Source organism: Somniosus microcephalus, unplaced genomic scaffold, assembly GCF_052327205.1.
Source record: "Somniosus microcephalus isolate GS21.2 unplaced genomic scaffold, FLI_Smic_1.0 unresolved_chr7, whole genome shotgun sequence".
Classification (NCBI taxonomy): domain Eukaryota; kingdom Metazoa; phylum Chordata; class Chondrichthyes; order Squaliformes; family Somniosidae; genus Somniosus; species Somniosus microcephalus.
The window spans coordinates 2,486,083-2,555,896 of record NW_028225185.1 but is presented as its reverse complement, the minus strand read 5'-3'; the positions used below and the strand labels follow the sequence as shown (position 1 = coordinate 2,555,896).

At 54.4% G+C, this 69,814-nt stretch overlaps 1 protein-coding gene across 2 annotated transcripts; it reads left to right on the top strand.

Moving 5' to 3' along the window:
- Positions 1 to 25,304: 25,304 nt before the first annotated feature.
- LOC147086373 (COUP transcription factor 1-like) lies at positions 25,305 to 68,017 on the top strand. Of its 2 annotated transcripts, none has more exons than XM_085978434.1 (3): positions 25,305 to 27,111; positions 34,895 to 35,419; positions 67,461 to 68,017. In XM_085978434.1, the coding sequence occupies exons 1-3, from the start codon at positions 26,736 to 26,738 to the stop codon at positions 67,733 to 67,735; spliced, it is 1,176 nt and encodes a 391-aa protein (XP_085834560.1). In that variant the 5' UTR covers positions 25,305 to 26,735; the 3' UTR covers positions 67,736 to 68,017. The 2 variants fall into 2 exon arrangements, with proteins under 2 accessions (XP_085834560.1, XP_085834559.1); XM_085978433.1 differs by having other exon boundaries at positions 25,306 to 27,111; positions 34,892 to 35,419.
- The last annotated feature ends 1,797 nt before the right edge of the window (positions 68,018 to 69,814 follow it).

Below are 69,814 nucleotides of genomic sequence, written 5' to 3'. Positions count from 1 at the left end.
TATTATTTCATAAGTCTTTCTTTCATGAATGACTGATTCATGTCAGGGACTAGCCATGAACATGGAGGAAAGTGCTGAGGGAACAGTCCCACAGAGCGCTGTGGATGCTGATTTATTGAGTATATGCAAGGCTGAGCTCGACAGATATTTGGACTCGAGGGGAATCGAGGGATATGGGGATCGGCCGGGGAAGGTGGAGTTGAGGTCGAAGAGCAGCCATGATCTCATTGAATGGCGGAGCAGGCTCGAGGGGCCGAATGGCCGCCTCCTGCTCCTGTTTCTTATGTTGATCGTATTCCTGAGCCACCAGTGAGAGCTGACGGGCGGACAAGAGACGCGGGAGGCGGGCAACTGAGCCTTTGAAGAACTCGAGGGCACTCGGTCCCAAAAACAATCCTCAGGGACTCCACCCCAAACGTTTGAACGCAGTGGGATCGTGCCCAGCAATGGCCTCCAGCCGTGACCCCGCCAGAGTCGGTGAGCTGGTGGTGGGTGTTGGCGCTGCCAGGGGGGCACAACTCTGGGCACCCACCTGCCCCAGGAGGCTTGGCAGTGCTGCAGTGGTGTCGAGGCCTCGGGGGGGGGGGTGGGGGTGGGTGGGGGTTAGCGGGGACCCCTCCAATCAGACTGTACCACCTCCTCTTCGGTGGGGGGGGTTGGCTCCAGGCCGCGGACCCCAATGCGGGCCTCACTCCCGCCACCTCTGAGGCCCGTACACCTCTTCCTGGTAAACTCGCCCTGCCTCCGGAGCTGCCAACCGCCTTGAGAGGCCTGCGATGTGGAAACCGCCAGCGCAAGGAGTCCCCACAGCTGCCAATTTCCCCTCCCCGCCCCCCTGGGTTTTCATTGCCCGGCCGAGGGGCCTGGAGAAGATGGAGAGGTGATGAGAATGACACAGAGAGGGAAAAATTCGGTATCGCCCCATTTGGGGCGCCGTTATCGGCCGTGCGCAAAGTTCAGCGCCTGGCGCTAATTCTCACCTCCGACAGGCTAAGCAAGCGGGCAGAGATTTGGCAGATGGAATACAATACTGGAAAGTGTGAGGTTATGCACTTTGGCAGGAAAAATCGTAGAGCAAGTTATTATCTTAATGGCAAGAAACTGGAAAGTACTGAAGTACAAAGGGATCTGGTGCACGAAACTCAAAAGGTTAGTATGCAGGTGCAGCAAGTGATTAAGAAGGCCAATGGAATGTTGGCTTTCATTGCTAGGGGGATAGAATATAAAAATAGGGAGGTATTGCTTCAGTTGTACAAGGTATTGGTGAGACCGCACCTGGAATACTGCGTACAGTTTTGGTGTCCATACTTAAGAAAAGACATACTTGCTCTCGAGTCAGTACAAAGAAGGTTCACTCGGTTAATCCCGGGGATGAGGGGATGGACATATGAGGAGAGGTTGAGTAGATTGGGACTCTACTCATTGGAGTTCAGAAGAATGAGAGGCGATCTTATTGAAACATATAAGATTGTGAAGGGATTGGATCGGGTGGATGCGGGGAGGATGTTCCCGATGATGGGTGAAACTAGAACTAGGGGGCATAGTCTTAGAATAAGGGGTTGCTCTTTCAAAACTGAGATGAGGAGGAACTACTTCACTCAGAGGGTGGTAGGTCCGTGGAATATGCTGCCCCAAAAAGCTGTAGAAGCTACATCATTACATAAATTTAAAACAGAAATAGAGAGTTTCCTAGAAGTAAAGGGAATTAAGGGTTACGGGGAGCGGGCAGGAATTTGGACATGAGTCTAGGTTTGGATCGGTCATGGCCCTGTGGGTAGCGGAGCGGGCCCAGGGGCCGTGTAGCCTGATCCTGCTCCTATTTCGTGTCTAATTCTGTTAGATTCAGGAGATGGTTCTGTGATAGTGGATTGGCGGTTAGGATCAGATCAGCCATGACCTTATTGAATGGCAGAGCAGGCTCGAGGGGCCGATTGGCCTACTCCTGCTCCTATTTCTTATGTTCTTATGACAGCAAACTTGGCTTTTATCGCCCCTGGAGGTGATTGGAGCGCTAAATCAGGCGCTTCACACCTGTCTTAAGGCGCAAAGGCCGAGGAGCGAGGCGCTACCTCAGAGCGCTGGCGAAGCAAGGAAGGGCAAATCAAAATAAACCTGCAAAGTGCTGCTCAGTCCCCAAAACTCCTTCACACAGCGTTGAATCTCTCCAGAAGTCTCTCTCTCTCTCTCTCAGAATGCGTGGTGCAAAAATGTCACTGACAAAAAAAGGCAGGAAGCGGCCACCTTTAAATAGCGCTCCCCCAGTCCCTTCCTGACAGCATAACGCTCCCCTCAACCTGTCGTTGCTCGCGGCAGGCGGTAAGGCAGGGGGCGCCACTCAATATCCGGTCCGGGGCGTTGCGCACTCGACTGACGTCACGATCTGCCGGAGATCGTGGCAGTAGTTTTTAGCGCCGCCGCAAAATGTCTAGTTAATCTCGCGAGCGGCGCAAACATCGCCGCGCCCGGGCGCTAGTTGCTTTGCGCCCCAATTGGCGCCCTCTTAAGGCGCTATCGGGAGGCGCAAACAACTGAATATTTCCCCCGGAATCTATAGCACAGAAACGTGCTGGAGTTTGTGCCTCCTCCCCACCCCTCTTCATCCCACCCCATCAGCGTGCCCTTCTGATAGGACCTTGCCCGGTGAGAGAGGACCGGAGGTTGTGAGCACTGAGTGTGTGATGTGAAGGGAGTTAATGAACGTCGACTTGAATCATGAGCAAGAGACTGGAGCCGAGAGACAGCCCTGGGTCTGCCTGCAGGCCCGGGCATTGATTTTAGTTGCCTGTGCGATGCCAGCACTAATCGGACTCTGAACAGGCTGCTCCAAGCCCCGTGGCTCGTGTGAGTGTACAGCGCAGCGAGACACGGACTCTCAACGCGCCAGCAGAGTCTGACACTGTCCCAGGCTGCCTGGGACGGGGGGCTGGGTGGGGAGGGGCTGGGGGGGCACTGGACAGAATGTACACACGTTCTGCTCCCTTAGCTTGCCATCACGGACCCTCCCTGCAACATCTAGGGGTCGAGCCCCGACCTCCTGAGGGGGCTCGACAAGGTAGATGCAGAGAGGATGTTTCCCCTCGTCAGGGAATCGAGAACTCGGGGCCACAGTCTCAGAATAAAGGGTCGCCCTTTTAGAACTGAGATGAGGAGGAATTTCTTCTCTCAGAGGGTCGTAAATCTGTGGAATTCTCTGCCCCAGAGAGCCGTGCAGGCTGGGTCATTAAATACATTTAAGGTGGAGATAGACAGATTTTTGCAAGATAAGGGAGTGAAGGGTTACGGGGAGCGGGCGGGGAAGTGGCTTCGAGCCCAAGATCAGCCGTGATCTTATTGAATGGCGGAGCAGGCTCGAGGGGCCGAGTGGCCTATTCCTGCTCCTAGTTCTCATGTTCTGATGTTCTCCCCGACTCTTTGCCCATCCATCAGTCAGATGATAATCTAAAGTGCCAAGGATTCGAGGACCACGAGATAGAGCAGTTTCTTGGAGAGCTTATTCCTGAAGGCAGGCTTCACGTGTCGGGGTGTTGGGGGGGGGCGCGGAGAGAATTGTGGAAATACACGGCGAGTCGCTCAGCATCTGACGGGGAGGATGGAGGGGGGGGGAGAGGGGCAGCTCAGTGTTTGGAGTCGGAGCCAGAGTTGTAAAGTCGGGAGGGCTAACACCGGGCGTACGCCACATCACCTGGCCCTCCCCTGGGGAGGTGGAGCTGGATTCTGTCCCCAGCAGGGGCGGGGGGCGCGAGCTGAGCTGCTCCTGGGCACTGCACCACACAGAGGGAAGGTTACTCCAGGGTTCCTGCTCCTGACCACTAACCAGAGACTGTTGCTGGTACGGGTGTGTGTATGGATGTTGGGTGAGGACAGGATTGGGTATGGATGGGCTGCCTCCCCCCGCCCCAGGTCAAATATCTGTCTCGGCACACGCGCGCGCACACACACGCACACACACACACACACACACACACACACACACACACGTGAGGTGGCAGAGGTCACCCAGCCACTGTGAACCCCACACCCTAGCGAGAGCCAGGGATCGCGACACCGTGGATCCGTACCCCTCGATCCTGGGCGCACTCCCGGCCCTGCGGACATCCTTCAATCCCATTGTACCCCCACTCAGGGACCAGGCGCTGGGCGGCAGAGGCAGGGCCCTGGGCTGGATTGCTGTGTGTCTAACTGAAGGCCAGCAGGCCCGAACGGCATTTGACGTGCCTCTCGGTGAAGTGGTTTGTCCGGGGGCGGTGGGGGACGGACCGAGGGGTCACTCTTGTGATCTTGTCTGAGATCAGATGACAGGGGTCCTGTTCCACAATGTTTGAACAGCAGAAGCTGAACGCCTGCTCCCTCCCTGTTCAGTCTCGGATCGTCCACTGTCTCAGTCACTAAATACACACGAGCCGATCGCTCATCACAGTGTGCGTAACACAACAACTCCACTTTTTCCCCCAGTTTTCTCCCTCCTCTCCTGAAGGTGCTGACTCTCATTGGGGTACGGGTCCCCTCCTCTCCTGAAGGTGCGGACTCTCACTGGGGTACGGGTCCCCTCCTCTCCTGAAGGTACTGACTCTCACTGGGGTACGGGTCCCCTCCTCTCCTGAAGGTGCTGACTCTCGCTGGGGTACGGGTCCACTCCTCTACTGAAGGTGCTGACTCTCACTGGGGTACGGGTCCCCTCCTCTCCTGAAGGTACTGACTCTCACTGGGGTACGGGTCCCCTCCTCTCCTGAAGGTGCTGACTCTCGCTGGGGTACGGGTCCACTCCTCTACTGAAGGTGCTGACTCTCGCTGGGGTACGGGTCCCCTCCTCTCCTGAAGGTGCTGACTCTCACTGGGGTACGGGTCCCCTCCTCTCCTGAAGGTGCTGACTCTCGCTGGGGTACGGGTCCACTCCTCTACTGAAGGTGCTGACTCTCGCTGGGGTACGGGTCCCCTCCTCTCCTGAAGGTGCTGACTCTCACTGGGGTACGGGCCCCCTCCTCTCCTGAAGGTGCTGACTCTCGCTGGGGTACGGGTCCACTCCTCTACTGAAGGTGCTGACTCTCGCTGGGGTACGGGTCCCCTCCTCTCCTGAAGGTGCTGACTCTCACTGGGGTACGGGCCCCCTCCTCTCCTGAAGGTGCTGACTCTCACTGGGGTACGGGCCCTCTCCTCTCCTGAAGGTGCTGACTCTCACTGGGGTACGGATTCCCTCCTCTCCTGAAGGTGCTGACTCTCACTGGGGTACGGGTCCCCTCCTCTCCTGAAGGTGCTGACTCTCACTGGGGTACGGGTCCCCTCTCCTGAAAGTGCTGACTCTCACTGGGGTACGGGCCCCCTCCTCTCCTGAAGGTGCTGACTCTCACTGGGGTACGGGTCCCCTCCTCTCCTGAAGGTGCTGACTCTCACTGGGGTACGGGTCCCCTCCTCTCCTGAAGGTGCTGACTCTCACTGGGGTACGGGCCCTCTCCTCTCCTGAAGGTGCTGACTCTCACTGGGGTACGGATTCCCTCCTCTCCTGAAGGTGCAGACTCTCACTGGGGTACGGGTCCCCTCCTCTCCTGAAGGTGCTGACTCTCACTGGGGTACGGGTCCCCTCCTCTCCTGAAGGTGCTGACTCTCACTGGGGAACGGGTCCCCTCCTCTCCTGAAGGTGCTGACTCTCACTGGGGTACGGGTCCCCTCCTCTCCTGAAGGTGCTGACTCTCACTGGGGTACGGATCCCCTCCTCTCCTGATGGTGCTGACTCTCACTGGGGTACGGGTCCCCTCCTCTCCTGAAGGTGCTGACTCTCACTGGGGTACGGGTCCCCTCCTCTCCTGAAGGTGCTGACTCTCACTGGGGTACGGGCCCCCTCCTCTCCTGAAGGTGCTGACTCTCACTGGGGTACGGGACCCCTCCTCTCCTGAAGGTGCTGACTCTCACTGGGGTACGGGTCCCCTCCTCTCCTGAAGGTGCTGACTCTCATTGGGGTACGGGTCCCCTCCTCTCCTGAAGGTGCTGACTCTCACTGGGGTACGGGTCCCCCTCCTCTCCTGAAGGTGATGACTCTCACTGGGGTACGGGTCCCCTCCTCTCCTGAAGGTACTGACTCTCACTGGGGTACGGGTCCCCTCCTCTCCTGAAGGTGCTGACTCTCGCTGGGGTACGGGTCCACTCCTCTACTGAAGGTGCTGACTCTCGCTGGGGTACGGGTCCCCTCCTCTCCTGAAGGTGCTGACTCTCACTGGGGTACGGGCCCCCTCCTCTCCTGAAGGTGCTGACTCTCACTGGGGTACGGGCCCTCTCCTCTCCTGAAGGTGCTGACTCTCACTGGGGTACGGATTCCCTCCTCTCCTGAAGGTGCTGACTCTCACTGGGGTACGGGTCCCCTCCTCTCCTGAAGGTGCTGACTCTCACTGGGGTACGGGTCCCCTCTCCTGAAAGTGCTGACTCTCACTGGGGTACGGGCCCCCTCCTCTCCTGAAGGTGCTGACTCTCACTGGGGTACGGGTCCCCTCCTCTCCTGAAGGTGCTGACTCTCACTGGGGTACGGGTCCCCTCCTCTCCTGAAGGTGCTGACTCTCACTGGGGTACGGGCCCTCTCCTCTCCTGAAGGTGCTGACTCTCACTGGGGTACGGATTCCCTCCTCTCCTGAAGGTGCAGACTCTCACTGGGGTACGGGTCCCCTCCTCTCCTGAAGGTGCTGACTCTCACTGGGGTACGGGTCCCCTCCTCTCCTGAAGGTGCTGACTCTCACTGGGGAACGGGTCCCCTCCTCTCCTGAAGGTGCTGACTCTCACTGGGGTACGGGTCCCCTCCTCTCCTGAAGGTGCTGACTCTCACTGGGGTACGGATCCCCTCCTCTCCTGATGGTGCTGACTCTCACTGGGGTACGGGTCCCCTCCTCTCCTGAAGGTGCTGACTCTCACTGGGGTACGGGTCCCCTCCTCTCCTGAAGGTGCTGACTCTCACTGGGGTACGGGCCCCCTCCTCTCCTGAAGGTGCTGACTCTCACTGGGGTACGGGACCCCTCCTCTCCTGAAGGTGCTGACTCTCACTGGGGTACGGGTCCCCTCCTCTCCTGAAGGTGCTGACTCTCACTGGGGTACGGGTCCCCTCCTCTCCTGAAGGTGCTGACTCTCACTGGGGTACGGGTCTCCATCTCTCCTGAAGGTGCTGACTCTCACTGGGGTACGGGTCCCCTCCTCTCCTGAAGGTGCTGACTCTCACTGGGGTACAGGTCCCCTCCTCTCCTGAAGGTGCTGACTCTCACTGGGGTACAGGTCCCCTCCTCTCCTGAAGGTGCTGACTCTCACTGGGGTACGGGTCCCCTCCTCTCCTGAAGGTGCTGACTCTCACTGGGGTACGGGTCCCCTCCTCTCCTGAAGGTGCTGACTCTCACTGGGGTACGGGTCCCCTCCTCTCCTGAAGGTGCTGACTCTCACTGGGGTACGGGTCCCCTCCTCTCCTGAAGGTGCTGACTCTCACTGGGGTACGGGTCCCCTCCTCTCCTGAAGGTGCTGACTCTCACTGGGGTACAGTGTCGTCCACCTCCCCACAGCCACTGAGCAGAGACATCAGAGCAGGCCTGAGATGCAGAAGTGAATCTTTTCGGCCCGACAAAGCTGGCTGGGTTGCTGTGAGAGAGGCTGAGTGTCAGTTTCTGTCCTGGGCACACACCTGGTTTGGGTTCATGTTACGCCTGGGAAAGCGATGAGGTCAAGAGCTGACCCCACGAGTCTCGAGAGGCCACAGCCGCAGGTCCCAGTGCTGTGATCATTATTAAATCAGATTAGTTATTGTGGTTCAAGGCAAAATGGTGCATTCCTAAAGTGGCTAAGCTCCAGGGCATTAACTCCATCAGGACTGGTAATAGGCTGAGTTCAGGGTTCAGCTTACAACACACAATCCAGACAGCTTGGGACCTCGCAGCCCGTCCCGCCCATGGTAGTCCGACTCTCGCCAGACACTTCCTCTCGATCTTCCTCTCTCTCTCTCGATTCTGCCACAATCTCTGCAGTCTGTATTTTATTTTATTCGTTTATGGGATGTGGGCGTCGCTGGCAAGCCCAGCATTTATTGCCCATCCCTAGTTGCCCCGTGAGAAGGTGGTGGTGAGCCGCCGCCTTGAACCGCTGCAGTCCGTGTGGTGAAGGTGCTCCCACAGCGCTGTTAGGGAGGGAGTTCCAGGATTTTGACCCAGCGACGATGAAGGAACGGCCGATATATTTCCAAGTCAGGATGGTGTGTGTGACTTGGAGGGGAACTTGGAGGTGGCGGTGTTCCCACGCGCCTGCTGTCCTTGTCCTTCTAGGTGGAAGAGGCCGCGGGTTTGGGCGGTGCTGCCGAAGAAGCCTTGGTGTCAGGTTGTTGCTTGACTCGTCTGTGGGACAACTCTCCCGATTCCCCAGATGTTGGTGAGGAGGACGTTGCAGGGTCGACTGGGCTGGGTGTGCCGTTGCTGTATCTGTAGCCGGTGCCGAGGTCGATGCCGGGTGGTCTGTCCGGTTTCAATCTTATTATTGTTTTTCGCAGCGGTTAGTTACAACTGATCGGCTCGCTGGGCCGTTTCACAGGGCAGTTAAGAGTCAACCACATTGCTGTGCGCCTGGAGTCACATATAGGCCAGACCGGGTAAGGGCGGCAGATTTCCTTCCCTAAAGAGCGGTAGTGAACTGATGGGTTTCTACGACAATCCGATAGTTTCAGCTTTTTATTCCAGATTTATTTAATTGAATTTAAATTCCCCAGCTGCCGTGGTGGGATTTGAACTGACGTCTCTGGATCATTCGTCCAGGCCTCTGGATTACTAGCCCAGTGACATTACCACTACGCTACTGTACCCTCCTCTGCTGCTAATCCCCCGCCCCAGTCACTCTTCCTCCCTCCCCCCCCTGCATATTCACTGTGTTCAAACCAAGACTTACTGCACTGTCTCCTGCTCTCTGTCATTCTCTCCCCTCACCTCCCCCAGTCCTCCTACAATCCACAGGCTTTGAAACCCTGGCCGTCACCCACCCATCCCGGACTCACCTTGTCCTCCGCCCGCCTCCTCCTCCTGGGGTCCGCCACCCCGACTAACGATTCTCACCTCAACCAGCCCCCCCCCCTACCCAACTACCCACCCCCCTCCCCAATAATGGGAAAGTGCGAGGTTATCCACTTTGGTAGGAAAAATCAAAAAGCAAATTATTATTTCAATGGGGAGAGATTACAAAATGCGGCGGTACAGAGGGATCTGGGGGTCCTTGTACATGAAACACAAAAGTTAGCCTACAGGTACAGCAAGTAATTAGGAAGGCTAATGGAATGTTGGCCTTTATTGCAAAGAGGATGGAGTATAAAAACATAGAAACATAGAAGATAGGAGCAGGAGTCGGCCATTCGGCCCCTCGAGCCTGCTCCGCCATTCAATGAGATCATGGCTGATCATCCAAATTCAGTACCCTGTCCCTGCCTTCTCCCCATATCCCTTGATCCCTTTAGCCTCAAGAAACATATCCAACTCTTTCTTGAATATATTTAATGAACTGGCCTCCACCGCCCTCTGTGGCAGAGAATTCCACAGGTTCACCACTCTCTGGGTGAAGAAATTCCTCCTCATTTCTGTCCTAAATGGCTTACCCCTTATCCTTAGACTGTGACCCCTGGTTCTGGACTCCCCGGCCATCAGAAACACCCTTTCTGCATCTAGTCTGTCCAGTCCTGACAGAATTTTATAGGTTTCGATGAGATCCCCACTCAATCTTCTAAACTCCAGTGAGTATAAGCCCAATCGACACAATCTCTCCTCGTACGTCATTCCTGCCATCCCAGGTATCAGCCTGGTGAATCTTCGCTGAACTCCTTCCATGGCAAGAACGTCCTTCCTCAGGTAAGGCGACCAAAACTGCACACAGTATTCAAGGTGCGGTCTCACCAAGGCCCTGTACAACTGCAGCAAGACATCCTTGTTCTTGTACTCGAACCCTCTCGCTATGAAGGCCAACATACCATTTGCCTTCTTAACCACCTGCTGCACCTGCATGCTTACGTTCAGCGACTGGTGCACAAGGACACCCAGGTCTCTCTGCACTTCCCCTTCTCCCAATCTATTGCCATTCAAATAATAATCTGCCTTCCTGTTTTTGCCACCAAAGTGGATAACCTCACATTTATCCACATTATAGTGCATCTGCCATGTTTCTGCCCAATCACCCAACCCTACATAAAAGTAGGGAAGTCCTGCTACAACTGTACAGGGCGTTGGTGAGACCACACCTGGAGTACTGCGTACAGCTTTGGTCTCCTTATTTAAGGAGGGATATACTTGCATTGGAGGCAGTTCAGAGAAGGTTCACGAGGTTGATTCCTGAGATGAAGGGGTTGTCTCATGAGGAAAGGTTGAGCAGGTTGGGCCTACACTCACTGGAGTTTAGAAGAATGAGAGGGGATCTTATTGAAACATATAAGATTCTGAGGGGGCTCGACAGGGTAGATGCTGAGAGGATGTTTCCCCTCGTGGGGGAATCTAGAACTAGGGGGCATGGTCTCAGAATAAGGGGGCACCCATTTAAATCGGAAATGAGGAGGAATTTCTTCTCCGAGGGTGGTGAATCTGTGGAATTCTCTTCCCCAGAGAGCTGTGGAGGCTGGGTCACTGAATATATTCAAGGTGGAGATCGACAGATTTTTGAACGATAAGGGAGTCGAGGGTTATGGGGAGCGGGCAGGGAAGTGGAGTTGAGCCCAAGATCAGATCAGCCATGATGTTATTGAATGGCGGTGCAGGCTCGAGGGGCCGAATGGCCGACTCCTGCTCCTACGTCTTATGTTCTTATGTACATAGAGCACCAAAAACCGCGGGCAGCTCTACACATCCAGGGATTCCTTCAACTGATAGCCCACCAATACTGTCCTGTGTATAATACGGGATCTGATGAGGTGCTGTATAAAAGCTGATGGGACAGTTTGCTCTCTGCTAACAGTACGTTTACCACCTTTCCAGTGCTAGTGAACATTCTCTCTCTCTCTGTCTCTCCTCTACCTCGAGACAGATTTCAAAGCACATGATCCAGGCTGACACTCCAGTGCAGCACTGAGGGAGCGCCGCACTGTCGGAGGGGCAGCACTGAGGGAGCGCCGCACTGTCGGAGGGGCTGTACTGAGGGAGCGCCGCACTGTCGGAGGGGCGGTACTGAGGGAGCGCCGCACTGTCGGAGGGGCTGTACTGAGGGAGCGCCGCACTGTCTGAGGGGCAGTACTGAGGGAGCGCCGCACTGTCGGAGGGGCACTACCGAGGGAGCGCCGCACTGTCGGAGGGGCAGTACTGAGGGAGCGCCGCACTGTCGGAGGGGCAGTACTGAGGGAGTGCCGCACTGTCAGAGGGGCAGTACTGTCGGAGGGGCGGTACTGAGAGAGCGCCGCACTGTCGGAGGGGCAGTACTGAGGGAGCGCCGCACTGTCGGAGGGGCAGTACTGTCGGAGGGGCGGTACTGAGGGAGCGCTGCACTGTCGGAGGGGTAGTACTGAGGGAGCACCGCACTGTCGGAGGGGCAGTACTGAGGGAGCGCCGCACTGTCGGAGGGGCAGTACTGAGGGAGTGCCGCACTGTCGGAGGGGCGGTACCGAGGGAGCGCTGCACTGTCGGAGGGGCAGTACTGAGGGAGCACCATACTGTCGGAGGGGCAGTACTGAGGGAGCGCCGCACTGTCGGAGGGGCAGTACTGAGGGAGCGCCGCACTGTCGGAGGGGCGGTACTGAGGGAGCGCCGCACTGTCGGAGGGGCGGTACTGAGGGAGCGCTGCACTGTCGGAGGGGCGGTACTGAGGGAGCGCCGCACTGTCGGAGGGGCGGTACTGAGGGAGCGCCGCACTGTCGGAGGGGCGGTACTGAGGGAGCGCCGCACTGTCGGAGGGGCGGTACTGAGGGAGCGCCGCACTGTCGGAGGGGCGGTACTGAGGGAGCGCCACACTGTCGGAGGTGCCGTCTTATGGATGAGACGTTAAACTGAAGCCCCGTCTGCCCTCTCAGGTGGATGTAAAAGATCTCGCGGCCACTATTCGAAGAAGAGCAGGGGGAGCTCTCCCCGGTGTCCTGGGGCCACTAATTATCCCTCAATCAACATCACTAAAACAGATGATCTGGTCATTATCACATTGCTGATTGTGGGAGCTTGCTGTGCGCAAATTGGCTGTCGCGTTTCTCACATTACAACAGTGACCACACTTCAACAATTACTTCATTGGCTGTAAAAAGCTTTGGGACGTCCTGAGGTGCTGAAAGGTGCTGGAGAAATGCAAGTCCTTATTTTTTCTTTCTCTGTCTCTCCCTCGCTCCCTCTGTCTTTGTCTTGCGCTCTCTCTCTCTGTCTCACTCCCCTCCTCCCTCTCTCTCTCTCTCACACAGACACACATGGAAAGGCCCTGTGCTGCCGTGAGATCAAATCCTTTGAGCTGAATGTCTCGGGCCATTGCCCATTATCCCCCGGCCTCCTTCAGCGCGGTGCACAGCAGGGGCCTTTGTTCCGAGTCAGGCTGGTGAGTGGGAGAGGTGTGAGGCCCTCGAGGTCCGGGAGCACGGTTCACAGTTGCTCGGGGCCTGTCCTGACCTTTCAGGAAGGCCGACTATTCATCAGCTGTGCATTGGCCAAGAAAAGTTCTGTGTTCTTTGGAGGGGAGCAGGGTTAAAGAGCAGTGACCTGGGCCAGCAGCGGGTCAGTCCTGCGATTGAGGAATGCAGGGGCCTAAGGAAGGAGTGCTGAAATCGGTTTCAGAGCAGTGATTGTGGACAAAGTGTTTGTTTGTGCTGAGCGGGGTAAATTACTTCATCACGCTTTCGGGCGAAACCATCTGACAGCAAGATGTCAGAGGTCAGTGAACAGGACTGTGCAGGAATCTGGTAGGAAAGGTTTGAGGAGAGTGCATCTTGACTGCTCTTATTCCTCCCGCCAGCGGGTGTGAAATCTGCGGTCTGAGCTGCTTGGAATCATTGTAGCTTCGAGTAAAGTGACTGACTTCAGGCTCCCGTCTCCTGAACAAGGGGAAAGAATGGCGCCTCCTTTTTATCACAGCTACTTTCTGTTTTGGGACTTATCATATTTAGTCTCTGACCAGGGCACGTCCAGCACGGGTTAGATACAGAGTAAAGCTCCCTCTACACTGTCCCATCAAACACTCCCAGGGCAGGTACAGCACGGGTTAGATAAAGAGTAAAGCTCCCTCTACACTGTCACATCAAACACTCCCAGGGCAGGTACAGCACGGGTTAGATACAGAGTAAAGCTCCCTCTACACTGTCCCATCAAACACTCCCAGGGCAGGTACAGCACGGGTTAGATACAGAGTAAAGCTCCCTCTACACTGTCCCATCAAACACTCCCAGGGCAGGTACAGCACGGGTTAGATACAGAGTAAAGCTCCCTCTACACTGTCCCATCAAACACTCCCAGGGCAGGTACAGCACGGGTTAGATACAGAGTAAAGCTCCCTCTACACTGTCCCATCAAACACTCCCAGGGCAGGTACAGCACGGGTTACATACAGAGTAAAGCTCCCTCTACACTGTCCCATCAAATACTCCCAGGGCAGGTACAGCACGGGTTAGATACAGAGTAAAGCTCCCTCTACACTGTCCCATCAAACACTCCCAGGGCAGGTACAGCACGGGTTAGATACAGAGTAAAGCTCCCTCTACACTGTCCCATCAAACACTCCCAGGGCAGGTACAGCACGGGTTAGATACAGAGTAAAGCTCCCTCTACACTGTCCCGTCAAACACTCCCAGGGCAGGTCCAGCACGGGTTAGATACAGAGTAAAGCTCCCTCTACACTGTCCCATCAAACACTCCCAGGGCAGGTACAGCACGGGTTAGATACAGAGTAAAGCTCCCTCTACACTGTCCCATCAAACACTCCCAGGGCAGGTACAGCATGGGTTAGATACAGAGTAAAGCTCCCTCTACACTGTCCCATCAAACACTCCCAGGGCAGGTACAGCATGGGTTAGATACAGAGTAAAGCTCCCTCTACACTGTCCCGTCAAACACTCCCAGGGCAGGTACAACACGGGTTAGATACAGAGTAAAGCTCCCTCTACACTGCCCCATCAAACACTCCCAGGGCAGGTACAGCACGGGTTAGATACAGAGTAAAGCTCCCTCTACACTGCGCCCATCAAACACTCCCAGGGCAGGTACAGCACGGGTTAGATACAGAGTAAAGCTCCCTCTACACTGTCCCATCAAGTGTGAATTCAGGGGGGCGGGTGGGGGGGGGGAGAAATTCAGAGCTCCTCGTTTGTCGTTTTCTAAGTTCCAAGAACTGCAGCTTTCTGCAGCCACCCCCCCCCCCCCCCCCCGCATCCCGTGAGCCCCTCTCTGACTGCGAACCTGACCTCCCACTAACGCTAGGGTCAAGAGGTCAGAAGGCATCATCAGAAGACACCTCTCGAGCTGATGGAATATGAAGCAGGGCGGCGTTATTTGAGCCGCTCTCGCTATTTTCATTAGGAAAAGGTCGAGCAGGGTTAAGGAAAGTGTTGCCAGATGTGCCGCGAGTGTGGTTGTCGCAGAAAGTCCCGGGTCGGCGCAGTGTGCTCCCTTTCCTCTTCTGGTTCCACGTTCCCCCCCCCGCCCCCGGCTGCACCTTGGCACCCTGCCCGAGTGGCACCTGTGGCCGTGCGGCCTCCGCTCGTTCAACTCGACGCCACAATCTGGCCCGAGACCCAGAGTGCGAACGCGCACGAGACAACTGTGCGCGGCCCCTGGATCGCTCACTCTGGGATACAGGTGCACGTTTCTGCGCTCCAATCCAGCCCGGGCTGGCCAACCTTTAGCCTGATAACGCTCCTGTGAAGCGCCTCGGGGCGTTCCTGCTACCTTTAAGGCGCTGTATTAATACAAGCTATTGCCCCCTCCAGTCGGCATGGACCCCCTGGAACAACTCTCCTCTGGATTATGCAGCCATTAGGGAGGCAAATGGTATCAAGGGATATGGGGAGAAGACAGGGACAGGGTACTGAGTTTGGATGATCAGCCATGATGTCATTGAATGGCGGAGCAGGCTCGAGGGGCCGAATAGCCTACTCCTGCTCCTATCTTCTATGTTTCTATGTATGCTGGCCTTCATTACAAGTACAGGAGTAAAGAAGTTTTACTCCAGTTATATAGGGCCTTGGTGAGACCACACCTGGAGTACTGTGAACAATTTTGGTCTCCTTACCTAAGGAAGGATATACTTGCCATAGAGGGAGTGCAATGAAGGTTCACGAGATCGATTCCTGGGATGGCAGGACTGTCGTATGAGAAGAGATTGAGTAAACTAGGCCTGTGTTCTCTTGAATTCAGAAGAATGAGAGGGGATCTCATTGAAGCATACAAAATTATTACAGGGCTTGATAGGGTGGATGCTGGGAGAATGTTTCCCTTGGCTGGGGAGTCTAGAACCAGGGGCCACAGCCTCAGGATAAAGGGTAGGCCATTCAGGACTGAGAGGAGAAGAAATTTCTTCACACAGAGGGTGGTGAATCTTTGGAATTCTCTACCCCAGAGGGCTGTGGAGGCTCAGTCATTGGGTATATTCAAAACAGAAGTCGATAGATTTCTGACTAGTAAGGGCATCAAGGGATATGGGGATAGGGCCGGTGAATGGAGTTGAGGTCGATGATCAGCCATGATCTCATTGAATGGCGGAGCAGGCTCGAGGGGCCGAATGGCCGACTCCTGCTCCTATTTCTTATGTTCTTAAGTTCTTAGACTGACTGGGAGAGGCCATGGGGATGGCCGACGGAGGAAATGGGCCTTTCTTTACAGGGTGTGGGCCGCACACCCCCAGCACTGGTTCCCTGACCTCAGTGAGCATAAAGGATAGTGTGTGTGGTTCTGGTTTGGAACAAGCCCCTGTGAGAGTGTCGCTCTCACCCACCCCCACCACCCGTTCCACTTGTTCCCTCAGTGTGGGGCTAGAATGAGATACTGTGACATTGAGCCGGGTAACTGCTCATAGGGAAGGCTTTGGAAATTCACTCCTCAATTCGGACGGAGGCTCCTGCTTAGAGCAGTGGTTCTGTGAGGTGAGCTAGTTCCTGTGGGGCCCTGTTGCATAGAGCACAGAAACAGGCCATTCGGCCCATTACGTCTATGGCAATGTTTCTGCTCCACACGAGCCTCCTCCCACCGCTCTTCATCTCACCCGATCAGCATATCCTTCTATTCCTTACCCCCTCCTGTGTTTATCCAGCTTCCCCTTAAATACATCTGTGCTATTCGTCTCAACCACTCCCTGTGGTAGCGAGTTCCACATTCTCACCACTCTCTGGGTGAAGGAGTTTCTCCTGAATTCCCTATTGGATTTATTAGTGACTGTCTTATATTGATGGCCCCTAGTTCTGGGGTCTCCCACACAAGAGGAGACATCTTCTCTACGTCTACCCTATTGAACCACTTCAGTGAGCCCACGTATAGCTTGCGTCACTGATTGATGTACATTGTGGGGCATGCTGTAAAAGCCCCACTGGAACAGGCACCCTCCGCCCTTTGACCATCGCCACCGGGTCCCAAGCCAGGGCTGTGCTGGCGGTGGAGTGGCGGGGAGCCGAGAGAACGCTCGTGGCAACTAACACGGAGCCTTACAAAAAAACAAGTTCAAGATGGGGGGGGGGTGCGGTGGTGTTGGGGTGGAGAAAGGAAAGTGCAGCGGAAATCCCCTCGTCTTTTCACAGTCGACTGGCCTGGCACTTGTTAGGAAACTTTGTCTGTCGTGATTCATCTGTGTCATTGTCAAGCTCTGTGGGGGGGGGGGGGGTGGCGCTAGGAGGAAAGAATTGGGCTGGGGCAGTGGCGTTCGTGCTTGACCTCACACGGTGACCCTTTCAGTTGTCAGTGAATAACGGGACTATAATTATCCTTGTGAGCCTCTGAAAAAGGATGCTTGGCACCTCCCCAACCCAGGCCTGCAGACGTGCTGGGATTGCAGGAATCACAATCCCGGCACCAAAACAATCTGACGATGCTTCAGGTTGCACGGACTCGGTGGAAGATAAGAGACCGGCCAGGAAAGCATTGGAATAATCGAGCCTGGAGGTACACATCCGGTAAAAGGTGAAGGATTCACTGCTGTCTGGCACTGTTGGACTGGTACCAAGGTGTACAGGTACACTATAGCTAGATTAGCTCCATGCACTATTGTGAATGAAACCTAAAGTCATTTGAGAGTTTTTTTGGGGACGAAGCTCCAGGTGGTCCTTCTAGATGTTCCCCACTCACCCCTCTGCACTCGGGGGACGGGGGCGGGGGGGGAGAGGGCTGTGACCCTCAATTCAAAGACTGCGTAGAAGACAAGATAAAGCAATCAGGTGACGCTGAGCTTGAATCTTACAGGCCTGCACACTAAAGGAGCAACGGAATGACATCCAATCTTCTACACAGAAACAGGCCATTCGGCCCGACCACTGTGCCAGTGTTTCGACTCCACACGCGCCTCCTCCCGCTCTTAATTACCAATCCAATTGAGCGGCGGGACAGGCTTGAGGGGCCGAAGGGCCTGCTCCTGTTCCTATCCCACCCTGCCCTAACCCACCCTGACTAGTGGGGTACCGCAGGGATCGGTCCTTGGACCCCAGCTATTCACAATATATATTTATGATCTAGACGAGGGAACTAGATGTAATATCTCCAAGTTTGCAGACGACACAAAGCTGGGTGGGCGTGTGTGCTGTGAGGAGGATGCAGAGAAACTCCAGTATGATTTGGACAGGTTGGGTGATTTGGCAGATGCAGTATAATGTGGATAAATGCGAGGGTATCCACTTTGGTGTCAAAAACAGGAAGGCAGATTATCTGAACGGCAATAGATTGGGAGAAGGGAAGTGCAATGAGACCTGGGTGTCCTTGTGCACCAGTCGCTGAAGGTAAGCATGCAGGTGCAGCAGGCGGTTAAGAAGGCAAATGGTATGTTGGCCTTCGTAGCGAGAGGGTTTGAGTACAGGAACAAGGATGTCTTGCTGCAGTTGTACAGGGCTTGGTGAGACCACACCTTGAGTATTGTGTGCAGTTTTGGTCGCCTTATCTGAGGAAGAACGTTCTTGCCATGGAAGGAGTTCAGCGAAGATTCACCAGGCTGATACCTGGGATGGCAGGAATGACGTATGAGGAGAGATTGGGTCGATTGGGCTTATACTCACTGGAGTTTAGAAGAATGAGAGGGGATCTCATTGAAACTTATAAAATTCTAACAGGACTAGACAGACTAGATGCAGGAAGGATGTTCCCGATGGTCGGGGAGTCCAGAACCAGGGGTCACAGTCTAAGGATAAGGGGTAAGCCATTTAGGACAGAGATGAGGAGGAATTTCTTCACCCAGAGAGTGGTGAACCTGTAGAATTCTCTACCACAGAAGGCAGTAGAGGCCAATTCATTAAATATATTCAAGAAGGAGTTGGATATATTTCTTAAGGCTAAAGGGATCAAGGGGTATGGGGAGAAGGCAGGGACAGGGTACTGAATTTGGATGATCAGCCATGATCTCATTGAATGGCGGAGCAGGCTCGAGGGGCCGAATGGCCTACTCCTGCTCCTATCTTCTATGTTTCTGCCCTTGCATGAAGACAGAGTGAGGTGCTAGTTCCACGAATTCGAGGTGCCAGGAAGGACCGAGACACCGTAGGTGATGCGCTGGGACCAATAGCGCTTACAGCTCCTGATCTTGTAAGAACCACACTGCTATGCTTGTGTGTGTCAAACCCCGAGCTTACGATTCCGCAGTAAGTGGCTGAACAATCCTCACAGTCACAAAACGAGCGTTACTATCACTTTAAACGCATCTTGAACTCTTTCAAGCGGCTAATCCGCTTCCCCATCCCCTCCCCCACCCCCAGCAGTAGTCGTGACCTCTTTACATGAGAGCGACTAGATGCTGTCAGCCCCTCATGTCATATCCCAGAGAAAGCAGCTGATGGAGACACGCAACGGCCTGGCAGATCTCCCTGTAAGAATCACAGAATTATCCCAAGGAAGCATTGGTGATTGGAATCACTTTATTAAATCGTGACTTGTGTGTGTTCTTGCACCCTCAGTAAACTTGAGTTCATCCAAAGCTCTGCTGCCCGTGTCCTAACTCGCACCGAGTCCCGTTCACACATCACCATCACCACCGCCCCCCCCGCCCCCCGGCTGCTCGCTGACCTACATTGGTTCTCGATCTGGCAATGCCTCGATTTCAAAATTCTCGTCCTTGTTTTCAAATCCCTCCATGGCCTCCTCGCCCACTCCCCATCTCTGTAACCTCCTCCAGCCCCTACAACCCTCCGAGATCTCTGCGCTCCTCCAATTCTGGCCTCTTGTACATGCCCAATTTTAATCACTCCACCATTGGCGGCTGTGCCTTCAGCCGCCTGGGCCCTGAGCTCTGGAATTCCCTCCCTAAACCTCTCCGCCTCTCTCTCCTCCTTTAAGACACTCCTTAAAACCTTACCTCTTTGACCAAGCTTTTGGTCACCTGTCCTAATATCTCTATACATGTACAGGAGCTCACAGACACCTTGAGTATTGTGTGCAGTTTTGGTCGCCTTATCTGAGGAAGGATGTTCTTGCCATGGAAGGAGTGCAGCGAAGATTCACCAGGTTGATACCTGGGATGGCAGGAATGACGTATGAGGAGAGATTGGGTCGATTGGGCTTATACTCGCTGGAGTTTAGAAGAATGAGAGGGGATCTCATTGAAACTTATAAAATTCTAACAGGACTAGACAGACTAGATGCAGGAAGGATGTTCCCGATGGCGGGGGAGTCCAGAACCAGGGGTCACAGTCTAAGGATAAGGGGTAAGCCATTTAGGACAGAGATGAGGAGGAATTTCTTCACCCAGAGAGTGGTGAACCTGTGGAATTCTCTACCACAGAAGGCAGTTGAGGCCAATTCATTAAATATATTCAAGAAGGAGTTGGATATATTTCTTAAGGCTAAAGGGATCAAGGGATATGGGGAGAAGGCAGGGACAGGGTACTGAATTTGGATGATCAGCCATGATCTCATTAAATGGCGGAGCAGGCTCGAGGGGCCGAATGGCCACCTCCTGCTCCTATCTTCTATGTGAGATGTACAGTACCAGACAGGGGTAAATATTATTAAAGTGTATGCGGTATTTTGTAGGACCTGTGATGGTTTGAAGCTTTCCTTACAGTTTCTGTTTTCAAGATAATCAATATCCCTACAGAACATATCACGTTCAAAACCGTGACACAGTTTAGTTCCCAATCCAACTCCTACAGATCCAAATCACGAATCTCCCGGGACCTATTCCCGTTCTGTGTTTACTGAGCTGCATTTAGCCGGGGCGCCAGTAGGGACTGCAATTGCCATTGGTGCCCCTGGGATAGCTAGTGTTTCTGCTCCTGGTCACGATCCAGTTGTCTCTTCCTGGGAAGGACAGACTCAGCTGGAACAAAACTCTCTCGTTACCCAATAGCTTGCCAAGGCACTGCCAGGGATCATGAGGGAAGAATTAATGAAGTACTGGAGGGAAGTTGCTGTCTATGAAACTGTACATGAGCAAGATTAGCATCTTCAGGAACCAACCTCAGTGAGAATCATTGTCTTCAGGACCAACCTCAGTGAGAATCATTGTCTTCAGGATCAACCTCAGTGAGAATCATTGTCTTCAGAAACCAACCTCAGTGAGAATCATTGTCTTCAGGAACCAACCTCAGTGAGAATCATTGTCTTCAGAACCAACCTCAGTGAGAATCATTGTCTTCAGGAACCAACCTCAGTGAGAATCATTGTCTTCAGGAACCAACCTCAGTGAGAATCATTGTCTTCAGAAACCAACCTCAGTGAGAATCATTGTCTTCAGGAACCAACCTCAGTGAGAATCATTGTCTTCAGAACCAACCTCAGTGAGAATCATTGTCTTCAGGAACCAACCTCTCTGAGAATCATTGTCTTCAGGAACAACCTCAGTGAGAATCATTGTCTTCAGAACCAACCTCAGTGAGAATCATTGTCTTCAGGAACCAACCTCAGTGAGAATCATTGTCTTCAGAACTAACCTCAGTGAGAATCATTGTCTTCAGGAACCAACCTCAGTGAGAATCATTGTCTTCAGAACCAACCTCAGTGAGAATCATTGTCTTCAGGAACAACCTCAGTGAGAATCATTGTCTTCAGGAACCAACCTCAGTGAGAATCATTGTCTTCAGGATCAACCTCAGTGAGAATCATTGTCTTCAGAACCAACCTCAGTGAGAATCATTGTCTTCAGAACCAACCTCAGTGAGAATCATTGTCTTCAGAACCAACCTCAGTGAGAATCATTGTCTTCAGAACCAACCTCAGTGAGAATCATTGTCTTCAGGACCAACCTCAGTGAGAATCATTGTCTTCAGAACCAACCTCAGTGAGAATCATTGTCTTCAGAACCAACCTCAGTGAGAATCATTGTCTTCAGAACCAACCTCAGTGAGAATCATTGTCTTCAGAACCAACCTCAGTGAGAATCATTGGCTTCAGCACCAACCTCAGTGAGAATCATTGTCTTCAGGACCAACCTCAGTGAGAATCATTGTCTTCAGAAACCAACCTCAGTGAGAATCATTGTCTTCAGAACCAACCTCAGTGAGAATCATTGTCTTCAGAACCAACCTCAGTGAGAATCATTGTCTTCAGGAACCAACCTCAGTGAGAATCATTGTCTTCAGGAACCAACCTCAGTGAGAATCATTGTCTTCAGAACCAACCTCAGTGAGAATCATTGTCTTCAGAACTAACCTCAGTGAGAATCATTGTCTTCAGAACCAACCTCAGTGAGAATCATTGTCTTCAGGAACCAACCTCAGTGAGAATCATTGTCTTCAGGACTAGCCTCAGTGAGAATCATTGTCTTCAGAACCAACCTCAGTGAGAATCATTGTCTTCAGAACCAACCTCAGTGAGAATCATTGTCTTCAGAACCAACCTCAGTGAGAATCATTGTCTTCAGGAACCAACCTCAGTGAGAATCAGCACCTTGAGGAGCAGGAAGTCCCGCAGAGCGAAGTATTACTTGTGCCCTGGATAATATTTCAGGAACTCTATCTACCCGTCACCTTAACTCTTGCTGGTGGGGAGAGAGCAGCCCTCCCATCGACACCCTCTGCTGAACTCCCATTGGGCCTCGACAAGAGCCAGCCCTGTCAGGGGGCCTCCCCATCCCCGGCCGTCCAATCCCACAGGCCCCATTTCTGGAATTCCTGTTCCATAAAGGGAAGCTGGGTTTCCCTGGAGACATCATGGCAAAGAGAGAGAGAGGTGTCAGAATTCAACAACAACTTGTATTTATACAGCGCCTTTAACGTAGTAAAATGTCCCAAGGTGCTTCACAGGAGCGATTATCAAACAAAATTTGACACTGAGCCACATAAGGAGATATTAGGACAGGTTGATCAAAGAGGTCAGTTTTAAGGAGCGTCTTGAATGAGGAGAGAGAGGCGGAGAGGTTTAGGGAGGGAATTCCAGAGCTCGGGGCCCAGGCAGCTGAAGGCACGGCCGCCAATGGTGGGGCGATGGAAATCGGGGGATGCTCAAGAGACCAGAATTGGAGAAGTGCGGAGATCTCGGAGGGGTGTAGGGCTGGGGGAGGTTAGAGAGACGGGGAGGGGGCGAGGCCATGGAGGGATTTGAAAATAAGGATGAGAATTTTAAAATTGAGGCATTGCCAGACCGGGAGCCAATGTAGGTCAGCGAGCACAGGGGGTGATGGGTGAACGGGACTGGGTGTGAGTTAGGACACGGGGCAGTGAGCACAGGGGGTGATGGGTGAAGGGGACTGGGTGTGAGTTAGGACACTGGGCAGTGAGCACAGGGGGTGATGGGTGAACGGGACTGGGTGTGAGTTAGGACACGGGGCAGTGAGCACAGGGGGTGATGGGTGAACGGGACTGGGTGTGAGTTAGGACACGGGGCAGTGAGCACAGGGGGTGATGGGTGAACGGGACTGGGTGTGAGTTAGGACACGGGGCAGTGAGCACAGGGGGTGATGGGTGAACGGGACTGGGTGTGAGTTAGGACACGGGGCAGTGAGCACAAGGGGTGATGGGTGAACGGGACTGGGTGTGAGTTAGGACACGGGGCAGTGAGCACAGGGGGTGATGGGTGAACGGGACTGGGTGCGAGTTAGGACACGGGGCACTGAGCACAGGGGGTGATGGGTGAACGGGACTTGGTGCGAGTTAGGACACGGGGCAGTGAGCACAGGGGGTGATGGGTGAACGGGACTGGGTGTGAGTTAGGACACGGGGCAGTGAGCACAGGGGGTGATGGGTGAACGGGACTGGGTGTGAGTTAGGACACGGGGCAGTGAGCACAGGGGGTGATGGGTGAACGGGACTTGGTGCGAGTTAGGACACGGGGCAGTGAGCACAGGGGGTGATGAGTGAACGGGACTGGGTGTGAGTTAGGACACGGGGCAGTGAGCACAGGGGGTGATGGGTGAACGGGACTTGGTGCGAGTTAGGACACGGGGCAGCAGAGATTTGGATGAACAGAAGTTTATAGAGGGTAGAATGTGGGAGGCCAGCCAGGAGTGTGTTGGAATAGCCAAGTCGAGAGGTAACAAAGGCAGGGGTGAGGGTTTCAGCAGCAGATGAGCTGAGGCAGGGGCGGAGATGGGCGATGTTACGGAGGTGGAAGTAGGTGGTCTTGGCGATGGAGCGAATATGGGATCGGAAACTCATTTCAGGGCCAAACAGGACGGCAAGGTTGCGAACAGTCTGGTTCAGCCTCAGACAGTCGCCAGGGAGAGGGATGGAGTCGGTGGCGAGGGAATGGAGTTTGTGACGGGGGCCGAAGGCAGTGTCTTCAGTCTTCCCAGTATTTAGTTGGAGAAAATCTCTGGTCTTCCAGTACTGGATGGCGGGTGAGCAGCGTTACAAATCAGAGACACGGCGGTGGGGGGGTTCGTGAGAGGCGGCGGCGAGGTGGAGCCGGGTGTCGTCAGCGCACATGTGGAACTTGGCGGCATGTTTTCGGATGATGTCGCCGAGGGGCAGCAAGTAGATGAGAAATTCAAGGGTTGCATGTGATGGTGAGAGAGGGCGGGGGAGAGAGAGTGGGAGAGGGAGAGAGAGGGAGAGAGTGGGAGTGAGAGAGAGAGGGAGTGTGAGAGAGAGAGGGAGTGAGAGAGGGAGTGGGAGAGAGAGAGCGGGTGTGAGAAAGAGAGTGCGAGAAGGAGTGAGAGAGAGTGTGTGAGAGAGACGGAGAGAGGGAGGGAGTGAGAGAGAGAGAGGGAGTGTGAGAGAGAGAGGGAGTGTGAGAGAGAGAGGGAGTGTGAGAGAGGGAGTGTGAAAGAGAGAGTAAGAGTGTGTGTGAGAGAGAGGGAGTGTGTTAGAGAGACAGACGGAGTGAGAGAGAGAGGGAGTGTGTTAGAGAGAGAGAGTGTGTGAGAGAGAGGGAGTGTGAAAGAGAGAGAGTATGAGAGAGAGAGAGGGAGTGTGAGAGAGAGAGTGTGAGAGAGAGAGAGTGTGTGAGAGAGGGAGAGAGTGAGAGAGAGGGAGAGTGAGAGAGAGAGGGAGTGTGAGAGAGAGAGAGAGTGTGAGAGAGAGAGAGTATGAGAGAGGGAGTGTGAGAGAGAGAGGGGGAGTGAGAGAGTGTGAGAGAGAGAGAGTGTGTGTGAGAGAGAGAGTGTGAGAGAGAGAGTGTGTGTGAGAGAGGGAGAGAGAGAGAGTGTGAGAGAGAGGGAGTGTGTGAGAGAGAGTGTGAGAGAGAGAGAGGGAGTATGAGAGAGGGAGTGTGAGAGAGAGAGTGTGTGTGAGAGAGGGAGAGAGAGAGAGTGTGTGAGAGAGGGAGAGAGAGAGGGAGAGTGTGAGAGAGAGAGAGGGAGTATGAGAGAGGGAGTGTGAGAGAGAGAGAGTGAGAGAGAGAGAGTGTGTGTGAGAGAGGGAGAGAGAGAGAGTGTGTGAGAGAGAGGGAGAGTGTGAGAGAGAGAGGGAGTGTGAGAGAGAGAGAGGGAGTGTGAGAGAGAGGGAGTGAGAGAGAGAGAGGGAGTGTGAAAGAGAGAGAGAGAGAGAGAGTGAGAGAGAGAGTGTGAGAGAGAGAGAGTGTGTGTGAGAGGGGGAGAGAGAGAGAGAGAGTGTGTGTGAGAGAGAGAGAGAGTGTGAGAGAGAGAGAGTGTGTGTGAGAGAGGGAGTGTGTGAGAGAGACAGACAGACAGGGAGAGAGAGGTGTCAGAGTGAAGGGTTGCCGGGGAGGAGGGAGGGAGGGAGTGTGTAAGAGAGAGGGAGTGTGAGAGAGAGAGAGAGAGTGTGAGAGAGACAGGGAGAGAGAGGTGTCAGAGTGAAGGGTTGCCGGGGAGGAGGGAGGGAGTGTGTAAGAGAGAGAGAGAGAGAGGGAGTGTGAGAGAGAGAGAGAGAGTGTGAGAGAGACAGGGAGAGAGAGGTGTCAGAGTGAAGGGTTGCCGGGGAGGAGGAGTGTGTAAGTTTGCTGGCGCTCTGTGCCAGCTGCAGCAACACTCAGACAGACTCAGCCCGGCAGAGTGTCCCTGGGCTCCAGCCTGAGCAGCGGATGTGAGTCTCCGGCACACGGGACGCGGCCCCTTCGCTTCCTCGTGGATTTGAAGCCGTTTCCCCGGAGGGTTTGTCACTGTGCCGAGGCTGGGCTGCAGCCTGTCTCTCTCTCTCTCTCTCTGTGTCCCCACATCGCAGGGTCCCCGGGACCAGGACCAGGAGCGGGACCAGGCCGGGCTGGCGAACCGCGGCCACTTTGTTTCCCGAAGTTTTGCAGCAGGAAGATCCCGAGCGGCCAGGCATTTGTCTGCAGGATCTGGACTTTGCTGCTGAAGCGGCCGGGATTTACCGGGAGAGGGTCGGAGGGGACTGAGGCTCAGACAGGACAGGACAAGGCTGGGTAGACAGGACAGGCAGACTGACTCAGACAGCGCCAACAGACCGGGACCGGGACAGAGCCCGCACTGGGACACAGGGCAGGGATAGAGCCGGGATACAGGGCAGGGACCGGGACTGGAGCTGTCAGGACTGCGATTGGGACTCGGGCAGGACTGGGACTTGTGCTGGGATTTGGGGCAGGATAGAACTGGGACTGGGATTGGGATTGGGACTGGGACCAGAGCTGGGACTGGGACCGGGATTTGGGGCAGGACTAGAACTGGGACTGTGACTAGAGCTGGGATTGGGATTTGGGGCAGAACTGGGACTAGAATTGGGATTGGGATTGGGACGAGGACTAGAACTGGGATTGGGACTAGAACTGGGATTGGGACTGGGACCAGAGCTGGGACCGGGATTTGGGGCAGGACTAGAACTGTGACTGTGACTAGAGCTGGGATTGGGATTTGGGGCAGGACTAGAACTGGGACCAGAGCTGTGACTGGGATTGGGATTGGGATTGGGACTAGGACTGGGACTAGACCTGTGACCGGGATTGGGACTAGGACCGGGACTGGGACTGGAGCTGGGACCAGGATTGGGATTGGGACTAGGACTAGAGCTGGGACTAGACCTGTGACCGGGATTGGGACTAGGACCGGGACTGGAGCTGGGACCAGAGCTGTGACTGGGATTGTGAGCGGGATTGGGACTAGACCTGTGACCGGGATTGGGACTAGGACTGGGACTGGAGCTGTGACTGGGACTGTGAGCGGGATTGGGACTGGAGCTGGAGCTGGGACTAGACCTGTGACCGGGATTGGGACTAGGACTGGGACTGGAGCTGGGACCAGAGCTGTGACTGGGACTGTGAGCGGGACCGGGACCCGGAGGGTTAGCCTGCTGCAGGGTTGTTCGCTGAGTTTGGAGGCCCGGCTCCAGGATGATCAGGAACTCCTGGAGAGATCCGGTGGAGGAGACCTCGCTCACCCCCAGGCCCCACCTCAGCCCCGAGGAGCAGGAGGACGAGTCCCCCGGCGAGCTGTTGCCCTGCTCGCCGGCCCAGGACGCGCCCCAGCTGGACAAGCTGCAGCAGCAGGCGGGGGTGGAGTGCATGGTCTGTGGCGACAAGTCCAGCGGCAAACACTACGGACAGTTCACCTGCGAGGGCTGCAAGAGCTTCTTCAAGAGGAGTGTCCGCAGGAACCTGAGCTATACCTGCAGGGTCAGCAGGAACTGTCCCATCGACCAGCACCACCGTAACCAGTGCCAGTACTGCCGCCTCAAGAAGTGTCTGAAAGTCGGCATGAAGCGAGAAGGTAGAGCTCTCCTGGGCTGGGCTGGGGAGGGCTTCCTGGGGGTCCTGGCAACGTGGCCGCTCATTAACCAGCTTCATTCACTGCACTTCCAACTCTTCCCGGAGTTTCAGGACTGGCCTGGTCCCAGTATTCCAGGGTTCCAGTCTATGCACCTGATCTTCATCTCTCAGTCTCATTCTGTCTCTCTCTCTCATTTTGCTCATTCGCTGTCCCCATTCTCTCTCTCTCTCAATCACCAACCATTAAACAGAAATAGCCAGAACTGAAAAACCCCACGTAAACCTTTAAATTGCTTTTAATAATATAATTAAATCGGTGACACAGATTTTGTATCGGTTAATCTGTCCTGGGGAATCCTTAGAGCACTTCTAGCCCTGCATTTTATCAATAATATTAATGATTTTTTGATTTTTTGTCTCTGATTTTGCAGAACTAGAGAAGTTTACAGCACAGGTGGTGGCCATTTGGCCCATCGTGTCTGTGCTAGACCAATTCAAAACTAATCCCACTGCCCCTGCTCTTTCCCTATAGCCCAGAATCTTCCTCTGTTTCAAATCGTGAATCAATTATCTAGTGGGAGGATAGAGGATTGGGAAAACTTTAAAAGACAGCAAAAAATAACAAAAAGATTGATTTAAGAAAGGGAAGATAGATTATGAAAGTAAATTAGCAAAAAATATAAAAACAGATAGTAAGAGTTTTTATAGTTATATAAAAAGAAAAAGGGTGGCTAAAGTAAATGTTGGTCCCTTAGAGGATGAGACCGGGAAATTAATGGTGGGAAATATGGAGATGGCAAAAACACTGAATGAATATTTTATATCAGTCTTTACAGTAGAAGACACTAAGAATATCCCAACACTGGACAAACAGGGGGCTAAAGGGGGGGAGGAGCTAAACACGATCAAAATCACTAAGGAAGTGGTACTCGGTAAAATAATGGGACTCAAGGCGGATAAATCACCTGGACCTGATGGCTTACATCCTAGGGTCTTGAGGGAAGTGGCGGTAGGGATTGTGGATGCATTGGTAATAATTTTCCAAAACTCCCTGGACTCGGCAAAGGTCCCGGCAGACTGGAAAACTGCTAATGTAACACCCTTATTTAAAAAGGGCAGTAGACAGAAGGCTGGAAACTATAGACCAGTTAGCCTAACATCTGTGGTAGGTAAAATTTTGGAGTCCATTATTAAGGAGACAGTAACAGGACATTTGGATAATCATAATTTAATAGGACAAAGTCAGCATGGTTTTATGAAGGGGAAGTCATGTTTGACAAATTTGCTGGAGTTCTTTGAGGAAGTAACGTATAGGGTGGATAAAGGGGAACCAGTGGACGTAGTGTATTTAGACTTCCAAAAGGCATTTGACAAGGTGCCACACAAAAGATTATTGCTTAAGATAAAAAATCACGGGATTGGGGGTAATAGTCTGGCATGGATAGAGGATTGGCTATCTAACAGAAGGCAGAGAGTTGGGATAAATGGTTCATTCTCAGACTGGCAATCAGTAACTAGTGGTGTTCCGCAGGGGTCAGTGCTGGGTCCCCAACTCTTTACAATCTATATTAACGATTTGGAGGAGGGGACCGAGTGTAACATATCAAAGTTTGCAGATGATACTAAGATGGGAGGGAAAGTAGTGAGTGAGGAGGACATAAAAAACCTGCAAGGGGACATAGACAGACTAAGTAAGTGGGCAGAGATTTGGCAGATGGAATACAATACTGGAAAGTGTGAGGTTATGCACTTTGGCAGGAAAAATCGTAGAGCAAGTTATTATTTTAATGGCAAGAAACTGGAAAGTACTGAAGTACAAAGGGATCTGGGGGTCCTGGTGCACGAAACTCAAAAGGTTAGTATGCAGGTGCAGCAAGTGATTAAGAAGGCCAATGGAATGTTGGCTTTCATTGCTAGGGGGATAGAATATAAAAATAGGGAGGTATTGCTTCAGTTGTACAAGGTATTGGTGAGACCGCACCTGGAATACTGCATACAGTTTTGGTGTCCATACTTAAGAAAGGACATACTTGCTCTCGAGTCAGTACAAAGAAGGTTCACTCGGTTAATCCCGGGGATGAGGGGATGGACATATGAGGAGAGGTTGAGTAGATTGGGACTCTACTCATTGGAGTTCAGAAGAATGAGAGGCGATCTTATTGAAACATATAAGATTGTGAAGGGATTGGATCGGGTGGATGCGGGGAGGATGTTCCCGATGATGGGTGAAACTAGAACTAGGGGGCATAGTCTTCGAATAAGGGGTTGCTCTTTCAAAACTGAGATGAGGAGGAACTACTTCACTCAGAGGGTGGTAGGTCCATGGAATATGCTGCCCCAAAAAGCTGTAGAAGCTACATCATTACATAAATTTAAAACAGAAATAGACAGTTTCCTAGAAGTAAAGGGAATTAAGGGTTACGGGGAGCGGGCAGGAATTTGGACATGAGTCTAGGTTCGGATCGGTCATGGCCCTGTGGGTAGCGGAGTGGGCCCAGGGGCCGTGTAGCCTGATCCTGCTCCTATTTCATGTGTCTAATTCTGTTAGATTCAGGAGATGGTTCTGTGATAGTGGATTGGCGGTTAGGATCAGATCAGCCATGATCTTATTGAATGGCGGAGCAGGCTCGAGGGGCCGATTGGCCTACTCCTGCTCCTATTTCTTATGTTCTTATGTAAAATAAGCAATGGTCGCTACCTTAACCTCCCCCTGCGCTAAATCATTCCATGCCCCCAACAACCCTGTGTAAAAAAAATTCTCCGAACACCCCTCCTTATTCTCTCGGGGACAATTTTAAATAGATGCTCCCTCATCATTGACTCCCCAACCAGAAAAATAGTCTTTCCTTGTTCACTATATCACAACTATTCATAATTTTAAAATGCTCTATTAACATAGAAACATAGAAGATAGGAGCAGGAGTAGGCCATTCGGCCCCTCGAGCCTGCTCCGCCATTCAATGAGATCATGGCTGATCATCCAAATTCAGTACCCTGTCCCTGCTTTCTCCCCATATCCTTTGATCCCTTTAGCCTTAAGAAATATATCTAACTACTTCTTGAATATATTTAATGAATTGGCCTCAACTGCCTTCTGTGGTAGAGAATTCCACAGGTTCACCATTCTCTGGGTGAAGAAATTCCTCCTCATCTCTGCCCTAAATGGCTTACCTCTTATCCTTAGTCTGTGACCCCTGGTTCTGGACTCCCCTGCCATCGGGAACATCCTTCCTGCATCTAGTCTGTCTAGTCCGGTTAGAATTTTATATGTTTCAATTAAATCTGTTTAACCTCATCCCTGCCTTTGTTACCTCGAGACTTGACTATTCCAACACACTCCTGGCTGGCCTCCCACATTCCACCCTCCGTAAACTTGAGCTCATCTAAAACTCGGCTGCCCGTGTCCTAACTCACACCCAGTCCCGTTCACCCATCACCCACTGTGCTCACTGCCCCGTGTCCTAACTCACACCCAGTCCCGTTCACCCATCACCCCCTGTGCTCACTGCCCCGTGTCCTAACTCACACCCAGTCCCGTTCACCCATCACCCCCCGTGCTCACTGCCCCGTGTCCTAACTCACACCAAGTCCCATTCACCCATCACCCCGTGCTCACTGCCCCGTGTCCTAACTCACACCCAGTCCCGTTCACCCATCACCCCCTGTGCTCACTGACCCGTGTCCTAACTCACACCCAGTCCCGTTCACCCATCACCCCCTGTGCTCACTGCCCCGTGTCCTAACTCACACCCAGTCCCGTTTGCCCATCACCCCCTGTGCTCACTGCCCCGTGTCCTAACTCACACCCAGTCCCGTTCACCCATCACCCCCTGTGCTCACTGCCCCGTGTCCTAACTCACACCCAGTCCCGTTCACCCATCACCCCCTGTGCTCACTGCCCCGTGTCCTAACTCACACCCAGTCCCGTTCACCCATCACCCCCTGTGCTCACTGCCCCGTGTCCTAACTCACACCCAGTCCCGTTCACCCATCACCCCCTGTGCTCACTGCCCCGTGTCCTAACTCACACCCAGTCCCGTTCACCCATCACCCTCTGTGCTCACTGCCCCGTGTCCTAACTCTCACCCAGTCCCGTTCACCCATCACCCCCTGTGCTCACTGCCCCGTGTCCTAACTCACACCAAGTCCCGTTCGCCCATCACCACTGTGCTCGCTGACGTACATTGGCTCCTGGTTAAGCAGCACCTCGATTTCAAAATTCTCATCCTGGTTTTCAAATCCCTCCATGGCCCTCGCCCCTCCCTATCTCTGTAATCTCCTCCAGCCCCACAAACCCCCCGAGATATCTGCGTTCCTCCAATTATGGCCTCTTGAGCATCCCGGATTATAATCGCTCCATCATTGGCGGCCGTGCCTTCAGCTGTCGAGGCTCTAAGCTCTGGAATTCCCTCCCTAAAGCTCTCCGCCTCTCTCTCTCCTCCTTTAAGACGCTCCTTAAAACGGACCTCTTTGACCCAGCTTTTGGTCGCCTGCCCTAATTTATACTTATGTGGCTCGGTGTCAAATTTTTTGTCTTAAAACACACTTGTGAAGCACCTTGGGACTTTTTACAATGTTAAAGGCGCTATATAAATACAAGTTTTTGTTGTAACCTCTGCTCCAGTTGCAATAGTCCGGGTATCTCCAGTCCCTCTCGGAACTCTAGTCTCCCATCCCTGCCATCATCCTGGTGAATCTACGCTGAATCTATGGCTCTAATAATAATCATAATCACCTTTATTGTCATTGTTAGTGCACAAGTGCAGTACAACGAAATGTAGGCTTGCGGCTCCCGAGAGTGTACATTTAGATTAAGACATTTAAACATTCAACATACATTTGGCTTGTAATACATTAACATAAACCTAACCATAATAAAGTGCATTGGCAGATGGGCAGGCTTTAGAGTTTATTTGTGGAGTTCAGTAGGATGACAGCCCTGGGAAAGAAGCTGTTCCTAAATCTGGTCGTACGGGTGCAAATGCATCTGTAGCGTCTCCCAGATGGCAGGAGGGCGAACAGACTGTGGCTGGGGTGGGTAGGGTCTTTGATGATGGTCCGTGACCTCAGTAAACAGCGTTTCTGGTATATGTGCTCTATGGTCGGTAGCCGGGTGCCGGTAATGCGTTGGGCAGTTTTGACTACCCGCTGCAGGGCTTTCCGGTCATAGTAGCTACAGCTGCCATACCATACTGTGATACAGTTCGTCAGGATGCTCTCTATTGTGCAGCGGTAAAAGTTAGAGAGGATCAGGGGTGACAGGTTACATCCCTTCAGCCTCCTTAGGAAATATAGGCGCTGCTGGGCCTTCTTCACCAGAGAGGAGGTAGTGAGGGACCAGGAGAGGTCTTCCGTGATGTGGACTCCGAGGAACTTTTCTATAATCGGACACCCAAAACTGCACAAACAACTCTAAATGTGGCCTAATCAGTGTTTTGTACAAACTTAGCTTTACTTCTATACTCTTGTATCCTTTGCTTTATAAAACCCACCATTCGATTGATCTTTTTTTTACGACTTTATCTATCTACATTCCCACGTTCAGAGATTTCTGTCTAGCTGATTTTTGTCTCTGATCTTGCTGATTTTTTAAAATATCATTCTTGCTGATTTCTGTCTCAGATCCTGTTGTTTCCGCTCCGTTTCTCTGCTCTAATCCTCGTTTCTTAGCTTTTATTCCTCTTCATTTTCCCCGCGTTCCCCTTTTGCTCCATTTCGAATGCTCGGGATTTCACATTGCCCCCAGACCAGCTGCAAGCTGCAGATTTTGGGGGATTGTGCACTGGAATCTGATTAATGTAATAAACTAATACAGCACTTAAATTAAAAAAAACACTTTGTGTTCAGCTGCAGTCAGAGAGATTGGTGGGCGGGAAAGAAAGAAAGACGTGCATTTCTATAGTGCCTTTCACAACCTCTGGACGTCCCAAAGCGCTTTACAGCCAATGAAGTACTTTTTGAAGTGTAGTCACTGTTGTAATGTAGGAAACGCAGCCCCCAATTTGTGCACAGCAAGGTCCCACAAACAGCAATGTGATAATGACCCAATAATCTGTTTTAGTGATGTTGATTGAGGAATAAATACTGGCCCCAGCACACCGGGAAGATCTCCCCTGCTCTTCTTCCAAAAGTGGCCGTGGGATCTTTTACATCCACCTGAGAGAGCAGACCGGGCCTCGGTTTAATGTCTCGTCCCAAAGATGGCACCTCCGACAGTGCGGCGCTCCCTCAGTACTTCACCAATCTTTTTCTCTTCACATATCTACAGAAGCTTTTACAGTCACTAATGGTTTCAGAGAAACTACCCAATTTTAACAAGATAGGTTGAGAAATACTAAAAACATGACTTGGACGAAGGAAAATTAAATATGCATCTCTCAAACAGCAGCCAATCAAACATGTACTCAGTAACTAAACTCACAAGGTGCTTGTATTTGAACGGGCTGGCTTGACTCCTCTCTTGTACGGATGGGCCAGTTTCTGTCGGGTGAATTTGGTTTTTCACCCCCATATGCACTGTGACTGAAAGAAAAAACATGGCATTACAGTTAAAGATTTTTATCTTGGTCGAGAAGGATGGGATAATTTGTGACATTTAAACTCAAAGAAAAAAATGAACTGACTCCTACTGAAGCTCATCCTTTGTCAGCCTGTCACGACTGTGAACTCCTCACTTCCCACCGTCCTCCTGCAATCTACAGCGTTTAGACCCTGGTGTCACCGAACCTCAGCTTCTTGTTTTACCTCCTCCTCCCTCAGTACTGACCCTCCGACAGTGCGGCGCTCCCTCAGTACCGCCCCTCCGACAGTGCGGCGCTCCCTCAGTACCGCCCTTCCGACAATGCGGCGCTCCCTCAGTACTGCCCTTCCGACAGTGCGGCGCTCCCTCAGTACCGCCCCTCCGACAGTGCGGCGCTCCCTCAGTACCGCCCCTCCGACAGTGCAGTGCTCGCTCAGTACCGCCCCTCCGACAGTGCGGCGCTCGCTCAGTACCGCCCCTCCGACAATGCGGCGCTCCCTCAGTACTGCCCTTCCGACAGTGCGGCGCTCCCTCAGTACCGCCCCTCCGACAGTGCGGCGCTCCCTCAGTACCGCCCCTCCGACAGTGCAGTGCTCGCTCAGTACCGCCCCTCCGACAGTGCAGTGCTCGCTCAGTACCGCCCCTCCGACAGTGCAGTGCTCGCTCAGTACCGCCCCTCCGACAGTGCGGCGCTCGCTCAGTACCGCCCTTCCGACAGTGCGGCGCTCCCTCAGTACCGCCCCTCCGACAGTGCGGCGCTCCCTCAGTACCGCCCCTCCGACAGTGCAGTGCTCGCTCAGTACCGCCCCTCCGACAGTGCAGTGCTCGCTCAGTACCGCCCCTCCGACAGTGCGGCGCTCCCTCAGTACCGCCCCTCCGACAGTGCGGCGCTCCCTCAGTACCGCCCCTCCGACAGTGCAGTGCTCGCTCAGTACCGCCCCTCCGACAGTGCGGCGCTCCCTCAGTACCGCCCCTCCGACAGTGCGGCGCTCGCTCAGTACCGCCCCTCCGACAGTGCGGCGCTCCCTCAGTACCGCCCCTCCGACAGTGCGGCGCTCCCTCAGTACCGCCCCTCCGACAGTGCGGCGCTCCCTCAGCACTGCACTGGATTTTGTGCTCGAAACTCAAGCAGAGCTTGAACCCACGATCTTCTGACTCCGGGGGCGAGCGCACTGCCCGCTGAGCCGCGTGAGTCCGTACATTACCTGCGCCCTGTTGCTGACTGGATAAAGTGTACATATTTGTCTTGTTTCTATTACAGCAGTTCAGAGAGGGAGGCTGGCTCACGTTCAGTCCAACCCGGGACAGTACAGCCTGAACAATGGCGACGGCTTCACCAGCCCCTCCTACCTGTCCGGCTTCATCTCCCTGCTGCTGCGGGCGGAGCCTTACCCGACATCTCGCTACGGCAGCCAGTGCATGCAGCCCGGCAGCATGATGGGCATTGAGAACATCTGCGAGCTGGCGGCTCGCCTCCTCTTCAGCGCCGTGGAGTGGGCCCGCAACATCCCCTTCTTCCCTGACCTCCAGATCTCGGACCAGGTGGGGCTGCTCCGGCTGACCTGGAGCGAGCTCTTCGTGCTGAACGCCGCCCAGTGCGCCATGCCCCTGCACGTGGCCCCGCTCCTGGCGGCCGCCGGCCTCCACGCCTCCCCGATGTCGGCAGAGCGTGTCGTGGCGTTCATGGATCACATCCGGGTCTTCCAGGAGCAGGTGGAGAAACTGAAGCTGCTGCACGTGGACTCGGCCGAGTTCTCCTGCTTGAAGGCCATCGTCCTCTTCACCTCGGGTGAGTTTGGGCTGGGTCTGCGCGCAGTGCCCGGGCCCCCACCGCTCTATATCCGTGAGGGCGAATAGCAAAAGACCATTCCCGCTGCTCAGTGAATCAGCAGACCTCAGTCACGGAGTCAGCACCAGGAGCACAAAGGGGGCAGGGTAAGAGAATCTTTCACACAGGGCGGAGTCCATTCCCATTGGGGCTTGTTGAACGTGAGTCAGACACAACCTCTAACAGGGAACTAGTCACTCTCCTGTGACATTGCACATGAGAAGTGACGTGATACCCGGACTCCAAGGGTTAAGTTACGAGGAGAGATTACACAAACTAGGGTTGTGTTCCCTGGAATTTAGAAGGTTAAGGGGTGATCTGATCGAAGTTTTCAGGATATTAAGGGGAACAGATAGGGGTGGAGAGAGAGAAACTATTTCCGCTGGTTGGGGAGTCTCGGACTAGGGGGCAGAGTCTAAAAATTAGAGCCAGACCTTTCAGGAGTGAAATTAGGAAACACTTCTACACACAAAGGGTGGCAGAAGTTTGGAACTCTCTTCCGCAAACTGCAATTGATGCTGGGTCAATTGTTAATTTTAAATCTGAGATTGATAGATTTTTGTTAACCAAAGGTATTAAGTGATATGGACCAAAGGCGGGTATATGGAGTTAGATCAGAGATCAGCCATGATCTCATTGAATGGCAGAACAGGCTCGAGGGGCTGAATGGCCTCCTCCTGTTCCTATGTAGTGTTCAGGTGAAGCAGGGTTAGATAGCGGGGGATAATTGGACCTGGAAGTTCAGATGTAATTCAGCCATATATTCAGTTTTTATCCTTTTATATTTCCATTATAATTTCCACATTTAGAATGGAAATTTCCTATGTAAACACGTCACCCTATAATTACACCCTCTGGCCAGTGGTGGCACTGTAGGAAGGGTGTAATTACAGCGTGACGAGTTTACATAGGAAGATTCATTATAGGTGTGGACATGGGAAATTAGAGTAGGATGAACTGACCAAGAATGAGCACAGCCTCTTACCAGGGGTGACCCTGCAGTGTCTCCACTGGTGGGAGGGTGGAATTACACAAACCCAGCCCCATTTATTCCCCTCCCAACCTCTGTGTGTGTGTGTGTGTGTGTGTGTGTGTGTCTCATGTGTCTGTCTGTCTCTCTCTCGTGTCTGTCTCTGTCTCTGTCTGTCTCTGACTGTGTCTGTCTGTCTGTCGTGTGTCGTGTGTCGTGTGTGTGTGTGTGTGTCTGTCTGTGTGTGTGTGTCTGTCTGTGTCCTCCAGCACCTTAGAGAACAGCAACCATCTACAGCCTGAAACCGGGGTTCAAACCAAATCATTTCAGCATGGCACGAATACATTGACAGTCCCATTTCTTAATCAGCGTCAGAGGGAAACTGTTTAAAAGGAAGGGGACGAGGTGAGGGGTTTATAATCCCAATTAGAGACAGTCATCCTTCTTGACATCACACACCGACTTATTTCACAGGAATTTTTGCAGGGATTTATTTAAATGTTGATAAACTGCTGGTATATTTATAGGATTTATTCAGTCGGATTGGGAGGTTGCGTCATGAGTGAGGGGATTAGCATCATTAGGTGTTTTATTCAAATTATGTGACGGATGATTCAGATTTATTTTTGGTGAATGTAAGACCGACTTAATAACTCTGATTTAAATAGAAATAAGTCAAATCTAATCAGAGTTTACCTTGTGGTAAAACTGAAAACCAGCAGGCACTGCGAGTCTGGGTCAGCGGAGCCGAGATTTTCAAACTGGAGTGGGTGAAGCCAGTCAGTACAGTCTCTTCACGTCTCTGCCTCGTACACGAACAAACAAATTCCGAAATGGTGGCCCCATATTTCCTCAACACTAACTTTCAGAGGTTAAAACAGGGGGTTCCCGGGAGTGTGTCAGTATTTACAGGGTGTCCCCAGGAGTGCGTCAGTATTTGCAGGGATCCCCGGGAGTGTGTCTGTATTTACAGGGATCCCCGGGAGTGTGTCAGTATTTACAGGGGGTCTCCGGGAGTGTGTCAGTATTTACAGGGGGTCTCCGGGAGTGTGTCAGTATTTACAGGGATCCCCGGGAGTGTGTCAGTATTTACAGGGAGTGTGTCAGTATTTACAGGGATCCCTGGGAGTGTGTCAGTATTTACAGGGATCCCCGGGAGTGTGTCAGTATTTACAGGGGGTCTCTGGGAGTGTGTCAGTATTTAAAGGGGATCCCGGGAGTGTGTCAGTATTTACAGGGGGTCCCCGGGGGTGGATCAGTATTTACAGGGAGTCCCCGGGAGAGTGTCAGTATTTACAGGGATCCCCGGGAGTGTGTCAGTATTTACAGGGGATCCCCGGGAGTGTGTCAGTATTTACAGGGGGTCCCCGGGAGTGTGTCAGTATTTACAGGGGGTCCCCGGGAGTGTGTCAGTATTTACAGGGGGTCCCCGGGAGTGGGTCAGTATTTACAGGGATCCCCGGGAGTGTGTCAGTATTTACAGGGATCCCCGGGAGAGTGTCAGTATTTACAGTGGTCTCTGGGAGTGTGTCAGTATTTAAAGGGGATCCCGGGAGTGTGTCAGTATTTACAGGGGGTCCCCGGGGGTGGATCAGTATTTACAGGGAGTCCCCGGGAGTGTGTCAGTATTTACAGGGGGTCCCCGGGAGTGTGTCAGTATTTACAGGGAGTCCCCAGGAGTGTGTCAGTATTTACAGGGGGTCCCCGGGAGTGTGTCAGTATTTACAGGGGGTCTTTGGGTGTGTGTAAGTATTTACAGGGGGTCCCCGGGAGTGTGTCAGTATTTACAGGGGAACCCCGGGACTGTGTTAGTATTTACAGGGATCCCCAGGACTGTGTCAGTATTTACAGGGGGGGCCCTGGGAGTGTGTCAGTATTTACAGGGGGGTCCCCGGGAGTGTGTCAGTATTTATCAGGGGGTCCTCGGGAGTGTGTCAGTATTTACAGGGGGTCCCCGGGAGTGTGTCAGTATTTACAGGGGCTCACCGGGAGTGTGTCAGTATTTACAGGGGGTCCCCGGGAGTGTGTCAGTATTTACAGGGGGGTCCCCGGGTGTGTGTCAGTATTTACAGGGGGGTCCCCGGGAGTGTGTCAGTATTTACAGGGGGTCCCCGGGAGTGTGTCAATATTTACAGGTGGTCCCCGGGAGTGTGTCAGTATTTACATGTGGTCCCCGGGAGTGTGTCAGTATTTACAGGGGGGGGTCCCCGGGAGTGTGTCAATATTTACATGTGGTCCCCGGGAGTGTGTCAGTATTTACAGGGGGGGTCCCCGAGAGTGTGTCAGTATTTACAGGGGGTCCCCAGGAGTGTGTCAGTATTTACAGGGGGTCCCCAGGAGTGTGTCAGTATTTACAGGGGGTCCCCAGGAGTGTGTCTGTATTTACACGGGGTCCCCGGGAGTGTGTCATTATTTACCGGGATCCCCGGGAGTGTGTCAGTATTTACACGGGGTCCCCAGGAGTGTGTCAGTATTTACAGGGGGTCCCCGGGAGTGTGTCAATATTTACAGGTGGTCCCCGGGAGTGTGTCAGTATTTACATGTGGTCCCCGGGAGTGTGTCAGTATTTACAGGGGGGGGTCCCCGGGAGTGTGTCAATATTTACATGTGGTCCCCGGGAGTGTGTCAGTATTTACAGGGGGGGTCCCCGAGAGTGTGTCAGTATTTACAGGGGGTCCCCAGGAGTGTGTCAGTATTTACAGGGTTCCCCCGGGAGTGTGTCTGTATTTACACGGGGTCCCCGGGAGTGTGTCATTATTTACCGGGATCCCCGGGAGTGTGTCAGTATTTACACGGGGTCCCCAGGAGTGTGTCAGTATTTACAGGGATCCCCGGGAGAGTGTCAGTATTTACAGTGGTCTCTGGGAGTGTGTCAGTATTTAAAGGGGATCCCGGGAGTGTGTCAGTATTTACAGGGGGTCCCCGGGGGTGGATCAGTATTTACAGGGCGTCCCCAGGAGTGTGTCAGTATTTACAGGGAGTCTTCGGGTGTGTGTCAGTATTTACAGAGGGTCCCCGGGAGTGTGTCAGTATTTACAGAGATCCCTGGGAGTGCGTCTGTATTTACAGGGGGTCCCCCGGGAGTGTGTCAGTATTTACAGGGAGTGTGTCAGTATTTATAGGTGATCCCTGGGAGTGTGTCAGTATTTAAAGCGGGTCCCCGGGAGTATGTCGGTATTTACAGAGGGTCCCCGGGAGTGTGTCAGTATTCACAGGGATCCCTGGGACTGTGTCAGTATTTACAGGGGGTCCCCGGGAGTGTGTCAGTATTTAAAGGGGATCCCCGGGAGTGTGTCAGTATTTACAGGGATCTCCGGGAGTGTGTCAGTATTTACAGGGGGTCCCCGGGAGTGTGTCAGTATTTACAGGGATCCCCGGGAGTGTGTCAGTATTTACAGGGGGTCCCCGGGAGTGTGTCAAGTATTTACAGGGGGTCCCCGGGAGTGCGTCAGTATTTACAGGGATCTCCGGGAGTGTGTCAGTATTTACAGGGGGTCCCCGGGAGTGTGTCAGTATTTACAGGGATCCCCGGGAGTGTGTCAGTATTTACAGGGGGTCCCCGGGAGTGTGTCAAGTATTTACAGGGGGTCCCCGGGAGTGCGTCAGTATTTACATGGGGTCCCCGGGGTGAATCAGTATTTACAGGGGGTCCCTGGGAGTGTGTCAGTATTTACAGGGGGTCCCCGGGAGTGTGTCAATATTTACAGGGGTTCTCCGGGAGTGTGTCAGTTTTTACAGGGGGTCCCTGGGAGTGTGTCAGTATTTACAGGGGGTCCCCGGGAGTGTGTTAATATTTACAGGAGGTCCCCGGGAGTGGGTCAGTATTTACAGGGGCTCCCCGGGAGTGTGTCAGTAATTATTGGGGGTCCCTGGGAGTGTGTCACTATTTACAGGTTGTCCCCGGGAATGTGTCAGTATTTACAGGGGGTCCCCGGGAGTGTGTCAGTATTTACAGGGGGTCCCCGGGAGTGTGTCAGTATTTACAGGGAGTCCCCGGGAGTGTGTCAGTATTTGCAGGAGGTCCCCGGGAGTGTGTCAGTATTTACAGGGGGTCCCCGGGAATGTGTCAGTATTTACAGGGATCCCCGGGAGTGTGTCAGTATTTACAGGGGGTCCCCGGGAGTGTCAATATTTACAGGGGGTCCCCGGGAGTGTGTCAGTATTTACAGGGGGCCCCCGGGAGTGTGTCAGTATTTACAGGGAGTCTTCGGGTGTGTGTCAGTATTTACAGAGGGTCCCCGGGAGTGTGTCAGCATTTACAGGGGGTCCCCGGGAGTGTGTCAGTATTTACAGAGATCCCTGGGAGTGCGTCTGTATTTACAGGGGGTCCCCCGGGAGTGTGTCAGTATTTACAGGGAGTGTGTCAGTATTTACAGGGGGTCCCCGGGAATGTGTCAGTATTTACAGGGATTCCCCGGGAGTGTGTCAGTATTTACAGGGTGTCTCCGGGAGTGTGTCAGTATTTACAGGGTGTTCCCGGGAGTGTCAATATTTACAGGGAGTCCCCGGGAGTGTGTCAGTTTTTACAAGGGGTCCCCGGGAGTGTGTCAGTATTTACACAGGGTCCCGGGAGTGTGTCAGTATTTGCAGAGGGTCCCCGGGAGTGTGTCAGTATTTATCAGGGGGTCCTCGGGAGTGCGTCAGTATTTACAGGGAGTGTGTCAGTATTTACAGGGGGACCCCGGGAGTGTGTCAGTATTTACAGGGGGTCCCCGGGAGTGTGTCAGTATTTACAGGGGGTCCCCGGGAGTGTGTCAGTTTTTACACGGGCTCGCCGGGAGTGTGTCAGTATTTACAGAGATCCCCGGGAGTGTGTCAGTATTTACAGGGGGTCCCCGGGAGTGTGTCAGTATTTACAGGGGGTCCCCGGGAGTGTGTCAGTATTTACAGGGGGTCCCCGGGAGTGTGTCAGTATTTACAGGGGGATCCCCGGGGAGTGTGTCAGTATTTACAGAGATCCCTGGGAGTGTGTCAGTATTTACAGGGTGTCTCCGGGAGTGTGTCAGTATTTACAGGGTGTTCCCGGGAGTGTCAATATTTACAGGGGGTCCCCGGGAGTGTGTCAGTTTTTACAAGGGGTCCCCGGGAGTGTGTCAGTATTTACAGAGGGTCCCGGGAGTGTGTCAGTATTTGCAGAGGGTCCCCGGGAGTGTGTCAGTATTTATCAGGGGGTCCTCGGGAGTGCGTCAGTATTTACAGGGAGTGTGTCAGTATTTACAGGGGGACCCCGGGAGTGTGTCAGTATTTACAGGGTGTCCCCGGGAGTGTGTCAGTATTTACAGGGGGTCCCCGGGAGTGTGTCAGTTTTTACACGGGCTCGCCGGGAGTGTGTCAGTATTTACAGAGATCCCCGGGAGTGTGTCAGTATTTACAGGTGGTCCCCGTGGGTGGATCAGTATTTACAGGGGGTCCCCGGGAGTGTGTCAGTATTTACAGGGGGTCCCCGGGAGTGTGTCAGTATTTACAGGGGGTCCCCGGGAGTGTGTCAGTTTTTACAAGGGGTCCCCGGGAGTGTGTCAGTATTTACAGAGGGTCCCGGGAGTGTGTCAGTATTTGCAGAGGGTCCCCGGGAGTGTGTCAGTATTTATCAGGGGGTCCTCGGGAGTGCGTCAGTATTTACAGGGAGTGTGTCAGTATTTACAGGGGGACCCCGGGAGTGTGTCAGTATTTACAGAGGGTCCCCGGGAGTGTGCCAGTATTTACAGGGTGACCTGGGAGTGTGTCAGTATTTACAGGGGGTCCCCGGGAGTGTGTCAGTATTTACAGAGATCCCTGGGAGTGCGTCTGTATTTACAGGGGGTCCCCCGGGAGTGTGTCAGTATTTACAGGGAGTGTGTCAGTATTTACTGGGGGTCCCCGGGAATGTGTCAGTATTTACAGGGATCCCCGGGAGTGTGTCAGTATTTACAGGGTGTCTCCGGGAGTGTGTCAGTATTTACAGGGTGTTCCCGGGAGTGTCAATATTTACAGGGGGTCCCCGGGAGTGTGTCAGTTTTTACAAGGGGTCCCCGGGAGTGTGTCAGTATTTACAGAGGGTCCCGGGAGTGTGTCAGTATTTGCAGAGGGTCCCCGGGAGTGTGTCAGTATTTATCAGGGGGTCCTCGGGAGTGCGTCAGTATTTACAGGGAGTGTGTCAGTATTTACAGGGGGACCCCGGGAGTGTGTCAGTATTTACAGGGTGTCCCCGGGAGTGTGTCAGTATTTACAGGGGGTCCCCGGGAGTGTGTCAGTTTTTACACGGGCTCGCCGGGAGTGTGTCAGTATTTACAGAGATCCCCGGGAGTGTGTCAGTATTTACAGGTGGTCCCCGTGGGTGGATCAGTATTTACAGGGGGTCCCCGGGAGTGTGTCAGTATTTACAGGGGGTCCCCGGGAGTGTGTCAGTATTTACAGGGGGTCCCCGGGAGTGTGTCAGTATTTACAGGGGGTCCCCGGGAGTGTGTCAGTATTTACAGGGGGATCACCGGGGAGTGTGTCAGTATTTACAGAGATCCCTGGGAGTGTGTCAGTATTTACAGGGGGTCCCTGGGAGTGTGTCAGTATTTACAGGGGGTCCCTGGGAGTGTGTCAGTATTTACAGAGATCCCCGGGAGTGTGTCAGTATTTACAGGGGGTCTTCGGGAGTGTGTCAGTATTTACAGGGGGTCCCCGGGAGTGTGTCAGTATTTACAGGGGGTCCCTGGGAGTGTGTCAGTATTTACAGGGGGTCCCCGGGAGTGTGTCAGTATTTACAGGGGTTCTCCGGGAGTGTGTCAGTTTTTACAGGGGGTCCCCGGGAGTGTGTCAGTATTTACAGGGGTTCCCGGGAGTGTGTCAGTATTTACAGGGGGTCCCCGGGAGTGTGTTAATATTTACAGGAGGTCCCCGGGAGTGGGTCAGTATTTACAGGGGCTCCCCGGGAGTGTGTCAGTAATTATTGGGGGTCCCTGGGAGTGTGTCACTATTTACAGGTTGTCCCCGGGAATGTGTCAGTATTTACAGGGGTCCCCGGGAGTGTGTCAGTATTTACAGGGGGTCCCCGGGAGTGTGTCAGTATTTACAGGGAGTCCCCGGGAGTGTGTCGGTATTTGCAGGAGGTCCCCGGGAGTGTGTCAGTATTTACAGGGGGTCCCCGGGAATGTGTCAGTATTTACAGGGATCCCCGGGAGTGTGTCAGTATTTACAGGGTGTCTCCGGGAGTGTGTCAGTATTTACAGGGTGTCCCCGGGAGTGTCAATATTTACAGGGGGTCCCCGGGAGTGTGTCAGTATTTACAGGGGGTCCCCGGGAGTGTGTCAGTATTTACAGGGAGTCTTCGGGTGTGTGTCAGTATTTACGGAGGGTCCCCGGGAGTGTGTCAGTATTTACAGAGGGTCCCCGGGAGTGTGCCAGTATTTACAGGGTGACCTGGGAGTGTGTCAGTATTTACAGGGGGTCCCCGGGAGTGTGTCAGTATTTACAGAGATCCCTGGGAGTGCGTCTGTATTTACAGGGGGTCCCCCGGGAGTGTGTCAGTATTTACAGGGAGTGTGTCAGTATTTACAGGGGGTCCCCGGGAATGTGTCAGTATTTACAGGGATCCCCGGGAGTGTGTCAGTATTTACAGGGTGTCTCCGGGAGTGTGTCAGTATTTACAGGGTGTTCCCGGGAGTGTCAATATTTACAGGGGGTCCCCGGGAGTGTGTCAGTTTTTACAAGGGGTCCCCGGGAGTGTGTCAGTATTTACAGAGGGTCCCGGGAGTGTGTCAGTATTTGCAGAGGGTCCCCGGGAGTGTGTCAGTATTTATCAGGGGGTCCTCGGGAGTGCGTCAGTATTTACAGGGAGTGTGTCAGTATTTACAGGGGGACCCCGGGAGTGTGTCAGTATTTACAGGGTGTCCCCGGGAGTGTGTCAGTATTTACAGGGGGTCCCCGGGAGTGTGTCAGTTTTTACACGGGCTCGCCGGGAGTGTGTCAGTATTTACAGAGATCCCCGGGAGTGTGTCAGTATTTACAGGTGGTCCCCGTGGGTGGATCAGTGTTTACAGGGGGTCCCCGGGAGTGTGTCAGTATTTACAGGGGGTCCCCGGGAGTGTGTCAGTATTTACAGGGGGTCCCCGGGAGTGTGTCAGTATTTACAGGGGGTCCCCGGGAGTGTGTCAGTATTTACAGGGGGTCCCCGGGAGTGTGTCAATATTTACAGGGGGTCCCCGGGAGTGTGTCAGTATTTACAGGGGGTCCCCGGGAGTGGGTCAGTATTTACAGGGGGACCCCGGGAGTGTGTCAGTATTTATAGGGTGTCCCCGGGAGTGTGTCAGTATTTACAGGGGGTCCCCGGGAGTGTGTCAGTTTTTACACGGGCTCGCCGGGCGTGTGTCAGTATTTACAGAGATCCCCGGGAGTGTGTCAGTATTTACAGGGGGTCCCCGGGAGTGTGTCAGTATTTACAGGGGGTCCCCGGGAGTGTGTCAGTATTTACAGGGGGTCCCCGGGAGTGTGTCAGTATTTACAGGGGGATCCCCGGGGAGTGTGTCAGTATTTACAGAGATCCCTGGGAGTGCGTCTGTATTTACAGGGGGTCCCCCGGGAGTGTGTCAGTATTTACAGGGAGTGTGTCAGTATTTATAGGTGATCCCTGGGAGTGTGTCAGTATTTAAAGCGGGTCCCCGGGAGTATGTCGGTATTTACAGAGGGTCCCCGGGAGTGTGTCAGTATTCACAGGGATCCCTGGGACTGTGTCAGTATTTACAGGGGGTCCCCGGGAGTGTGTCAGTATTTAAAGGGGATCCCCGGGAGTGTGTCAGTATTTACAGGGATCTCCGGGAGTGTGTCAGTATTTACAGGGGGTCCCCGGGAGTGTGTCAGTATTTACAGGGATCCCCGGGAGTGTGTCAGTATTTACAGGGGGTCCCCGGGAGTGTGTCAAGTATTTACAGGGGGTCCCCGGGAGTGCGTCAGTATTTACAGGGATCTCCGGGAGTGTGTCAGTATTTACAGGGGGTCCCCGGGAGTGTGTCAGTATTTACAGGGATCCCCGGGAGTGTGTCAGTATTTACAGGGGGTCCCCGGGAGTGTGTCAAGTATTTACAGGGGGTCCCCGGGAGTGCGTCAGTATTTACATGGGGTCCCCGGGGTGAATCAGTATTTACAGGGCGTCCCCAGGAGTGTGTCAGTATTTACAGGGAGTCTTCGGGTGTGTGTCAGTATTTACAGAGGGTCCCCGGGAGTGTGTCAGTATTTACAGAGATCCCTGGGAGTGCGTCTGTATTTACAGGGGGTCCCCCGGGAGTGTGTCAGTATTTACAGGGAGTGTGTCAGTATTTATAGGTGATCCCTGGGAGTGTGTCAGTATTTAAAGCGGGTCCCCGGGAGTATGTCGGTATTTACAGAGGGTCCCCGGGAGTGTGTCAGTATTCACAGGGATCCCTGGGACTGTGTCAGTATTTACAGGGGGTCCCCGGGAGTGTGTCAGTATTTAAAGGGGATCCCCGGGAGTGTGTCAGTATTTACAGGGATCTCCGGGAGTGTGTCAGTATTTACAGGGGGTCCCCGGGAGTGTGTCAGTATTTACAGGGATCCCCGGGAGTGTGTCAGTATTTACAGGGGGTCCCCGGGAGTGTGTCAAGTATTTACAGGGGGTCCCCGGGAGTGCGTCAGTATTTACAGGGATCTCCGGGAGTGTGTCAGTATTTACAGGGGGTCCCCGGGAGTGTGTCAGTATTTACAGGGATCCCCGGGAGTGTGTCAGTATTTACAGGGGGTCCCCGGGAGTGTGTCAAGTATTTACAGGGGGTCCCCGGGAGTGCGTCAGTATTTACATGGGGTCCCCGGGGTGAATCAGTATTTACAGGGGGTCCCTGGGAGTGTGTCAGTATTTACAGGGGGTCCCCGGGAGTGTGTCAGTATTTACAGGGGTTCTCCGGGAGTGTGTCAGTTTTTACAGGGGGTCCCTGGGAGTGTGTCAGTATTTACAGGGGGTCCCCGGGAGTGTGTTAATATTTACAGGAGGTCCCCGGGAGTGGGTCAGTATTTACAGGGGCTCCCCGGGAGTGTGTCAGTAATTATTGGGGGTCCCTGGGAGTGTGTCACTATTTACAGGTTGTCCCCGGGAATGTGTCAGTATTTACAGGGGGTCCCCGGGAGTGTGTCAGTATTTACAGGGGGTCCCCGGGAGTGTGTCAGTATTTACAGGGAGTCCCCGGGAGTGTGTCAGTATTTGCAGGAGGTCCCCGGGAGTGTGTCAGTATTTACAGGGGGTCCCCGGGAATGTGTCAGTATTTACAGGGATCCCCGGGAGTGTGTCAGTATTTACAGGGGGTCCCCGGGAGTGTCAATATTTACAGGGGGTCCCCGGGAGTGTGTCAGTATTTACAGGGGGTCCCCGGGAGTGTGTCAGTATTTACAGGGAGTCTTCGGGTGTGTGTCAGTATTTACAGAGGGTCCCCGGGAGTGTGTCAGCATTTACAGGGGGTCCCCGGGAGTGTGTCAGTATTTACAGAGATCCCTGGGAGTGCGTCTGTATTTACAGGGGGTCCCCCGGGAGTGTGTCAGTATTTACAGGGAGTGTGTCAGTATTTACAGGGGGTCCCCGGGAATGTGTCAGTATTTACAGGGATTCCCCGGGAGTGTGTCAGTATTTACAGGGTGTCTCCGGGAGTGTGTCAGTATTTACAGGGTGTTCCCGGGAGTGTCAATATTTACAGGGAGTCCCCGGGAGTGTGTCAGTTTTTACAAGGGGTCCCCGGGAGTGTGTCAGTATTTACACAGGGTCCCGGGAGTGTGTCAGTATTTGCAGAGGGTCCCCGGGAGTGTGTCAGTATTTATCAGGGGGTCCTCGGGAGTGCGTCAGTATTTACAGGGAGTGTGTCAGTATTTACAGGGGGACCCCGGGAGTGTGTCAGTATTTATAGGGTGTCCCCGGGAGTGTGTCAGTATTTACAGGGGGTCCCCGGGAGTGTGTCAGTTTTTACACGGGCTCGCCGGGAGTGTGTCAGTATTTACAGAGATCCCCGGGAGTGTGTCAGTATTTACAGGGGGTCCCCGGGAGTGTGTCAGTATTTACAGGGGGTCCCCGGGAGTGTGTCAGTATTTACAGGGGGTCCCCGGGAGTGTGTCAGTATTTACAGAGATCCCTGGGAGTGTGTCAGTATTTACAGGGTGTCTCCGGGAGTGTGTCAGTATTTACAGGGTGTTCCCGGGAGTGTCAATATTTACAGGGGGTCCCCGGGAGTGTGTCAGTTTTTACAAGGGGTCCCCGGGAGTGTGTCAGTATTTACAGAGGGTCCCGGGAGTGTGTCAGTATTTGCAGAGGGTCCCCGGGAGTGTGTCAGTATTTATCAGGGGGTCCTCGGGAGTGCGTCAGTATTTACAGGGAGTGTGTCAGTATTTACAGGGGGACCCCGGGAGTGTGTCAGTATTTACAGGGTGTCCCCGGGAGTGTGTCAGTATTTACAGGGGGTCCCCGGGAGTGTGTCAGTTTTTACACGGGCTCGCCGGGAGTGTGTCAGTATTTACAGAGATCCCCGGGAGTGTGTCAGTATTTACAGGTGGTCCCCGTGGGTGGATCAGTATTTACAGGGGGTCCCCGGGAGTGTGTCAGTATTTACAGGGGGTCCCCGGGAGTGTGTCAGTATTTACAGGGGGTCCCCGGGAGTGTGTCAGTTTTTACAAGGGGTCCCCGGGAGTGTGTCAGTATTTACAGAGGGTCCCGGGAGTGTGTCAGTATTTGCAGAGGGTCCCCGGGAGTGTGTCAGTATTTATCAGGGGGTCCTCGGGAGTGCGTCAGTATTTACAGGGAGTGTGTCAGTATTTACAGGGGGACCCCGGGAGTGTGTCAGTATTTACAGAGGGTCCCCGGGAGTGTGCCAGTATTTACAGGGTGACCTGGGAGTGTGTCAGTATTTACAGGGGGTCCCCGGGAGTGTGTCAGTATTTACAGAGATCCCTGGGAGTGCGTCTGTATTTACAGGGGGTCCCCCGGGAGTGTGTCAGTATTTACAGGGAGTGTGTCAGTATTTACTGGGGGTCCCCGGGAATGTGTCAGTATTTACAGGGATCCCCGGGAGTGTGTCAGTATTTACAGGGTGTCTCCGGGAGTGTGTCAGTATTTACAGGGTGTTCCCGGGAGTGTCAATATTTACAGGGGGTCCCCGGGAGTGTGTCAGTTTTTACAAGGGGTCCCCGGGAGTGTGTCAGTATTTACAGAGGGTCCCGGGAGTGTGTCAGTATTTGCAGAGGGTCCCCGGGAGTGTGTCAGTATTTATCAGGGGGTCCTCGGGAGTGCGTCAGTATTTACAGGGAGTGTGTCAGTATTTACAGGGGGACCCCGGGAGTGTGTCAGTATTTACAGGGTGTCCCCGGGAGTGTGTCAGTATTTACAGGGGGTCCCCGGGAGTGTGTCAGTTTTTACACGGGCTCGCCGGGAGTGTGTCAGTATTTACAGAGATCCCCGGGAGTGTGTCAGTATTTACAGGTGGTCCCCGTGGGTGGATCAGTATTTACAGGGGGTCCCCGGGAGTGTGTCAGTATTTACAGGGGGTCCCCGGGAGTGTGTCAGTATTTACAGGGGGTCCCCGGGAGTGTGTCAGTATTTACAGGGGGTCCCCGGGAGTGTGTCAGTATTTACAGGGGGATCACCGGGGAGTGTGTCAGTATTTACAGAGATCCCTGGGAGTGTGTCAGTATTTACAGGGGGTCCCTGGGAGTGTGTCAGTATTTACAGGGGGTCCCTGGGAGTGTGTCAGTATTTACAGAGATCCCCGGGAGTGTGTCAGTATTTACAGGGGGTCTTCGGGAGTGTGTCAGTATTTACAGGGGGTCCCCGGGAGTGTGTCAGTATTTACAGGGGGTCCCTGGGAGTGTGTCAGTATTTACAGGGGGTCCCCGGGAGTGTGTCAGTATTTACAGGGGTTCTCCGGGAGTGTGTCAGTTTTTACAGGGGGTCCCCGGGAGTGTGTCAGTATTTACAGGGGTTCCCGGGAGTGTGTCAGTATTTACAGGGGGTCCCCGGGAGTGTGTTAATATTTACAGGAGGTCCCCGGGAGTGGGTCAGTATTTACAGGGGCTCCCCGGGAGTGTGTCAGTAATTATTGGGGGTCCCTGGGAGTGTGTCACTATTTACAGGTTGTCCCCGGGAATGTGTCAGTATTTACAGGGGGTCCCCGGGAGTGTGTCAGTATTTACAGGGGGTCCCCGGGAGTGTGTCAGTATTTACAGGGAGTCCCCGGGAGTGTGTCGGTATTTGCAGGAGGTCCCCGGGAGTGTGTCAGTATTTACAGGGGGTCCCCGGGAATGTGTCAGTATTTACAGGGATCCCCGGGAGTGTGTCAGTATTTACAGGGTGTCTCCGGGAGTGTGTCAGTATTTACAGGGTGTCCCCGGGAGTGTCAATATTTACAGGGGGTCCCCGGGAGTGTGTCAGTATTTACAGGGGGTCCCCGGGAGTGTGTCAGTATTTACAGGGAGTCTTCGGGTGTGTGTCAGTATTTACGGAGGGTCCCCGGGAGTGTGTCAGTATTTACAGAGGGTCCCCGGGAGTGTGCCAGTATTTACAGGGTGACCTGGGAGTGTGTCAGTATTTACAGGGGGTCCCCGGGAGTGTGTCAGTATTTACAGAGATCCCTGGGAGTGCGTCTGTATTTACAGGGGGTCCCCCGGGAGTGTGTCAGTATTTACAGGGAGTGTGTCAGTATTTACAGGGGGTCCCCGGGAATGTGTCAGTATTTACAGGGATCCCCGGGAGTGTGTCAGTATTTACAGGGTGTCTCCGGGAGTGTGTCAGTATTTACAGGGTGTTCCCGGGAGTGTCAATATTTACAGGGGGTCCCCGGGAGTGTGTCAGTTTTTACAAGGGGTCCCCGGGAGTGTGTCAGTATTTACAGAGGGTCCCGGGAGTGTGTCAGTATTTGCAGAGGGTCCCCGGGAGTGTGTCAGTATTTATCAGGGGGTCCTCGGGAGTGCGTCAGTATTTACAGGGAGTGTGTCAGTATTTACAGGGGGACCCCGGGAGTGTGTCAGTATTTACAGGGTGTCCCCGGGAGTGTGTCAGTATTTACAGGGGGTCCCCGGGAGAGTGTCAGTTTTTACACGGGCTCGCCGGGAGTGTGTCAGTATTTACAGAGATCCCCGGGAGTGTGTCAGTATTTACAGGTGGTCCCCGTGGGTGGATCAGTGTTTACAGGGGGTCCCCGGGAGTGTGTCAGTATTTACAGGGGGTCCCCGGGAGTGTGTCAGTATTTACAGGGGGTCCCCGGGAGTGTGTCAGTATTTACAGGGGGTCCCCGGGAGTGTGTCAGTATTTACAGGGGGATCCCCGGGGAGTGTGTCAGTATTTACAGAGATCCCTGGGAGTGTGTCAGTATTTACAGGGGGTCCCTGGGAGTGTGTCAGTATTTACAGAGATCCCCGGGAGTGGGTCAGTATTTACAGGGGGTCTTCGGGAGTGTGTCAGTATTTACAGGGGGTCCCCGGGAGTGTGTCAGTATTTACAGGGGTTCCCCGGGAGTGTGTCAGTATTTACAGGGAGTCCCCGGGAGTGTGTCAGTATTTACAGGGGGTCCCCGGGAGTGTGTCAGTATTTACAGGGGGTCCCCGGGAGTGTGTCAATATTTACAGGGGGTCCCCGGGAGTGTGTCAGTATTTACAGGGGGTCCCCGGGAGTGGGTCAGTATTTACAGGGGGACCCCGGGAGTGTGTCAGTATTTATAGGGTGTCCCCGGGAGTGTGTCAGTATTTACAGGGGGTCCCCGGGAGTGTGTCAGTTTTTACACGGGCTCGCCGGGCGTGTGTCAGTATTTACAGAGATCCCCGGGAGTGTGTCAGTATTTACAGGGGGTCCCTGGGAGTGTGTCAGTATTTACAGGGGGTCCCTGGGAGTGTGTCAGTATTTACAGAGATCCCCGGGAGTGTGTCAGTATTTACAGGGGGTCCCCGGGAGTGTGTCAGTATTTACAGGGGGTCCCTGGGAGTGTGTCAGTATTTACAGGGGGTCCCCGGGAGTGTGTCAGTATTTACAGGGGTTCTCCGGGAGTGTGTCAGTTTTTACAGGGGGTCCCCGGGAGTGTGTCAGTATTTACAGGGGTTCCCGGGAGTGTGTCAGTATTTACAGGGGGTCCCCGGGAGTGTGTTAATATTTACAGGAGGTCCCCGGGAGTGGGTCAGTATTTACAGGGGCTCCCCGGGAGTGTGTCAGTAATTATTGGGGGTCCCTGGGAGTGTGTCACTATTTACAGGTTGTCCCCGGGAATGTGTCAGTATTTACAGGGGGTCCCCGGGAGTGTGTCAGTATTTACAGGGGGTCCCCGGGAGTGTGTCAGTATTTACAGGGAGTCCCCGGGAGTGTGTCAGTATTTGCAGGAGGTCCCCGGGAGTGTGTCAGTATTTACAGGGGGTCCCCGGGAATGTGTCAGTATTTACAGGGATCCCCGGGAGTGTGTCAGTATTTACAGGGTGTCTCCGGGAGTGTGTCAGTATTTACAGGGTGTCCCCGGGAGTGTCAATATTTACAGGGGGTCCCCGGGAGTGTGTCAGTATTTACAGGGGGTCCCCGGGAGTGTGTCAGTATTTACAGGGAGTCTTCGGGTGTGTGTCAGTATTTACGGAGGGTCCCCGGGAGTGTGTCAGTATTTACAGAGGGTCCCCGGGAGTGTGCCAGTATTTACAGGGTGACCTGGGAGTGTGTCAGTATTTACAGGGGGTCCCCGGGAGTGTGTCAGTATTTACAGAGATCCCTGGGAGTGCGTCTGTATTTACAGGGGGTCCCCCGGGAGTGTGTCAGTATTTACAGGGAGTGTGTCAGTATTTACAGGGGGTCCCCGGGAATGTGTCAGTATTTACAGGGATCCCCGGGAGTGTGTCAGTATTTACAGGGTGTCTCCGGGAGTGTGTCAGTATTTACAGGGTGTTCCCGGGAGTGTCAATATTTACAGGGGGTCCCCGGCAGTGTGTCAGTTTTTACAAGGGGTCCCCGGGAGTGTGTCAGTATTTACAGAGGGTCCCGGGAGTGTGTCAGTATTTGCAGAGGGTCCCCGGGAGTGTGTCAGTATTTATCAGGGGGTCCTCGGGAGTGCGTCAGTATTTACAGGGAGTGTGTCAGTATTTACAGGGGGACCCCGGGAGTGTGTCAGTATTTACAGGGTGTCCCCGGGAGTGTGTCAGTATTTACAGGGGGTCCCCGGGAGTGTGTCAGTATTTACAGAGATCCACGGGAGTGTGTCAGTATTTACAGGTGGTCCCCGTGGGTGGATCAGTGTTTACAGGGGGTCCCCGGGAGTGTGTCAGTATTTACAGGGGGTCCCCGGGAGTGTGTCAGTATTTACAGGGGGTCCCCGGGAGTGTGTCAGTATTTACAGGGGGATCCCCGGGGAGTGTGTCAGTATTTACAGAGATCCCTGGGAGTGTGTCAGTATTTACAGGGGGTCCCTGGGAGTGTGTCAGTATTTACAGGGGGTCCCTGGGAGTGTGTCAGTATTTACAGAGATCCCCGGGAGTGGGTCAGTATTTACAGGGGGTCTTCGGGAGTGTGTCAGTATTTACAGGGGGTCCCCGGGAGTGTGTCAGTATTTACAGGGGTTCCCCGGGAGTGTGTCAGTATTTACAGGGAGTCCCCGGGAGTGTGTCAGTATTTACAGGGGGTCCCCGGGAGTGTGTCAGTATTTACAGGGGGTCCCCGGGAGTGTGTCAATATTTACAGGGGGTCCCCGGGAGTGTGTCAGTATTTACAGGGGGTCCCCGGGAGTGTGTCAGTATTTACAGGGGGATCCCCGGGGAGTGTGTCAGTATTTACAGAGATCCCTGGGAGTGTGTCAGTATTTACAGGGGGTCCCTGGGAGTGTGTCAGTATTTACAGGGGGTCCCTGGGAGTGTGTCAGTATTTACAGAGATCCCCGGGAGTGGGTCAGTATTTACAGGGGGTCTTCGGGAGTGTGTCAGTATTTACAGGGGGTCCCCGGGAGTGTGTCAGTATTTACAGGGGTTCCCCGGGAGTGTGTCAGTATTTACAGGGGGTCCCCGGGAGTGTGTCAGTATTTACAGGGGGTCCCCGGGAGTGTGTCAATATTTACAGGGGGTCCCCGGGAGTGTGTCAGTATTTACAGGGGGTCCCCGGGAGTGGGTCAGTATTTACAGGGGGTCCCGGGGAGTGTGTTAGTATTTACAGGGGATCGCCGGGAGTGTGTCAGTATTTACAGGGGGTCCCCGGGAGTGTGTCAGTATTTACAGGGGGGGTCACCGGGAGTGTGTCAGTATTTACAGGGGGTCCCCAGGAGTGTGTCAGTATTTACAGGGGTCCCCGGGAGTGTGTCAGTATTTACAGGGATCCATGGGAATGTGTCAGAATTTACAGAGGGTCCCCGGGAGTGTGTCAGTATTTACAGAGTGTCCCCGGGAGTGTGTCAGTATTTACAGGGGGTCCCCGGGAGTGTGTCAGTATTTACAGAGGGTCCCCGGGAGTGTGTCAGTATTTACAGGGGCTCACCGGGAGTGTGTCAGTATTTAAAGGGGATCCCCGGGAGTGTGTCAGTATTTACAGGGGGTCCCCGGGAGTGTGTCAGTATTTACAGGGGCTCGCTGGGAGTGTGTCAGTATTTACAGGGGGTCTCCGGGAGTGTGTCAGTATTTACAGGGTGTCTCCGGGAGTGTGTCAGTATTTACAGGGGGTCCCCGGGAGTGTGTCATTATTTACAGGGGGTCTCCGGGAGTGTGTCAGTATTTACAGGGGGTCTCCGGGAGTGTGTCAGTATTTACAGGGGGGTCCCCGGGAGTGTGTCAGTATTTACAGGGGGTCCCCGGGAGTGTGTCAGTATTTACAGGGGGTCCCCGGGAGTGTGTCAGTATTTACAGGGGGTCCCCGGGAGTGTGTCAGTATTTACATGGGATCCCCGGGAGTGTGTCAGTATTTACAGGGAGTTCCCGAGAGTGTGTCAGTATTTACATGGGGTCCCCGGGAGTGTGTCAGTATTTACAGGGGGTCCCGGGAGGTGGAACATATTTACAGGGTGTCCCCGGGAGTGTGTCAGTATTTACAGGGAGTCCCTGGGAGTGTGTCAATGTTTACAGGGTGTCCCCGGGAGTGTGTCAGTATTTACAGGTGTCCCCGGGAGTGTGTACAGCATTTACAGGGTGTCCCCGGGAGTGTGTTAGTATTTACAGGGGGTCCCCGGGAGTGTGTCAGTATTTAAAGGGGGTCCCCGGGAGTGTGCCAGTATTTACAGGGGTCCCCGGGAGTGTGTCAGTATTTACAGGGGGTCCCGTGCAGTCATCAGTACGCTCCATCACTGGAAGCCAGAGACGAGACCAAAGAGGAATTCTACTCCAGCCTCGAACAATCCCTGTCCCAAGTCCCAATGGGCGGCAAGCTGATCCTCCTTGGCGACTTTTACGCCAGAGTTGGAAAGGACACAGATCTCTGGGGTGGTGTGATCGGCAGAGAGGGGGTAGGGAAAGCCAACTCCAATGGTACCCTCCTCCTGTTGAAATGCTTAGAACATGTCCTTGTCATAACCAACACCTTGTTCCGTCAGAGGGACAAGTTCAAGCCTTCATGGCAACACCCTCGCTCCAAGCACAGGCATCTACTGGACTACGTCATCGTCCGAGCGAGGAACCGCAAGAACGTCCGCATCACCCGTGCCATGACAGGAGCTGACGACTGCTGGACAGACCACCGCCTAATCTGCTCTGTCAACTCTCTCAATGTAGCCCCAAAACAGAGGCGGCAACGGAAACAATGGCAACGGAAACAATGCCGCTGGAAAATTAACGCTGGAGCACTCAAAGACCCCACTACGAAGGCCCTATTCAGCCTGCGCCTCACAAACAACCTGACGACTCCCAGTGATGCAGAGACACAGAGTGCCCACAGTGCCTGGTCTGCACTCAAGAACTCCATAATCAGCACCTGTGAAGAGACGCTCGGTCACTTGACCAGGAAATACCAAGACTGGTTCGACGAGAATGACCAGGAGATCCAGGAGCTAATAAGCCGCAAGCCCAAGGCATTCCTGATCTGGAAACAGCAACAGAACTCGCGAGCAAGAAAGCAGCTCTACAGACGCCTGAAGGCCGAGGTCCAACAACAAACTCGCGACCGAAAGAACAGATGGTGGGTGGAGAAAGCGCAGGAAATCCTGCAGCTAGCCGACAACCACGACGTGCGTGGATTATTTAGCGCAGTCAACACCATCTATGGCTCAAGCACCCAAGGTCCTACCCCACTGTGGGCCAAGAACGGAGAGGTACTCATCAAGGACAGAGAGGCAGTCAGTGCCCGCTGGAAGGAGTACTTTGAAGATCTCCTTAACCGAGACTCTGTCTTCGATGCGAGTGTCCTCAACTCCATCCCGCAGCATGCTACCTGCCACCATCTCAGTACAACCCCAGCCCGGCATGAGGTTGAAAAGGCCATCCGACAACTGAAGAACAACAAGGCCTCGGGAGCAGATGGAATCCCCGCCGAGGCACTAAAGCATGGCGGAGAAGCACTATTGGCGAGAATACATGAACTCATTTCTCTTATTTGGAAGGAGAGCATGCCAGGGGATCTCAGAGACGCCGTAATCGTGACCATCGTCAAGAAAGGTGATGAGTCAGATTGCGGTAATTACAGAGGAGTTTCCCTGCTGTCTGCCACAGGGAAAGTCATCGCAAGAATCCTCCTCAATCGCCTTCTCCCAGTGGCTGAAGAGCTCCTCCCAGAGTCGCAATGCGGATTCCGCCCACTAAGGGGCACAATGGACATGATCTTCACCGCGCGTCAATTACAAGAGAAATGCAGGAAACAGCACCAACCGCTGTACATGGCCTTGTTTGCTCTCACAAAGGCCTTCGACACTGTCAACCGTGAGGGATTATGGAGAGTCCTCCTCAAATTCGGCTGCCCTCAAAAGTTTGTCACCATCCTCCGCCTGCTTCACGACGACATGCAAGCCGTGATCCTGACCAATGGTTCCACCACAGACCCAATTCACGTACGGACCGGGGTCAAGCAAGGCTGTGTCATCGCACCAACGCTCTTCTCGATCTTCCTGGCTGCAAAGCTCCATCTCACCCTCCGTAAGCTCCCCACTGGAGTGGAGCTAATTTACAGAACAAACTGGAAACTGTTCAACCTCCGTTGCCACCAGTCCAGATCCAAGGTCGTCCCATCCTCTGTTATCGAATTACAGTATGCAGACAACGCTTGCGACTGCGCACACTCTGAGGTCGAACTCCAAACCATCGTCAACACCTTCACTGAAGCGTACAAGTGCATGGGCCTTACACTAAACATCCATAAGACAAAGGTCCTCTACCAACCTGCCCCCGCCACACAGTACTGCCCCCCGATTATCAAAATCCACGACAAGGCCTTGGACAATGTGGACCACTTTCTATACCTCGGGAGCCTACTGTCAACAAGGGCAGACGTCGACAACGAAGTCCAACACCGCCTTCAGTGTGCCAGTGCAGCCTTCGGTCGCCTGAGGAAGAGAGTGTTTGAAGACCAGGACCTCAAACCCAGCAGCAAGCTCATGGTTTACAGAGCAGCAGTGATACCCGCCCTGCTGTATGCTTCAGAGACATGGACCATGTACAGCAGGCACCTCAAAGCACTGGAGAGGTACCACCAACGCTGCCTCCGCAAGATCCTGCAAATCCATTGGCAGGATAGGTGCACCAACGTCAGTGTTCTCGCGCAGGCCAACATCCCCAGCATTGAAGCTTTGACCACGCTCGATCAGCTCCGATGGACGGGCCAAATCGTCCGCATGCCCGATACGAGACTCCCAAAACAAGCTCTCTACTCGGAGCTCCGGCACGACAAGAGAGCCCCAGGTGGGCAGAGGAAATGATCAAGGACACCCTCAAAGCCTCCTTGAAAAAGTGCAACATCCCCACCGACACCTGGGAATCCCTGGCCCAAGACCGCTCAAAGTTGAGGAGAAGCATCCGAGAAGGCGCCGAACACCTTGAGTCTCTTCGCCAGGAGCAAGCGGAAGCCAAGCGCAAACAGCGGAAGGAGCGCACGCCAACCCAAGCACCCCACCCACCCGCCCCTTCAACCACCGTCTGCCCCACCTGTGACAGAGACTGTAGGTCCCGCATTGGACTTATCAGTCACCTGAGAACTCATTTTTAGTGTGGAAGCAAGTCACCCTTGGTTCCGAGGGGCGGGGTCCCCGGGAGTGTGTCAGTATTTACAGGGGTCCCCGGGAGTGTGTCGGTATTTACAGGGGGTCCCCTAGATTATATCAGTATTTACAGGGGGTCCCCGGGAGTGTGTCAGTATTTACAGGGTGTCCCCGGGAGTGTCTCAGTATTTACAGGGTGTCCCCGGGAGTGTGTCAGTATTTACAGGGATCCCCGGGAGTGTGTCAGTATTTACAGGGGTCCCCGGGGTGTCTGTCAGTATTTACAGGGGGTCCCCGGGAGTGTGTCGGTATTTACAGGGGGTCCCCGGGAGTGTGTAAGTATTTACAGGGTGTCCCCGGGAGTGTGTCAGTATTTATAGGGGGTCCCCGGGATTGTGTCACTATTTACAGGGTGCACCCAGGAGTGTGTCATTTTTACAGGGGGTCTCCGGGAGTGGGTCAGTATTTACAGGGGGTCCCCAGGAGTGTGTCAGTATTTACAGGGGGGTCCCCGGGATTGTGTCAGTATTTACAGGGGGTCCCCGGGTGTGTGTTAATATTGATACGGGGTCCCCGGGATTGTGTCAGTATTTACAGGGGGTTACCGGGTGTGTGTTAATATTGATACGGGGTCCCCGGGAGTGTGTCAGTATTTACAGGGGGTCCCCGGGAGTGTGTCAGTATTTACAGGGGGTCCCCGGGAGTGTGTCAGTATTTACAGGGGGTCCCTGGGAGTGTGTCAGTATTTACAGGGGGTCCCTGGGAGTGTGTCAGTATTTACAGGGGTTCTCCGGGAGTGTGTCAGTATTTACAGGGGTCCCCGGGGTGTCTGTCAGTATTTACAGGGGGTCCCCGGGAGTGTGTCGGTATTTACAGGGGGTCCCCGGGAGTGTGTAAGTATTTACAGGGTGTCCCCGGGAGTGTGTCAGTATTTATAGGGGGTCCCCGGGATTGTGTCACTATTTACAGGGTGCACCCAGGAGTGTGTCATTTTTACAGGGGGTCTCCGGGAGTGGGTCAGTATTTACAGGGGGTCCCCAGGAGTGTGTCAGTATTTACAGGGGGGTCCCCGGGATTGTGTCAGTATTTACAGGGGGTCCCCGGGTGTGTGTTAATATTGATACGGGGTCCCCGGGATTGTGTCAGTATTTACAGGGGGTTACCGGGTGTGTGTTAATATTGATACGGGGTCCCCGGGAGTGTGTCAGTATTTACAGGGGGTCCCCGGGAGTGTGTCAGTATTTACAGGGGGTCCCCGGGAGTGTGTCAGTATTTACAGGGGGTCCCTGGGAGTGTGTCAGTATTTACAGGGGGTCCCTGGGAGTGTGTCAGTATTTACAGGGGTTCTCCGGGAGTGTGTCAGTATTTACAGGGGGTCCCCAGGAGTGTGTCAGCATTTACAGGGGGGTCCCCGAGAGTGTGTCAGTATTTACAGGGGGTCCCCGGGAGTGTGTCAGTATTTACAGAGTCTCCCCAGGATTGTGTCAGTATTTACAGGGGGCCCCCGGGTGTGTGTTAATATTGATACGGGGTCCCCGGGCGTGTGTCAGTATTTACAGAGAGTCCCCGGGAGTGGGTCAGTATTTACAGGGGGGTCCCCGAGAGTGTGTCAGTATTTACAGGGGGTCCCCGGGAGTGTGTCAGTATTTACAGAGTCTCCCCAGGATTGTGTCAGTATTTACAGGGGGCCCCCGGGTGTGTGTTAATATTGATACGGGGTCCCCGGGCGTGTGTCAGTATTTACAGAGAGTCCCCGGGAGTGGGTCAGTATTTACAGGGGGTCCCCGGGAGTGTGTCAGTATTTATTGGGGGTCGCTGGGAGTGTGTCACTATTTACAGGGTGTCCCCGGGAGTGTGTCACTATTTACAGGGTGTTCCTGGGAGTGTGTCTGTATTTACAGGGGTCCCCGGGAGTGTGTCAGTATTTACAGGAGGTCCCCGGGAGTGTGTCAGTATTTACAGGGGGTCCCCGGGAGTGTGTCAGTATTTACAGGGAGTCCCCGGGAGTGTGTCAGTATTTACAGGGGGTCCCCGGGAGTGTGTCAGTATTTACAGGGGAATCCCTGGGAGTGTGTCAGTATTTACAGGTGGGTCCCCGGGTGTGTGTCGGTATTTACAGAGGGTCCCCGGGAGTGCGTCAGTATTTACAGGGGGTCCCCGGGAGTGTGTCAGTATTTGCAGGAGGTGCCCGGGAGTGTGTCAGTATTTACAGGGGGTCCCCGGGAGTGTGTCAGTATTTGCAGGAGGTCCCCGTGGGTGGGTCAGTATTTACAGGGGGTCCCCGGGAGTGTGTCAGTATTTACAGGGGGTCCCCGGGAGTGTGTCAGTATTTACAGGGGGTCCCCAGGAGTGTGTCAGTATTTACAAGGGGTCCCCGGGAGTGTGTCAGTATTTACAGGGGGTCCCCGGGAGTGTGTCAGTATTTACAGGGGGGTCCCCGGGAGTGTGTCAGTATTTACAGGGGGGTCCCCGGGAGTGTGTCAGTATTTACAGGGGTCCCCGGGAGTGTGTCAGTATTTACAGTGGGTCCCCGGGTGTGTGTCAGCATTTACAGGGGGTCCCCGGGAGTGTGTCAGTATTTACAGGGGGTCCCCGGGAGTGTGTCAGTATTTACAGGGGGTCACCGGGTGTGGGTCAGTATTTACAGGGGGTGCCCGGGAGTGTCAGCATTTACCGTGGTTCCCCGGGAGTGGGTCAGTATTTACAGGGGGTCCCCAGGAGTGTGTCAGTATTTACAGGGAGTCCCCGGGAGTGGGTCAGTATTTACAGGGGGTCCCCAGGAGTGTGTCAGTATTTACAGGGAGTCCCCGGGAGTGGATCAGTATTTACAGGGGGTCCCCGGGAGTGTGTCAGTATTTACATGGGGTCCCCGGGAGTGGGTCAGTATTTACAGGGGGTCTCCGGAAGTGTGTCAGTACTTACAGGGGGTCCCTGGGCGTGTGTCAGTATTTACAGGGGGTCCCTGGGAGTGTGTCAGTATTTACAGGGGGTCCCCGGGAGTGTGTCAGTATTTACAGGGGGTCCCCGGGAGTGGGTCAGTATTTACAGGGGGTCCCCGGGAGTGGGTCAGTATTTACAGTGGGTCCCCGGGAGTTTGTCAGTATTTACAGGGGGTCCCCGGGAGTGGGTCGGTATTTACAGGGGGTCCCCGGGAGTGTGTCAGTATTTACAGGGGGTCCCCGGGAGTGTGTCAGTATTTACAGGGGTTCCCCGGGAGTGGGTCAGTATTTACAGGGGGTCCCCGAGAGTGTGTCAGTATTTACAGAGGGTCCCCGGGAGTGTGTCAGTATTTACAGGGGGTCCCCGGGAGTGTGTCAGTATTGACAGGGGGTCCCCAGGAGTGGGTCAGTATTTACAGGGGGTCCCCGGGAGTGGGTCAGTATTTACAGGGGGTCCCCGGGAGTGTGTCAGTATTTACAGGGGGTCCCCGGGAGTGTGTCAGTATTTACAGGGGGTCCCCGGGAGTGTGTCAGTATTTACAGGGGGTCCCCGGGAGTGTGTCAGTATTTACAGGGGGTCCCCGGGAGTGTGTCAGTATTTACAGGGGGTCCCCGGGAGTGTGTCAGTATTTACAGGGGGTCCCCGGGAGTGTGTCAGTATTTACAGGGGGTCTCCGGGAGTGGGTCAGCATTTACAGGGGGTCCCCGGGAGTGTGTCAGTATTTACAGGGGGTCCTCAGGAGTGTGTCAGTATTTACAGGGGGTCCCCGGGAGTGTGTCAGTATTTACAGGGGGTCCCCGGGAGTGGGTCAGTATTTACAGGGGGTCTCCGGGAGTGTGTCAGTATTTACAGGGGGTCCCCGGGAGTGTGTCAGTATTTACAGGGGGTCCCCGGGAGTGTGTCAGTATTTACAGGGGGTCCCGGGAGTGTGTCAGTATTTACAGGGGGTCTCCGGGAGTCTGTCAGCATTTACAGGGGGTCCCCGGGAGTGTGTCAGTATTTACAGGGGGTCCCCGGGAGTGTGTCAGTATTTACAGGGAGTCCCCGGGAGTGTGTCAGTATTTACAGGGGTCCCCGGGAGTGTGTCAGTATTTACAGGGATCCCCGGGGAGTGTGTCAGTATTTACAGGGGGTCCTCGGGAGAGTGTCAGTATTTACAGGGGGTCCCCGGGAGTGTGTCACTATTTACAGGGGGTCCCCGGGAGTGTGTCAGTATTTACAGGGGGTCCACGGGAGTGGGCCAGTATTTACAGGGGGTCCCCGGGAGTAGTCAGTATTTACAGGGGATCCCCGGGAGTGTGTCAGTATTTACAGGGGGTCCCCGGGAGTGGGTCGGTATTTACAGGGGGTCCCCGGGAGTGTGCCAGTATTTACAGGGGGTCCCCGGGAGTGGGTCGGTATTTACAGGGGGTCCCCGGGAGTGGGTCGGTATTTACAGGGGGTCCCCGGGAGTGTGTCGGTATTTACAGGGGGTCCCCGGGAGTGTGTCAGTATTTACAGGGGTTCCCCGGGAGTGGGTCAGTATTTACAGGGGGTCCCCGAGAGTGTGTCAGTATTTACAGAGGGTCCCCGGGAGTGTGTCAGTATTTACAGGGGGTCCCCGGGAGTGTGTCAGTATTGACAGGGGGTCCCCAGGAGTGGGTCAGTATTTACAGGGGGTCCCCGGGAGTGGGTCAGTATTTACAGGGGGTCCCCGGGAGTGTGTCAGTATTTACAGGGGGTCCCCGGGAGTGTGTCAGTATTTACAGGGGGTCCCCGGGAGTGTGTCAGTATTTACAGGGGGTCCCCGGGAGTGTGTCAGTATTTACAGGGGGTCCCCGGGAGTGTGTCAGTATTTACAGGGGGTCCCCGGGAGTGTGTCAGTATTTACAGGGGGTCTCCGGGAGTGGGTCAGCATTTACAGGGGGTCCCCGGGAGTGTGTCAGTATTTACAGGGGGTCCTCAGGAGTGTGTCAGTATTTACAGGGGGTCCCCGGGAGTGTGTCAGTATTTACAGGGGGTCCCCGGGAGTGGGTCAGTATTTACAGGGGGTCTCCGGGAGTGTGTCAGTATTTACAGGGGGTCCCCGGGAGTGTGTCAGTATTTACAGGGGGTCCCCGGGAGTGTGTCAGTATTTACAGGGGGTCCCGGGAGTGTGTCAGTATTTACAGGGGGTCTCCGGGAGTGTGTCAGCATTTACAGGGGGTCCCCGGGAGTGTGTCAGTATTTACAGGGGGTCCCCGGGAGTGTGTCAGTATTTACAGGGAGTCCCCGGGAGTGTGTCAGTATTTACAGGGGTCCCCGGGAGTGTGTCAGTATTTACAGGGATCCCCGGGGAGTGTGTCAGTATTTACAGGGGGTCCTCGGGAGAGTGTCAGTATTTACAGGGGGTCCCCGGGAGTGGGTCGGTATTTACAGGGGGTCCCCGGGAGTGGGTCGGTATTTACAGGGGGTCCCCGGGAGTGTGTCAGTATTTACAGGGGGTCCCCGGGAGTGTGCCAGTATTTCCAGGGGGTCCCCGGGACTGTTTCAGTATTTACAGGGGGTCCCCGGGAGTGTGTCAGTATTTACAGGGGGTTCCCCGGGAGTGTGTCAGTATTTACAGGGGGTCCCCGGGAGTGTGTCTGTATTTACAGGGGTTCCCCGGGAGTGGGTCAGTATTTACAGGGGGTCTCCGGGAGTGGGTCAGTATTTACAGGGGGTCCCCGGGAGTGTGTCAGTATTTACAGGGGTCCCCGGGAGTGTGTCAGTATTTACAGGGGGATCCCCGGGGAGTGTGTCAGTACTTCCAGGGGGTCCCCGGGAGTGTGTCAGTATTGACAGGGGGTCCCCGGGAGTGGGTCAGTATTTACAGGGGGTCCCCGGGAGTGTGTCAGTATTTACAGGGGTCCCCGGGAGTGGGTCAGTATTTTCAGGGAGTCCCCGGGAGTGTGTCAGTATTTACAGGGGGTCCCCGGGAGTGTGTCAGTATTTACAGGGGTCCCCGGGAGTGTGTCAGTATTTACAGGGGGTCCCCGGGAGTGTGTCAGTATTTACAGGGGTCCCCGGGAGTGTGTCAGTATTTACAGGGGGTCTCCGGGAGTGCGTCAGTATTTACGGGGGGTCCCCGGGAGTGTGTCAGTATTTACAGGGGGTTCCTGGGAGTGTGTCAGTATTTACAGGGGGTCCCCGGGAGTGTGTCAGTATTACAGGGGTCCCCGGGAGTGTGTCAGTATTTATAGGGGTCCCCGGGAGTGTGTCAGTATTTACAGGGGGTCTCCGGGAGTGCGTCAGTATTTACAGGGGGGTCCCCGGGAGTGTGTCAGTATTTACAGGGGGTTCCCGGGAGTGTGTCAGTATTTACAGGGGGTCCCCGGGAGTGTGTCAGTATTTACAGGGGTTCCCCGGGAGTGGGTCAGTATTTACAGGGGGTCCCCGGGAGTGTGTCAGTATTTACAGGGGGTCCCCGGGAGTGGGTCAGTATTTACAGGGAGTCCCCGGGAGTGGGTCAGTATTTACAGGGGGTCCCCGGGAGTGTGTCAGTATTTACAGGGGGTCTCCGGGAGTGGGTCAGTATTTACAGGGGGTCTCCGGGAGTGGGTGAGTATTTACAGGGGGTCCCCGGGAGTGGGTCAGTATTTACAGGGGTTCCCCGGGAGTGGGTCAGTATTTACAGGGGTCCCCGGCAGTGGGTCATTATTTACAGGGTGTTCTCTGTTACTATATCCAGGGCTCCCCCCCCCCACAATAGAAGTTTAAACGTCGCGGTGTTCTCTGCCGCCTCCGATTGGACCCGCAGGCTGATATAAAAATGATTGCCTTGAAATGTCAGTGCGTTAATATTTGCCCAATCCCGCGGCACTCTGTAAACACTGATGCCACGTCTGATGAACTCCACTATTTAGATAGTGGGAAACAGAATTGATTAGGAACTCGTTAAGGATTCCTGTAGAGAAACACAGTTCTGTTAAGGTCAGCCATCATTATAATGCAATGGTGGATTTGATTTATCCAGTGACCCAGTTAAGGCTGCAATAATCCAGCTCATGCGACGCTTTGGTGAATCTGTTAAAGCGTCGAAGAGCAACACATTAGATAGATTGAAGGTGCTGTGCCAAGCTCCAGTCCCTGGATCTGATTTACATTTCACCTGCCCCAGCGCCCGCACACCTGTGCAACATCAGCACCCACCAAATGTAGAACCTGTTGCATTTCGACCCAAGCAGCATTTCCCTTTCACAAAGAACCTCCCCTTGTTATCAACCGGGTTAGAAGTGAGCTCGCGCGGGTCCTGCACAGTTACTGGGCTGTATCAGGGTTAAATAGATCCTCTTGAGATGTAGGAAGCTAGGAAATACTGGACGACGAAAGACCCAGGTCCATCTAGTCCATCCTGGTCGCCGCACGATACTCTCTGGGGTTTAGAAGAATGAGAGGTGATCTCATTGAAACATACAAGATTCTGAGGGGGATTGACAGGGTAGATGCTGAGAGGCTGTTTCCCCCTGGCTGGAGAGTCTAGAACCAGGGGTCACAGTCTCAGGATAAGGGGTCGGCCATTGAGGACTGAGATGAGGAGGAATTTCTTCACTCAGAGGGCGGTGAATCTTTGGAATTCTCTGCCCCAGAGGGCTGTGGAGGCTCAGGCGTTGAGTGTATTCAAGGCTGAGATCGATTGATTTTTGAACTCTAGGGGAATCGAGGGATATGGGGATCGGGCGGGAAAGTGGAGTTGAGGTCGATGATCAGCCATGATCTTATTGAATGGCGGAGCAGGCTCGAGGGGCCGAATGGCCGAGTCCCGCTCCTGATTCTTATGTTATGTCTCCAATTCCTGGTATCCTTGGATCAGAGCCCAGCGTGGAGATAAAAATTAGAGGGAACATTGGTCTCAGCGTGGCGTTACAGGTCCTCACCTCCGACGCGGCAAAGTCAAAGGGAATGATTTGAAATCAATTCATCATTTAAAGCTGCTGATTGTAATATCACATCCTGGGTGGGGTTCCCAGGGCGGGTGAAACTTCAACCTCATTGCGTTCATTTGGGGACATCCGGAGCAGCTCGCCAGGAACCGGGACTATCGGGAGCAGCACCCCGTAAACTGGGACTATCGAGAGCAGCTCCCTGTAAACTGGGAACATCGGGAACAGCTCCCCGTAAACTGGGAATATCGAGAACAGCTCCCCGTAAACTGGGACTATCGGGAGCAGCTCCCCGTAAACTGGGAACATCGAGAGCAGCTCCCTGTAAACTGGGAACATCGGGAGCAGCTCCCCGTAAACTGGGAATATCGGGAGCAGCTCCCCGTAACCTGGGACTATCGGGAGCAGCTCCCCGTAAACTGGGAATATCGGGAACAGCTCCCCGTAAACTGGGACTATCAGGAGCAGCTCCCCGTAAACTGGGAATATCGGGAGCAGCTCCCCGTAAACTGGGAATATCCGGAGCAGCTCCCCGTAAACTGGGAATATCGGGAGCAGCTCCCTGTAAACTGGGAATATCGGGAACAGCTCCCCGTAAACTGGGACAATCGGGAGCAGCTCCCCATAAACTGGGAATATCGGGAGCAGCTCCCCGTAAACTGGGACTATCTGGAGCAGCTCCCCGTATCCTGGGAATATCGGGAGCAGCTGCTCGTAAACTGGGAATATCGGGAGTAGCTCGCCAGGAACAGGGAATATCGGGAGTAGCTCGCCAGGAACAGGGAATATTGGGAGCAGCTCCCCGTAAACTGGGAATATTGGGAACAGCTCACCGTAAACTGGGAATATCGGGAGCAGCTCACCAGGAACCAGGAATATCGGGAGCAGCTCCCCGTAAACTGGGAATATCGGGAGCAGCTCGCCGTAAACTGGGAATATCAGGAGCCATTCCTCAGTAACTGGGAATTTCGGGATGAGGGTCCTGGGGTGAGACAGACTCGCTGCAGACTGAATTAAGCTCGCGTGCATTGTTTTGCAGATGAACAGGCTGACCCTCACATTCTCGGAGCTGCTGGGATGGGCAATAAATGCCAGCGATGCCCACACCCCGAGAATGAGTAAAATACAGGCTTCAGTATCATCAGAACATAAGAACATAAGAAATAGGAGCAGGAGTTGGCCATTCGGCCCCTCGAGCCTGCTCCGCCATTTAATGAGATCATGGCTGATCTGATCTTGGGCTCAGCTCCATTTCCCTGCCCGCTCCCCATAACCCTTCACTCCGTTATTGTTCAAAAATCTGTCTATCTCCACCTTAAATGTATTTAATGACCCAGCCTCCACGGCTCTCTGGGGCAGAGAATTCCACAGATTCACGACCCTCAGAGAAGAAATTCCTCCTCATCTCAGTTCTAAAAGGGCGACCCTTTATTCTGAAACTGTGCCCCCGAGTTCTAGATTCCCCCACGAGGGGAAACATCCTCTCTGCATCTACCTTGTCGAGTCCCCTCAGAATCTTATATGTTTCAATAAGATCACCTCATTCTTCTAAACTCCGGCACGTTTCTGTGCTAAAAATTCTGTGTCGTTCTCATCACATCTCCATCTTCTCCAGGCCCCTCGACTGGATAACATCGGGAATGGAATGTTCTTTGCCAGTAAGGAGAGGGATTGAGCAGGGTCGAAGCCTGGGCCCACAGGGAGGGGTGCCCGTGGGTTACAGGGAGGGGTGCCCGTGGGCCCACGGGGAGGGGTGCCCGTGGGCCCGCGGGGAGGGGTGCCCGTGGGCCCGCGGGGAGGGGTGCCCGTGGGCCCGCGGGGAGGGGTGCCCGTGGGCCCGCGGGGAGGGGTGCCCGTGGGCCCCCGGGGAGGGGTGCCTGTGGGCCCCCGGGGAGGGGTGCCCGTGGGTTACCGGGAGGGGTGCCCGTGGGTTACGGGGAGGGGTGCCCGTGGGTTACGGGGAGGGGTAACTGTGGGTTACGGGGAGGGGTAACTGTGGGTTACGGGGGGGGTGCCCGTGGGTTACGGGGAGGGGTGCCCGTGGGTTACGGTGCGGGGTACCTGTGTGTTATGGGGAGCGGTGCCTGTGGGTTACGGGGAGCCGCCCGCCATCTAAAGCCCGTGCCTGTTGTGTGTTTTCCCTGCAGACGCCTGCGGCCTCTCGGACCCGGCCCACGTGGAGAGCCTGCAGGAGAAATGCCAGAGCGCCCTGGAGGATTACAGCCGCAACCAGTACCCCAACCAGCCCAACCGCTTCGGCAAGCTACTGCTGCGGCTCCCCTCCCTCCGCGTGGTCTCCTCCCCCGTCATCGAGCAGCTCTTCTTCGTGCGGCTGGTGGGTAAGACCCCGATCGAAACGCTCATCAGGGACATGCTGCTGTCGGGCACCAGCTTCAGCTGGCCGTACATGGCCGTTCAGTGACGTCCTGGTGCTAAGACCGTTCACCTTGGCCCAGGAGACAGGACAGGAGCTGACCCCCCCCCCGTGCAGGTCTGAGCTGAGGGGGGGGGAGGTTTAATGCCTCTCGGCGACGGGAGGTCTGTTCGCAACTTTACAAGGAAAGGGGACTCGCTTTTCCGGGGGTCGGGAACGCTCCCCGAGGTCACAGCCTCCCTAACCCGCAGCGCAGGAGCCAGGGTCACGAAGCCAGGTGTTGTATAAACTTAAATAAATAAAAATGAACAGGTGTGCTTTTTAAAGACATGTCGCCACTATTTGAGAGGTTCTGAACTCGTTTAAAAAAAAATCAGACTCGTGTTTCTCCAGCGCCTTTCCCCAGCTCAGGACGTCCCAAAGCGCTTTACAGCCAATGAAGGACTTTTCGACGTGTAGTCACTGTTGTGATGTAGGAAACGGAGCAGCCAATTAGCGCACAGCAAGCTCCCACAAACAGCAATGTGATGATGACCAGATCATCTGTATTCATGATGATGGTTGATGGATAAATATTGGCCTCGGCTTAACGTCTCATCTGAAAGACGGCCCCTCCGACAGTGCGGCGCTCCCTCAGTACTGCCCCTCTGACAGTGCGGCGCTCCCTCAGTACCGCCCCTCCACAGTGCGGCGCTCCCTCAGTACCGCCCCTCCGACAGTGCGGCGCCCCCTCAGTACCGCCCCTCCGACAGTGCGGCGCCCCCTCAGTACCGCCCCTCCGACAGTGCGGCGCTCCCTCAGTACCGCCCCTCCGACAGTGCGGCGCTCCCTCAGTACCGCCCCTCCGACAGTGTGGCGCTCCCTCAGTACCGCCCCTCCGACAGTGCGGCGCTCCCTCAGTACCGCCCCTCCGACAGTGCGGCGCTCCCTCAGTACCGCCCCTCCGACAGTGCGGCGCTCCCTCAGTACCGCCCCTCCGACAGTGCGGCGCTCCCTCAGTACCGCCCCTCCGACAGTGCGGCGCTCCCTCAGTACCGCCCCTCCGACAGTGCGGCGCTCCCTCAGTACCGCCCCTCCGACAGTGCGGCGCTCCCTCAGTACCGCCCCTCCGACAGTGCGGCGCTCCCTCAGTACCGCCCCTCCGACAGTGCGGCGCTCCCTCAGTACCGCCCCTCCGACAGTGCGGCGCTCCCTCAGTACCGCCCCTCCGACAGTGCGGCGCTCCCTCAGTACCGCCCCTCCGACAGTGCGGCGCTCCCTCAGTACCGCCTCTCCGACAGTGCGGCGCTCCCTCAGTACCGCCCCTCCGACAGTGCGGCGCTCCCTCAGTACCGCCCCTCCGACAGTGCGGCGCTCCCTCAGTACCGCCCCTCCGACAGTGCGGCGCTCCCTCAGTACCGCCCCTCCGACAGTGCGGCGCTCCCTCAGTACCGCCTCTCCGACAGTGCGGCGCTCCCTCAGTACCGCCCCTCCGACAGTGCGCCGCTCCCTCAGTACCGCCCCTCCGACAGTGCGGCCGGCGCTCCCTCAGTACCGCCCCTCCGACAGTGCGGCCGGCGCTCCCTCAGTACCGCCCCTCCGACAGTGCGGCCGGCGCTCCCTCAGTACCGCCCCTCCGACAGTGCGGCCGGCGCTCCCTCAGTACCGCCCCTCCGACAGTGCGGCCGGCGCTCCCTCAGTACCGCCCCTCCGACAGTGCGGCGCTCCCTCAGTACCGCCCCTCCGACAGTGCGGCGCTCCCTCAGTACCGCCCCTCCGACAGTGCGGCGCTCCCTCAGTACCGCCCCTCCGACAGTGCGGCGCTCCCTCAGTACCGCCCCTCCGACAGTGCGCCGCTCCCTCAGTACCGCCCCTCCGACAGTGCGGCGCTCCCTCAGTACCGCCCCTCCGACATTGCGGCGCTCCCTCAGTACCGCCCCTCCGACAGTGCGGCGCTCCCTCAGTACCGCCCCTCCGACAGTGCGGCGCTCCCTCAGTACCGCCCCTCCGACAGTGCGGCGCTCCCTCAGTACTGCCCCCAAGCAGGAAATATTTAGCATTTTAGAGGAAATCTTTGAATGAAGAAGGAGCATGACTCAGGAACTGACACGTGAACTTAGATGGACTGTAATTCCTGGCTGGTAAAGC

Bases quoted from the DNA above. Each gene is read 5' to 3' on its own strand.
- LOC147086373 (XM_085978433.1), top strand. From the start codon at position 26,736: ATGATCAGGAACTCCTGGAGAGATCCGGTGGAGGAGACCTCGCTCACC. The intron at 27,112-34,891 runs GTAGAGCTCTCC...TTTCTATTACAG, and splicing joins AGTCGGCATGAAGCGAGAAG to CAGTTCAGAGAGGGAGGCTG. The intron at 35,420-67,460 runs GTGAGTTTGGGC...TTTTCCCTGCAG, and splicing joins CATCGTCCTCTTCACCTCGG to ACGCCTGCGGCCTCTCGGAC.